Source organism: Aotus nancymaae, unplaced genomic scaffold (genome assembly GCF_030222135.1).
Source record: "Aotus nancymaae isolate 86718 unplaced genomic scaffold, 86718_ANA_hifiasm-v0.15.2.pri h1tg000016l, whole genome shotgun sequence".
Classification (NCBI taxonomy): Eukaryota; Metazoa; Chordata; class Mammalia; order Primates; family Aotidae; genus Aotus; species Aotus nancymaae.
In genome coordinates this window covers 73302928-73375016 of record NW_026988428.1, presented here as the reverse complement: position 1 = coordinate 73375016, position 72089 = coordinate 73302928, and the positions used below count along the sequence as shown (strand labels likewise).

At 37.4% G+C, this 72089-nt stretch overlaps 2 protein-coding genes and 1 pseudogene across 8 annotated transcripts; 1 reads left to right on the top strand and 2 right to left on the bottom strand.

Annotated features, from left to right (window-relative positions):
- Positions 1-3930: 3930 nt before the first annotated feature.
- LOC105734265 (heterogeneous nuclear ribonucleoprotein A/B-like) lies at positions 3931-7056 on the bottom strand (annotated as a pseudogene).
- A 6990-nt stretch (positions 7057-14046) lies between these two features.
- CLEC1A (C-type lectin domain family 1 member A) lies at positions 14047-59475 on the top strand. Of its 4 annotated transcripts, none has more exons than XM_064377643.1 (8): positions 14047-14431; positions 24877-24975; positions 27440-27616; positions 33980-34131; positions 36353-36471; positions 38204-38370; positions 49927-55662; positions 57356-59475. In XM_064377643.1, the coding sequence occupies exons 1-7, from the start codon at positions 14317-14319 to the stop codon at positions 49995-49997; spliced, it is 900 nt and encodes a 299-aa protein (XP_064233713.1). In that variant the 5' UTR covers positions 14047-14316; the 3' UTR covers positions 49998-55662; positions 57356-59475. The 4 variants fall into 4 exon arrangements, with proteins under 4 accessions (XP_064233713.1, XP_064233712.1, XP_064233714.1 ...); XM_064377642.1 differs by having other exon boundaries at positions 38204-38376; XM_064377644.1 differs by having other exon boundaries at positions 14052-14431; positions 38204-38645.
- Positions 40301-56911, bottom strand: CLEC9A (C-type lectin domain containing 9A). 4 transcript variants are annotated; one of them, XM_012477054.3, is made up of 6 exons: positions 56645-56911; positions 55093-55173; positions 48401-48547; positions 46461-46612; positions 44910-45031; positions 40301-44248 (listed from the first exon to the last, which is right to left on the bottom strand). In XM_012477054.3, the coding sequence occupies exons 1-6, from the start codon at positions 56733-56735 to the stop codon at positions 44116-44118; spliced, it is 726 nt and encodes a 241-aa protein (XP_012332477.2). In that variant the 5' UTR covers positions 56736-56911; the 3' UTR covers positions 40301-44115. The 4 variants fall into 4 exon arrangements, with proteins under 4 accessions (XP_012332477.2, XP_012332476.1, XP_012332474.2 ...); XM_012477053.3 differs by having other exon boundaries at positions 40301-41101; XM_012477051.3 differs by lacking the exon at positions 56645-56911 and having other exon boundaries at positions 40301-41101; positions 55093-55424.
- Positions 59476-72089: the final 12614 nt, after the last annotated feature.

Here is a 72089-nt window from a genome sequence, read left to right as displayed (position 1 = left end):
ATAAACGTAAGAAAAAAGAAAGGGAAGAAATAGTTCAGGTTGAGAACATAAGGAGTATAGTTAACCATTTTTTTTTTTTGAGACAGTTTTGCTCTTGTTACCCAGGCTGGAGTGCAGTGATGCGATCTCGGCTCACCGCAACCTCCGCCTCCTGAGTTCAGGCAATTCTCCTGCCTCAGCCTCCCAAGTAGCTGGGATTACAGGCATGCGCCACCATGCCCAGCTAGTTTTTTGTATTTTTAGTAGAGACGGGGTTTCGCCATATTGACCAGGATGGTCTCGATCTCTTGACCTCATGATCCACCCGCCTCGGCCTCCCAAAGTGCTGGGATTACAGGTGTGAGCCACCGCGCCCGGCTAGTTAACCATTTTAAGTAGTTAAGACATAGGACGGAGTTTGGAAGAGATGCCTTGTATTTTAATTTTGGTTTTGGTTTGATTCATTCCTCCTGGGTCCCCAGGATATAGTGTATGAATCTAAGAAATTATGATAATCAAGGTAAATAACTGGATGCTGAAGATCCAGCTGTAATAATCTAGAGCAGACAGTCCACGCAACCTAACCCATGACTTGAGTTTGACAAAAGTGATGGTGTAAAGTAAGATCGCTCTAGGTTGTGCAAGACATACAGTACCTGGACTGTTGAGACACGTTTATATTACAACTTATATGGAAATACATGTGAATAAACAGGAAACAGTCACACTTTTCCAAGAGACAGGAAAGGTGAAATAGCTGCTAGCTGAACCTCAGTCTAAAAGGTAAATTCGAGATGAGTAATGATCCTAACAGAGGACATCTAAAGGGCCACCATGTTCACGCATCTGGATTATAGCAATAATTTTTGAAGTAGTCTCTTAGCCTTCACCCTTGTCCTCTACAGTGTTTTCAAACAAATCGGAGTGAGTCCATTAAATTTAAATAAAATCATGTCAGTTCTCTACTTAAAATTCTCATCAACTGCTCATGTATCTCAGAGTAAAAACAAAACAACACAAAAATAAAATACCTTTGTAAATCTATATGATGCTACATATTCTGGCCCTCTTTGAGCTAATCTCCTACTTCCTTCATCTTTACTCATTGCGCTCAGGATGCTGGGTTCTCTGTTGTTTCTCAGCCAGGTCATGCATGCTTCCACCTCAAGGTATTGGTGATTCTTATCTCCTTTACCTGAATGATTTGTACCTGACAAATTTGCAGGGTCTACTCTCTCACCTCTTTTCCATCTCTGCACAAACATCACCTTCTTAATGATGCTTCCTCAGATAATGCTATTTAAAGTTACCAACCCTTTTTCCTACATTCTTAATCTCCCTCACCTCTGTTTAGTTACCATAACATTTATGATAGTTGAATATACTCTGCTATTTACTTATTAAGTTGGTGCAAGTCATTGCAGTTTTTGCCATTACTTTCAATGTCAAAAACCACAATAACTTTTGCACCAGCCTGATACTATCTTTCTTATATATCATCTGCCTTTCTCCATAGAATATAGTCTGTAAAAGAACAGACAGCTTTGGTGTACATGGGTGTACCCAACAGTCTGTGAATAGTACTTGCCATATAGCCAATAGTCAAAAATATTCTTGTTATTGTTGAAAAAATAAACTTTTAAGGAAAAGTAGTATAAATGTTAATGTATGTTGTTTATCAAAAATTATTAAGAATATACTTGAATAACTGAAGTTTGTGAAATAGTTCTAATTGCTATTTTATGAGACTCATAATTACAGGTGCCCTTTTTCTGATCCCAGCTGTTATAATTTTTAACACTCTATCTCTGTTTTATTCACATATGGGCTTTACACACCTTCATCTTCACAATTTTGACTACCTTCTCTTTCATATGGCTCTCTGATATCCAACCCAATGCAAACAAATAATTTTTGATTTACTACTCTTACAAGGAACTATGCAAGAGGAAGATATTTTTATTTTTAGTTATGTATTTTTTTTATTTCAATAGCTTTTGGAGTACAAGAGGTTTTTGCTTACATGGATGAATTATGTAGCAATGGATTCTGATTGTAATGCACCTGTCACCCACCTGAGTAGTGTAAATTGTACCCAATACATAGGTTTTAATTCCTCCCCCTCCCTTTTCACCTCCCACTTCTGAGTCTCTTAAGTCCATTATATCATTCTGTATGCATTTGCCTACTTACTGCTTAGCTTCCACTTATAAGTCAGAACAAAAAGTTTTTGGTTTTTCATCCCTCCCTGAGTTACTTAGAATAATTGCCTCCAGCTCTAACCAAGATGCTGTGAAAAACATTATTTCGTTACTCTTTATGGCTGAGTGGTATTCCATGGTGTATGTATGCCACATTTTCTTTTCTACTCATTGGTTAATGGGCACATAGGTTGGTCCCATATCTTTGCTGCTGTGAATTGTGCTGCTATAATCATATATGTGCATGTGTCTTTTTCATATATAATGACTTATTATCCTTTGGGTAGATACCCAGTAGTGGGACTGCAAGATAGAATAGTTGACCTACTTTTAGTTCTTTAAGGAATCTTCATACTGTTTTCCATAGATGTTGTCCTAATTTACATTCCCACCAGCATTGTGTAAGCATTTCCTTTTCACCACATCTATGCCAACATCTATTGTTTTTTGACTTTTTAATAATGGCCATTATTGTAGGAGTAAGCTGGTATCTCACTGTGGTTTTCATTAGTGATGTTGAGCATTGTTTCATATGTTTGCTGGATGTTCGTATACCTTCTTTTGAGAAATGTCTATGTATGTCCTTTGCTCACTTTTTGATGGGGTTATTATTATTATTATTATTTTCTTGCTGATTTGTTTGAGGTCCTTGTAGATTCTGGATATGAGTCCTATGTTGGATGCATAGTTGGCAAATATTTTGTCTCATTCTGTGAGTTGTCTGTTTACTCTGCTGATTATTTCTTTTGCTGTGCAGAAGCTTTTTAGTTTCATGAGGTCTCATTTATTTATTTTTGTTTTTGTTGCATTTGCTTTTGGAGTATTAGTCATAAATTCTTTGCATAGGCTAATGTCCAGAAGAGTTTTTCCTAATGTAATCTTCTGTGATTTTTATACTTTCAGGTGTTAGATTTAAGTCTTTGATCCATCTTGAGTTGATTTTTGTATAAGGTGAGAGACAGAGATACAGTTTCATTCTTCTACATGTGGCTTGCCAGTTTTTCCAGCACCTTTTATTAAATAAGGTGTTACTGCCCCAGTTTCTGTTTATGTATGCTTCATCAAAGATCAGTTGGCTGTTAAGTATTTGGCTTTATTTCTTTTTTATTGGGGGGTTAAATTTTTATTTCAAAAGCTTGGATACCTTCAATATCCAGGTTGTGGCAAAATCAGGACACATGCAAAATACCTTTCATTAGATTCCCAAAAGGTACCAAAAAGTACAGTAAAATTAACACTTCCATTATAGGAAATATATGACACAAATAATATGAAATTAAAAGGTGAAAAAATGTGACACTGGTTTTCTAAGAAACAATTTACTCTTTACAACCAGGGTCCACAGGTCCAGGCTGCAGAGCCCGGCAGCAGGTAGCAGAGACTGCCATCTGGTTCTGGGGGACCTGGTAATAAGGCAAGAGAATCGCTTGAACCCGGGAGGTGGAGGTTACAGTGAGCCGAGATGGTGCCATTGCACTCCAGCCTGGGCAACAAGAGCAAAACTCGGTTAAAAAAAAAAAAAAATCAGCCCACAATGCGGCTCTGGTCTCTCAAACACCACACGCTGCCTGAACAACTAGAGCTCTGGAAATGGTAAACAGGACAGTGATTTCCATGGGGGAAATTTTAAATAAGATGCACATGGGACAGGCCATAGAGAGTTTGCCAAGTTAGATGTGGTACGTAATTGTGTTTCCTCCATATCCAAACAAAGCGTGCGTGCGGTCAGTTGGTCTCTCCTGCCGCCGCCTCAGTGTGGCTCGTGCTGAAGGCCACCGTGTCTCTGGCTCTTGCAGTAGTTTGTACCACCCTGACCTCCACCTCCACCCCCACCTCTGCTGCCTCGGTTCCCTTGTGGAGGTTTACAGGGCCCCCAGAGCCATACTGCTGCTGCTAATAAACTGCTTTGGGCTGGGCCACCTTGACCTCACGCTTGTTTCCACTGATAGTATGGAACTTTTCCTCCAGAACCTTCTTCACGGGTTCTTTTTTGAAAGGTGATAAACACAAAACCTCGTCTTTTGTTCAATTTTGGATCCACTGAAATTGCAATGGCCTCAATCTCCCCAAACTCGCCAAAGTACTCCCTGATCTTTTCCTCAGTGGCTTCAGGATTCAGACCCCCGATGAAGGTTTTCTTCACCGGGTCCTTCTTCATAGCCATGGCCTTTTTGGGATCAGTGACACGGTCATCCAGCCTGTGCTCCTGTCTGGGACCTTCACACTGGCTGCATTGCCGAACAGGATAAACCCAAACCCTATTGACCGTCCAGTGTTGGGATCCATTTTTATTGTACAGTCAATGACCTCTCCAAATTTAGTAAAATAGTCTTTTAAATCTTTTTTGCTGGTATCGCAGCTCAAGCCCCCAAGGAGCTTTTTTCCCACGTCCTCCTGGTTCTTGCTTGCTCCAGTTGACCTGGTCGCCTTCGGCGATTTTTGATTTTGATTCCCGCTAGGGGGCGCCGCGGTCGCGCCGGCGACCCGCCTTCCGGACGGCCTCGTGTTGGTTCTCGGTGGCGCCCGTCGTCTCCGTGGACAGGCTAGGCTGAGGTGCGGGGCTCCTCGCCCACTTGTCCCCACCCGCCGGGGAGAGCGCCCGGGACTCGGCCGCGCTCAAGCTTGCGCTGCTGAGGTCTCGCCTCCATCAGCTGACGGAGCCGCTTCAACTGCGTCCCCTCTTCAGCCGCCGCCGCACGGAACCCACTGACCCATAACCCAGCTCCTGCCCGCGTGGTGCCGCCGCCTCTGTTTTTTTTTTTTTTAAATATATATCTTATTGCGTTTTAAGTTTTGGGGTACATGTGAAGAACATGCAAGATCGTTGCATAGGTACACACATGGCAGTGTGATTTGCTGCCTTCCTCCCCATCACCTATATCTGGCATTTCTCCCCATGCTCTCTCTCCCCAACTCCCCACCCCTCACTGTCCCTCCCCTAGTTCCCCCCACAGACCCCAGTGTGTGATGCTCCCATCCCTGTGTCCATGTGTTCTTATTATTCAACACCCACCTATGAGTGAGAACGTGCGGTGTTTGATTTTCCGTTCTTGTGTCAGTTTGCTGAGAATGATGGTTTCCAGGTTCATCCATGTCCCTACAAAGGACACGAATTCATCGTTTTTTATGGCTGCATAATATTCCATGGTGTATATGTGCCACATTTTTCCTGTCCAGTCTATCATCGATGGGCATTTGGGTTGGTTCCAAGTCTTTGCTATTGTAAACTGTGCTGCAATGAACATTCGTGTGCATGTGTCCTTATAATAGAACGATTTATAGTCCTTTGGATATATACCCAGTAATGGGATTGCTGGGTCAACTGGAATTTCTATTTCTAGGTCCTTGAGGAATCGCCACACTGTCTTCCACAATGGTTGAACTAATTTACACTCCCACCAACAGTGTAAAAGTGTTCCTATTTCTCCACATCCTCTCCAGCATCTGTTGTCTCCAGATTTTTTAATGATCGCCATTCTGACTGGCGTGAGATGGTATCTCAGTGTAGTTTTGATTTGCATTTCCCTAATGACCTGTTTTTGTTTTTGTTTTGAGATGTGGTCTTGCTCTTTTGCCCAGGCTGCAGTGCAGAGGCACAATCTCGACTCATTGCAGCCTCTGCCTCCCAGGTTCAAGCGATTTTCCTGCCTCACCCTCCTGAGTAGTTGGGATTACAGGTGCATGCCACCATATCCAGCTAAGTTTTGTATTTTTAGTAGAGATGAGGTCTCGCCACGTTGGCCAGGGTGGTCTCAAACTCCTGGCCTCAAGTGGTCCACCCTTCTCGGTCTCCCAAAGTGATGGGATTACAGGCGTGAGCCACTGGCCCTGACATTTGGCTTTACTTCTGAGTTCTCTTTTTCTGTTCCATTGGTTCATGTGTCTACTTTTATAGCAGTACCATGCTGTTTTGGTAACTATAGCCTTACAGTGAAATTTGAAGTGTAATTGTGTGATACTTCCAGATTTGTTCTTTGTGCTTAGGATTGCTTTGGCTATCCAGGCTTTTTTATGGTTCCATATGAATTTTAGGATTTTTTTTTCTAGTTCTGTGAAAAAATGATGATGGTATTTTGATGGAAATTGCATTGAATCTGCAGATCACTTTGGGCAGTATGGTCATTTTCACAATATTATTTATTCCAATCCATGAGCATTGGATGTGTTTCAATTTGTTTGTGTCCTCTATGATTTCTTGCAGCAGTGTTTTGTAGTTTTCCTTGAAGAGCTCTTACACCTCCTTGGTTAAGTATATTCCTAGGTATTTTATTTTATTTTTTGCAGCTGCTGTAAAAGTGTCGAGTTATTGATTTGACTCTCAGCTTGGTTGTTTTTGGCGTATAGCAGTGCTACTGAATTGTGTACATTGATTTTGCAACCTGAGACTTTACTGAATTTGTTTATCAAATCTAGGAGTCTTTTGGAGGAGTCTTCAGAGTTTGCTAGGTATACAATCCTGTCATTGGCAAACAGCAATAATGTGATGTCCTGTTTACCAATCTGAAGGCCTTTTATTTCTTTCTGTTGCCTGATTGCTCTGGCTAGGACTTGTAGTACCATAATGAACAGAAGTAATGAAAGTGGGTATCCTTGTCTTGTTGTAGTTCTCAGGAGGAATGCTTTCAAATTTTCCCCTTCAGTATGATGTTGCCTGTGGCTTTGTCCTACATGGCTTTTATTATTTTGAGTTAAGTCTTTTCTATGCTTAGTTTGTTGAGGGTTTTTATCATAAAGGAATGCAGGATTTTATTGAATGCTTTTTCTGCAACTATTGAGATGTTCATATGGTTTTGTTTTTAATCCTAATTATGTGATGTATCACATTTATTGACTTGTTTATGTTAAACCATCCCTGAGATGAAACTCACCTGATCATGGTGTATTCTCTTTTTATGTATTTCTTTTTCTCTTTTTCTTTTCTTTTCTTTCTTTTTTTTTTTGAGACAGAATTTCTCTGTTGCCCAGGCTGGAGTGCAGTGGCACGATCTCGGCTCATCACAACCTCTGCCTCCTCAATTCGTGAGTCTCCTGCCTCAGCCTCCCTAGTAGCTGTGACTGCAGGCACACACCTGCACACCTGGCTAATTATTGTATTTTTAGGAGAGACAAGGTTTCATCATGTTGGACAGGCTGGTCTTGAACTCCTGACCTCAGGTGATCTACCCACTTTGGCCTGCCAAAGTGCTGGGATTACAGGTGTGAGCCACCATGCCCGGCATTGTGTTATGTTTTTGAGTAGCCTGTTGGATTCAGTTCACTAGTATTTTGTTAAATATTTTTGCACCTATGTTCATCAGGGATATTGGTCTGTGGTTTTCTTTCTTACTTCTTTTATTTTTTATTGTATTCTTTTCTGGTTTGGTTATCAGGGTAATACTGGTTTCATAGAATCATTTAGGGAGGATTCCCTCTTTCTCAGTTTCTGAATAGTTTCAGTAGGATTAGCACCAATTCTTTGAATGTCTGGTAGAATTCAGCTGTAAATCCATCTGGTCCTAGGCTTTTTTTTTTGGTTGGCTTTTTAAAAAAATTACAGATTCAGTTTTATTGCTTGTTATTTGTCTGTTTAGGGTTTCTATTTCTTCTTGATTTAATCTAGGAGGGTTGCATTTTCTAGGAATTTATCCATTTCCTCTAGGTTTTCTAGTTTGTATACATAAAGATGTTCAAAGTAGTCTCAAATCATTTTATATATTTCTGTGGTATCTATTGTAATGTTTCCAGTTTTGTTTCTAGCTGAGCTTTCTTGAATCTTCTCTCTTTTTGTCCTGGATAATCTAGCTAATGGTATATCTATTTTGTTTATCTTTTCAAAGAACCAGCTTTCTGTTTCATTGATGTTTTGGGTTTGTTTGTTTGTTTGCTTAAATATCATTTAGTTCTCTCATTTTGTCCCTTTCTTTCTTCTGCTAGCTTTGGATTTAGTTTGTTTTCCATTCCTTGAGGTATGACATTAAGTTGTCAAGTTGTGCTGTTTCAGAATTTCTGAGTAGATATTTAGCACTGTAAACTTTTCTCTTAGCACTACTTTTTTTGCTGTATCTCAGACGTTTTGATAATTAGTGTCAATATTATCATTCATTTCAATGAATTCTTAAATTTTCATCTTGATTTCATTGTCAACCCAAAGTCATCTGTGAGCAGATTATTAAATTTCCATGTATTTGTTTAGTTTTGAGAGTTTCTTTCGGTGTTGATTTCTAGTTTTATTCCACTGTGGTCTGAGAAGATACTTGATATTACATGTATTTTTTAATTTGTTGAGATTTGTTTTGTATCCCAATTTATGGTCTATCTTGGAGAATGTTCCACGTCTGAGTAGAAGAATGTATATGCCCTTGTTCTTGCATAGAATGTTCTGTAAATATCTGTTAAGCCCATTTGTTCTAGTGTGTAGTTTAAGTCCATTATTTGTTGACTTTCTGTCTCTATGATCTAACGCTGCAGGTGGAGAACTGAAGCACTCCACTATTATTGTTTTGCAGTCTATCTCTTTCTTAGGTCTAGTAGTAATTGTTTTATGAATCTGGGAGCTCTAGTGTTAGGTAAATATCGATTTATGACTAATATCTTTAGACTGATCCTTTTATCATTATATAATGAACTTCTTTGACTTTTTTTTCTTTTTTAACCTGTTGTTGCTTTAAAGTCTGTTATGTCTGGTATAAGACTAGCTACTCCTGCTCACTTTTGGTTTTCATTTGCTTGAAATATCTTTTTCTACCCCTTTACCTTGAGTTTATATGAGTCCTTACATGTTAGGTGAGTCTCTTGAAGACAGCAGGTATTTGGTTTGTGATTTTTTAAAATTGATTCTGCCAATCTTTTTGTTTTAAGTGGAGCATTTAGGCTATTTATATTCAATATTAATATTGAGATGTGAGGTACTGTTCTACTCATCATATTAATTGTTACCTAGATACTTTGCATTTTTCATTGTGTTATTATTTGATAGGCCCTGTGAGTTTTATGCTTTCAAGAGGTTCTGTTTTGGTGCATATTGAGCTTTTGTTTCAAGACTTAGAATTCCTTTTCACATTTCTTGTAGTGCTGGTTTGGTGGCACTACAAATTCCCTCGCATTTGTTTGTCTGAAAATGACTTTATCTGTCTTTCATTTATGAAACTTAGTTTTGCTGGATACAACATTCTTGGCTGACAGTTATTCTGTTTAAGGTGACTAAAGATAGAATCCCAATTCCTTTTGGCTTATAAGGTTTCTGTTGAGAAGTCTGCTGTTAGACTTATAGGTTTTCCTTTATAGGTGACCTGATGCTTTTTGTCTCACTGCTCTTAGATTTCTTTTCTAAGTGTTGATTTTAGATGGCCTGATGACTATGCATTGGTGGTGATCTTTTTGCAATGAGTTTCTCAGGAGTTCTTTGAGCTTCTTGGATTTGGATATCTAAATCTCCAGCAAGGCCAGGGAAGTTTTCCTCAATTATTTCTTCAAATAAGTTTTCTAAACTTTTTGTTTTCTCCCTCAGAAACACCAATTATTCTTAGGTTTGGCTATTTTACATACTACCATATTTCTTGGAGAGTTTGTTCATTTGATTCTTTTTTCTTCATTTTTGTTTAATTGGGTTAATTTGAAAGCCTTGTCTTTGAATTCTGAAATTCCTTCTTCTACTTCTTCTGGTCTATTGTTAAAACTTTCCACTGCATTTTGTAATTCCCTAAATGTGCCTTTCATTTCCAGAAGTTCTTTTTTTTAAATGATATCTAGCTCTCTAGAAAATATTTCATTTATAATCTGAATTTTTTAAAAATTTCTTTATGTTGGTTTTCACCTTTCTCTGGTATCTCCTTGAGTAACTTTTAACCTGAATTCTTCATTTGGTATTTCTAATATTTAATCTTGGTTAATTTGGTATTTCTAATATTTTATCTTGGCTTCATTGCTAGAGAGCTAATGTGATCTTTTGGGAGGTGTTACAGAACCCCATTTATCATTTTAACAGAAGTAGTTTTCTGGTTCTTTCTCACTTGGGTAGACTATTTCCTCTAATTATTCTTAAATTTATTTTTGATTTGATTGTGTGATTCTTTTAAAAAAATTCTTATTTTCCTTCTTAAGGATTTGAATTTAATGTTTATAGTTTATTATAGCCTAATTTGGTTTTTGGTGCTTTCAGGTGAAAACTCTGTATGATTTCCTTGGTTATAGAGAGACTTGGTATGATGGCTTTCTCAGATGCTAGTCATAGTAATAATGTGCTTGGTGTGCAAGAAAACTTACTGTCTCTGGAAGCTTATCTCATTCCAATGTAGTATGCACTTTTTAATTTATTTACTTTTCCCTAGTATTTTATTCATTGGGTTGATGGTTCAGGCTTCAGGCCAGTAGGAGAGGTGTTCCTAGATAGGAACCTATTGTGGCTAAAGCAAGTGGGTAAATACAATATCCGATGGTGGGCAGAGGTCCCAGCCTTGACAGAGGGGGCTGGGGAGCTGTCAGTGAGACACACTGAAGTCTTACCAGGGTGGTAGCTACCTTAGCTCTTCTGTGTCAGTGGCGAAGCTATCCACAGGCCTCTCTTTTCATCTGTCTGAATGTTAATGTTCCAAGTAGAGAAGAATTGTGACTCTGCCTCTCATGTAAGCCTGAAACTGGAGGGTGCTTCTCCTGTGGGGATGCAGTCACCCTGAAGTGTTCTAGAAAGTCTGTCTACGGGTGCACCCATGTTGAGCTCTTGTGGGAGAAGACTCAGCTGTGTGTGCAGTGGAGGAAGAGGTAGGTAGGAAGTCCCCTTCTCCAAGATCCTTGATTAGCACCAGGGCTGTCTGACTGTTGGGGTACAGCTGTAGACATTCCATGCTGAGCCCAGCCCTGCAATTCTGCCTCTATTGAAAGAAACTTCCTACCAGTGGAACAATCTGATCCTCAAGACCTGCCATCTGGATTCTTTTGTCACACAGAGTGTTCCCTTTATGTGGGCACTCTCCCTTCCCCTAGGAATAGCAGTACCTGAGAGACAGACTACTATAAGTGCTGCTGCTCCTCTGGATCCAGCCACTCAGTGGCTCCATACTATTGCTGGGGGATGTCTGCTAAGGATCCAGTGATATGACCTGTCCTCCAGTCTCCCAGCAGCAGTTATCACTACCAGCTCTGATGGGGGTGCCAGAGGAGTGACATAGAATCTGTGAGATTCTTGATTATAGATAACTTTAGTGTGTTGTCTTTCTTGAATGCCAGTTAAAGTAGTAATGAACTAGTCATGTGGACAGTCTCAGGATGTCCTGGTTAGACAGGGTGGTGCAGGCAGTGGTAATAGCTGAGGTCACACAGTAGTTTTCTCTTTTCTGAGTGCAGTGTTATTCCACCTGGAGATGCTGTAATGGACTGTGTTGGTTGGCTTCCAGCTATGGGGTGGCATTTGCAAAAGAGTACCAGGTGTGGTAGTAGCAGTGCGATTTGTGCTTGCCTTATGTTGCCCATGGTCAGTAGTCTGGCTCTCAGGTGATGGATGGGGCTATAAACCTCCCTAGGGTTTCTACCCTTTGTATTAAGCTACCACCATCAGTGGAGGGGCAAAGCCAGATGAGGGCTGTGTTAGGTGGGTCTGCACTCTGAGTCACCATGTGCAAGGTAAGCAGTGGCCCCTGTTGGAGATGGAGTTGGTTCTCTGGCCACTGGGGTAATGTTCCATAGGGCAGCATTGCTGCCTCTGCTGCACAGAAGAGTTTGCACAGGGAGTAGCATGCAGCAGTAAGCCTAACCCAGATTCCGCACAGTTGGCAAGGCAGATCAGGCTTCTGCAGTACTCTGCTGGCAGCAGTGAGCTATGTTCCAGGCAGTCAGCACTCAGAGCTCATAACTGCCTGAGGCCATAAGCTTTTGTGGTGACAGCCACTGCTGGCTTTCAGGCCATGCCCCTCTCTGTCCACCCGCAAAGCTCGCACCCGGATCCTGCACTCATGCTGTAGCACACTTCCCACTCACCTTTCTGGTTCTGACCAAGGGAGTTCATCTTCACTTGAGGTTATATTGTGAATTTCAGTTCGGAGCTTTTTTCAAGGTACAGCTCTTGCCTGAGCTAGTTGGCTGAGTTCCATGAGGTTTTCTGTGAGGTATACTAAGGAATAGCTTCCTTGGTTCATGCTGGAGACTGGGAATGCACACAAGCCTCTTCCTGCTGCTGCTGTTACATTTATATTTCTCACTGCTCCTTAAATAGGTTCCAGTGCTGCGAAGGGTTAAGGCCTTCCCCCATGGCCTGGACCTTCAGGTTCCCCAGTGGGAGTATGTATCCTGGAGCCAGTCTCTTTACCTCTCACACCCTGGGGGCTTATGGTTTTTCACCTGGCTCACAGTGTAGGCTGCAGCCTGCTGCTTCTTTCAAAAAGTCTGTGGATTCTTTCAGTTTTGCTGTTCACTTCCTGCGTTGCTTCTTGGAAAAAAGTTTACAGTGAGAATTTTACACACTATTTTGTCCTTCCAAGTGGGAGAGTCATGCTAACACTGCCTCCAATCTGCCATCTTAAAAAAAAAAAAAGCACCAGTTTTAAAAAAAAAAAGAATAATTTGATGAACAACACAGCTTGCAACACAGGTGAATCTACAATGTTTACTTCTTCGTAAATCTTTTATAGGGTCTGGCTACCCCAGCTGAAGCATTCTGGCACTCCTTTATAGCTATCATGCTTGATTTTGCCCATCTATCATTTACACAATCTGGAAAAGTTTCGATAGAGTAATATAATTCTATTGTACAGATTCAGGAATAACTTTTAGACATTATCTAAAGCGATCTTCTCATTTGTCTTTTAGTTTAGGAATTGTAGGCACAGATTATTAATTGTCTTCCCAAAGCCGCAAGGTTGTTACTGATAACTATCTTACTATGGTTTGAATGTGTTCCCTGGAGAATTCAGGTGTTGCCAATGTGGTAGTATTAAGAGAGAGGTGGGGCCTTTAAGAGGTGATCAGGCCTTGAAGGCTTCTCTCTTGTGGATGGTATTAAGGCCTTTATAAAAGAAGGTACATGTAGCATTTGGCTGGCTTGACCTGTTTTCTGCCATGTGAGAATAGCCTTCCTCCTCTACAGAGAGTGCAGCTCTCACCTGACGTCCAAACCTGCCAGTGCCTTGATCTCAGATTTCCCAGCTTCTGGAATGCTGAGAAATAAATTTCTATTGCTTGTAATTTATCTGGTCTCAGGTATTCTGTTGTAGATCAGCACAAACAGACTAAGACAGGGAATATAATTCTAATGTACTGATTCAGGAAGAATTTTTTCACATAACCTAAAACATTTTCTTCTTGGTTTAGGAAATTTAGGCACGACGTGGTGCACTCTCCCTTCCCCTAGGAGTAGGAGTTCCTGAGAGATAGACCACTCTGAGTGCTGCTCCTCTGGGTCTAGCCCCTCAGTGGCTCCAGACTATTGCTGGGGATGTCTGCCAAGGATCCAGAGGATCCAGTGATATGACAAGTCCTCCAGTCTAATTGGCTGTCCTCTGAACTAATTGGCTTCCCCAGATCACATGGTGGTTAATAATAGTTTAAAAAGATTTGACTTCCAGTAAAATGTATAATTCCTCATGATCATAATGTACCAAATGTGCTATAAAATGTTAAATCAAGTTCAGATACTGTAAGAAAGATCACTACTCTGTTCTTGGAGAAAGGAAGGGGCCAGGTCCTATAAGCTCTTCTCTTTTCACAAAGGCACAGAGAGGTTAACTTAAGCGACTCCTCAAAGGATGGGTAGAAAACAGGCATGTGTGTCCTCCCAACGTATTATTATTCTGCAGACTCTGAAGGAACCACCATGCTATTCTAAGAACTTGCCTTCTTTACACTGTAGTTACATGAGAAGTGCAAACAGGTAAATAAAAGAGACTGAGAAAGGCCAACTTTTTGATAACTGTTGAAACAGAGACCGCCTAAACAGAAAACACATGCTATTTCCCCTCAGCCTGACTGATTTGGCATTCAGAGTACAAGCTCACAGGAGAGGGGCTGGGCCTCTCCAGTCAGGAACTGCAGTCAGAGACCTCCCCTGCTACTTGCCCGGAAAGAACATTAGGAATGCCTTTCGGTGCCTTGCTTCCTGAACTAGTTCACAGTAGCCAGGCGGCCCGGGGCAATCCGACCATATTTCACTCTCACCGCTGCGGGAATCCAGATGCAGGCCAAGTACAGCAGCACGAGGGACATGCTGGATGATGATGAGGACACCACCATGAGCCTGTATTCTCAAGCCTCTGCCACAGCCCGGCGGCCGGAGCCCCGGTGCACAGGTACTTTGCCTCCTCGGGTCCGAATAGACCAGAGCCCTTGCAAAATGTGTGAGATGAGCTATCCTTCCTAGAAATGTACAAAACAGAGAAAAGAGAAGAAATGTCGTTGTGATTTACCGTGATGTGTAGCTGTGCACTTCCCACAACTTAATACCACATATGTGAATATCTGGAAATTTAAACTCAATCTACATACAGATGTTTGTTTTTCTGAAATTCTATTGCTAGCATAGTGGTTTGAAGTTGAGCATATGTTGCATTTTCCATGCAGGCATAGCATACAAAAGTGAAATTTTATGTACAATTAAAGCTACATCCTTTCTCTTTCCCACCTTCCCTAAAACAAGTCAAGTGTTGTTTTGTTTACCATCTAATCTGGAAATATAGATTTATAAAAGCCACATTTTTGCTAGTTTTGAAGTCATGGCTTTAGAGGGGGATTTTCAAGTGTACAAATTAACCCTAGTTTTCTGTTACAATAATTTTGCCTCTTGAAATTGTGAGCCCTTAAGAGAGTCATGTGAACATCAGATGTTTGGTTTTATCATATGTGAAATGAAGGATGATTAAAGCAAATGCTTTCTAAGGTTCCTTTACCTCTGAACATCTGTGATTCAATAATTTAAATAATGGTGTCAAATTCCACTATGTCCAGTCCCTATCCCCTTTTACTGTATTGATTTCAGAATACTGTGGAGAAGATTGAATCAAATTATGAAAATATTTAATGTTATTATATTTAGCTTCCATCTTATAATTTTATTTCCAATTACTCACCCTATGACATAGTAGTGATTTTTTTTTTTCAGTTCTATTCAGTTCCGTAATTCACACACTTAGAGAAGGATTTTATTTCCTGGGTCACTCAGCCAATCTAAAGCTAAAATATGACTTAAGTTCTAGTGAAAAGGACTCACATGGCACGACTAGATTCTAGGTCCTAACCCAGGTACCCCACTTACCTTCTGTGTAACTTTGGAGGTGTTATTTATGTATCCTGGTGGCATCATATTCCTTATTTATAAAATATTAATGGCCACAAACATGTATACAGGACTCATTATATGCTGTCAGTGTTTTAAATACTTTAGGTATATTAGTTTATATTAACTTTAATTAATATTAAATAGAAGTAATAAAACTTCCTTTACAAGGTGGTCCTGAGTACTGAGAATGATGAATTATGTGAAATACTTGATATATTACAGACACTCCAGAAATGTAGGATTCCTTTCAACATTCCATTTCTTGAGAATTCCTAAAGTGTTCCTTTCAGCACTTTTCTGTCAGTCTGTATCAGATTGAACAGACATTCATTCAGTGCCTGTATTTTAATATGTCCTTTCCCTTCTGACTATATTATCATTTTCTTCACCTTTGTAAATCTGGATATATCTTTTTTTTTTTCAAAACTGTTCTCTTCCTTATTTCTTTATCAAATAACTTTTAGTTTTCCTTCCTTTCTCCTACTAAACTCTCTATTCACTTTCTATTTATTAAATGATCCTCCACCTGAGACACACTGATGTGGCTTTCTTTTTTTTTTTTTTTAACTAAACTATCCAGTAAGCTGTTAGGGGACATTGGGGATTTCCAACCTCTTTGACACGAAGCTAAGTGACAAAAGTAGGGATGTCAGTTTCTGTAGCCACAGGATATATATATATAAATAATAGGATACAAAGTGTTTTCCTCCAAAAAATATTATAAAGGGTCCATTTTTAGGGCTGTGGTTTTGAGTGGCTTGTCTATAACTTCATTTTCCACCTTGGATTGGAGCCGGGAGCTCTCTCTAGGACTAGCGATCCGCATAATCAAGAACAGCATGTACAAATAAGTTCTGCTGAGCTTGAAGGGTGGTGGAGAAAGATAAAACACTAGCTGCAACATCTGGGGGCCTCTTTGCAAGAAATGGAAATAATTGTCTTGGAGGGAAACATCTGGAAATAGTTATCTTACCCTACATATATGATATCTTGTTTTCATCTTTTATTGGTAAGGCAAACATTTAGAGGAATGTCATCATAGAAGTATAATTATTTCTTAGATAAACATATCTGATATACCTTTGCTGATAAAAATAACAGAGCAGAAATCAGTCAGAATTTTTCGGCAATGTGGAAGATTCAGATTCAGCATAATGCTGTGATGCCATTCACAGCTGGCAAATTTTATTTTGTAGAATTAATAAAAATAAAGCACACACATTCATTTAATTTCTGGATTTTTATTTCGTCAATAACAGTTGACATAACAACTATGTTTGTGTTTAAAAATGCCAAACAATTAAGCTAGTAAAAATGAAAGACAACACCCTCATGCATTTTTCACAAACTTATGTGTGGGGCCAAGTTATCCCAGTACTGAGGATTAATGTCCAACGTGATATGGTCCCTGTTCATAAGGAAATTGAAAGTCTAATACAATTCTCAACTAAGGTAAAGTATAATGTGTTATGGCAGCAGCATGCACGGTACAGACGAGAGCTTGCTTATATCTACCTAAGTAGAGGAGCTCAGGAAAGACTTAACAGAAGGAGTGATGTGGAGTTGAGTTAATTTTAAGATATTCCACATAATAAGGTATCAGGAGTGAAAGTGTTTGAGAGGCTGGGGACACTACATTCAGAGAGATACATGAAGGGAAAGTTATGAGGGTTTTCAGTAGCTTTGTATTTTTAGAGAACTCTAAGTAATATGTGCAGCTTAGGTGTAGAGTCGGAGGAGGGAAACTTGGCAAGGGGTAAGCCTGCAAGTTAAGGAGGCCTTTTAGGGCATGCTGGTGTATTTTAATTCTATTCAGTAGTTGAAATGAGGTCAGTGCAGGATTTAGATAGGGAGAAACAGCATTTTGCATTTTGGGAAGACCATCTAGGCTGCAATGGAAAGGACAGGTTGAAGGCATATGAAACTGGATGAGCCGATACAGAATTTTTTCACTAGTCTAGGACAAGAGTAGAAGAACATGAACTGAGGCAGCATGGTAAAAATAGGAAAAAGAATCAGAGATGAACGATGTCCAGGCGATGGGAACATGAACTGAGGCAGCATGGTAAAAATGAGGAAAAGAATCAGAGATGAACGATGTCCAGGCGATGGGAACGCGAACTGAGGCAGCATGGTAAAAATGAGGAAAAAGAATCAGAGATGAAAAATGTCGAGGTGATGGAGTTTAGGTAATTAGTGACTGGTTACATGTGAGGAGACAAGGAAAAGGCGCTTGGTGGTAGGTTGACTAGGTTCTGTCTGATGTAATGTGGATGGTGCTGCTGCTAACTGAGACAGAAACTGCAGAAGGGACAGGAAAGGTGATGAATTCAGTTTGAGTTTAAGGGGCCTGTAGAAGGAGGGACATGCATTTGGAGCTGTCCAAACACACCTGTATATGCACATGTGGTTTGGGCTACATATACATGTGGGAATTATTGACATGGTAATTAAATAAATAAAGTAAGTGAGGGACCTAAGTCATTAAGTAAAATAAATGGATAGTAACTAAAATGTATGGCAGTGAGTGAGACCACTGAGGGAGGGAATGTAAAATGGAAAGATGAATGAATAGTAGAATGTAAAAGAGAGACTCTGAGAGAATATCAACACCTGAGGAGCAAGAAGAATGAAGGATTCCGAAAGGAGCTACCAGGGATAAATAGCAGAGAGTGGGTGGAAGCAGGAATCTGGGACAGAGGCATCAAGGGTGTCAAGAGACAAAAAATTCAAAAGAAATGGAAAATTCGAGTAATAGAAGAGGCAATAAATTCAAGAGTAATGAAAAAATGATAGTGACTGTGAGTTTTAAAAACAACGAACAACAAATACTGCAGAGAGTTTAAGTAAAGGGAAGACTAAAAATGATGAATAATTTAGTAATAAGGAGGAAAATATTTTGATAGCAGTGGTTTGAAAAGGAACTGATGGTTAAATGGTAAAATAAATAATTTAAGTCATTTTCTCTTTTTCTTTCCCTCTTTTTTTGAAGATAAAATGGATTATTGCTGAGGTATAATAGGGTTAAGTGTAAAATTTTAAGAATTATTTTTTAAGGTGTGGGGAATTTTTTTTTTTTTTTTTTTAGAGGTAGTCTTGCTCTATCACCAGGCTGGAGTGCAGTGGTGCAATCTTGGCTCACTGCAACCTCTGCCTCCCAGGTTCAAGCGATTCCCCTGCCTTAGCCTCCTGAGTAGCTGGGACTACAGGCTCGGGCCACCATACCCGGCTAATTTTTTATATTTTAGGAGAGATGAGGTTTCACCATGTTGGCCAGGATGGTCTCGATCTCCTGACCTCGTGATCTGCCTGCCTTGGCCTCCCCAAAGTGCTGGGATTACAGGCATGAGCCACCACACCTGGACGGTAATTCAATTTTTGTAAAGGTTAAAAATCGTTGTCCTAGGCCAGGCATGTGGCTTATGCCTGTAATCCCAGCACTTTGGGAGGTTGAAGCAGGTGAATCACCTGAGGGTGAGAGTTTGAAACCAGCCTGACCAATATGGAGAAACCGTCTCTACTAAAAATACAAAATTAGCTGGGTGTGGCAGTGCATGCCTGTAATCCCAGCCTCTTGGGAGACTGAGGCAGGATAATCGCTTGAACTCGGGAGGCAGAGGTTGCAGTGAGCCAAGATCACACCTTTGCACTCCAGCCTGGGCAACAAGAGCAAAATTCTGTCTGAAAAGAAAAGGAAAAAAAAAAAAAAAAGGTTGTCCTTATGAATACATTTGGGAAGCTTCCAATGAAATAAAGTGTATCTATAACACACTTATAGTTTCTATTAGTAACTATTACTAATAGTAGCCGTGTGTTCCCAAATAAGCTGTGTAAACTCCCTAGGCCTCAGTTTCCCACCTGTAAAATGGGATAATAATATCTACCTTATAGGGTGTTCATGAGGCTAGATGAGAACATTCATATAAGACATTTTTCTGAGTAATTCAAGAAATTTGAGCAATTATCATTAATGGAAATGTTGTTTTTGAATTATATTTCAATAAATAATATCTGTTGATATGGATATAAAATTCAGTCACCTAAATTTTACTGAAGAGGAAAAATATAATTAAGTTTCTAAATACTGTGAATTGGAAACTCAATGATATTCTAGAAATAGCTAATATATTCTTAGATGTATACTATTTTCAAATAAGAAGGATAACACCCACTTTCATTTAGAGAGTATGAAAAGAGCAATATTTGAAATAGATTTATAGGAGAAAGGAAACTGCATTTACATGAACACAGAAAAGCAGACTCAGCCCATGAACTCAGTTTCCCACGAAGTGCTTTCCTATGTGCTATATGTGAGGATTAAGGAAACAAAGACATTTACACTTCAAAATACAAAGAGATCAAAGAAGTGCTTTCTGAAATATTATGTACATGGCCATCAGTTTTGCCCTCGTGTCTCTGTGACTCCTGACTGGCTCATGGAAAAGTGTGTGAAGTATAGCATTAAGCAAAATGATTTAATCCTAGCTCTGCAACTAGTTCGTAACATGCACATTGTTTAAACTTTCTGTGTCTTCTCCAGCTTTTAAGACCTTTTGCATTTTATAAGTATACTAATAGACTGTGTATGGTAATGACAGCTTAGTTTCTTGGGTGGAAAACAAAGTTTTCCCTTGCTGATGCCTGATGAAAAGTAACTGGTTAAGTCTGACAGCTCTCCAACCACAAAGTTTCATATAATTACACAGGAATTGGTATTCAAAATCTGACCCTGACACTGAGGCATTTTGTAGTATGGTTATAGTAAGAGGATACAGGAAAGTTTTTTTTCCCCTATATATATCTTATTATTCCTAGGGATGTTTGTATCATTCCTTGGCCTGTCCACACCTCTTTCTAAACATGCCTCAGGAAACAGCAAGGGGGTTCTCTTCCAGAAAATAAAACCACAATAAAGCCAAGCCAAACTCAAGTGACCTCCCAGGCATCTTATTTTTGTGAAAATCTGCCTTATGTTAGGTTGAGGGTGATCCCTGGAGAGAGACTTCGGTATGATTAGGGCACTTGGAATAAAACTCAGAAACATTAGACTCACAGTTAGAAGAAAAACATCTAGAGGGAAAAATAGCATCAAAGAAAAAGAAAAAGTGAAACTTTCAACTTCATGGACTTTCTACCATGGGAGCTTGGTTTCCTTGGAGATGAACTCCCCAGGATTGCGTTTCTCCATGTCTTTATATGGAATGATTAGATGGAGAGGATTAAAAAAGAGAGAGAGAGAAAGCAGTGAGAGAGTGAGAGAGAGATGGGAAGAGAAGAAAAATTTCAAAATGTGAAATTTGATCAGAAAAAGAGGATTTCTTAGAAGAGATTTTAAAGCAGAAGACATATGACTTCTTTTTTTTTTTTCTGCCCTAGAGGCAATTTTAAGAAGGGTCATGTATTTTTTTTTTCTTTTCATGAATATAATTATTACTGAAAGGTGTTCTGATTTCTAAAGTCCAGGCCCTCACTTCACAGTAGGAATTTAAGTTCACTGTTTTTGTTCCTTTGGGCAGAAAAACAATACCTCCCATGCCCTCGATATTATGCAAGGGAAAGCAGATTTATTATATTTTGTTTTATTTATTTAATTTCATTTATTTACTACTTTTGAGAGAGGATCTTGCTCTGTCACCCAGGCTGGAGTACAGTGGCATGGTCATGACTCACTGCAGCCTTGACCTCCCTGGCTCAAACAATCCTCCCACCTCGGCCTTCTGAGTAGCTGTGACTACAGGTGTGTGCCACCATGGCTGATGAATTTTTAAAATTTTTTGTAGAGATGGGATCTCACTATGTTGCTCAGACTGGTCTCGAACTCCTGGCTTGAAGCAATCCTCCTGCTTTAGTTGGGAGGATCCCAAAGTGATGGGATTACAGGCCTAAGCCACAGTGCCTGGCAGAAAACAGATTTATAAAGAAAAATAATTTAGTTGACTGTCAGAGTTCTTCTCCTTTACTTCTTGAAACTTTTTTTTTTTTTTTTTTTAAGACAGAGTCTTGCCCTGTCACTCAGGCTGGAGTGCAGTGGCGGATCTTAGCTCACTGCAACCTCCGACTCCCTGGTTCAAGCGATTCTCCTGCTTCAGCCTCCCAAGTAACTGGGATTACAGGCATGCACCACCATGCCCAGCTAATTTTTTGTATTTTTAGTAGAGATGTGGTTTCACCATGTTGGCCAGGATGGTCTTGATCACCACTCCTCATGATCCACCCATCTTGGCCCCCCAAAGTGCTGGGATTACAGGCTTGAACCACCACACCCAGCCTATTTTTTTTTTTTTTTTTTTTTAGACAGAGTCTCACTCTGTCACCCAGGCTGGAGTGCAGTGGCTCTGTGTCGGCTCACTGCAACCTCCATCTCCTGGGTTCAAGCAATTCTCCTGCCTCAGCCTCCAGTGTAGCTGGAATTACAGGCATGTCCAGCTAATTTTTTGTTTTTATTTTTAGTAGAGACGAGATTTCACCATGTTGGCCAGGCTGGTCTCAAACTCCTGACATCAGGTGATTTGCCTGCCTCGGCCTCCCAAAGTGCTGGGATTACAGGCATGAGCCACTGCCCTAGGCATCTTTACTTCTTATTTCTAATTTCAGCCAGACAAATATTAATTATAAGAAGTAACAGGATTTAAAAAATTATTATGAGATATGTATTAATGTAACTATGTTTGAGTAGGGGTAGGTAGGCATATAACACAGATATTTGTATATAATGGACCTATTCATTCATTCATTTAAATTTAGTTGAGCTTATTTCAACTACTGCTCTAGGAACTGGATTACAATAGTGACTAGATAGATAATATTTTCCAAGAAGGAGCTAAATTTTTTCTGGAGTGAGACAGATAGAAGCCAAATGAAATAAGAAAGATATACAATATACTTAATGGTAATAAGAGATATGTGGAAAATTAAAATCACCATGGCGGTGGGCTCACACATGCATTTTTAACTATGGATTTTAGAAACATCCATATGGTTAACTTTCTTGGACGATATGGAAGTTTACAAATACAGGGTTTTGGAGAGGATGATTAACCCACACTCTATTCTGTCCCTAATCTTGTTTTTTTTTTTTTAAATGTTCTGCTGATCTGAAATACTTTTACAGTCAATACTGTGAGAAAACCATCCTTTTCCAGAAAAACTAAGACTAAATCACATAGCTTAGTTAACTGAAGGAAACCAAGGGGAGGAAGCAAATTTCCCTCAGATTTGTTCATGTTATAGAATCTCACAAAAGTCAGTGTATAGAAACCAACATGGCTGGGAGATGTATTTAGCTGAGTCTGTTATCTGCTGACATAAATGTTGCTGAAAAGTCAATAGATTTAGATTTAAAGAAAACCTGTAAAACTTAACATGGGAGAACCCACTTATAAAACTTAGATAGTTTAAGTCATATTAGTTTTTTATAATTTCATTTTTTGATTATTTAAACTGTCAAAGATTTACTCAGCCTTTATGTGCCAGGCACTACTTTCAGTAGTGGAAATACACTGGTGGACAAATAGACAAGATCATTGATTTAATGGAATGTTAAATGCAGAGAAAGGAGACAGAGAAAAAGAAACGTCATGAAAATGTTACCTAGCACAGAGCGAGTGATATGTGCTAGCGATGGACTCATGGACCTCTTCCAAGGATGTGCCATTGAAACTGAAATTAATGCAGAGGCAGAAGGAGGGCAGATACAATTTGCTTAGGGTCAAGCTTGATCAGATCAAGGACTAAACAGAAGGCCATTGTGAGTAGTACATGTGAGTGAGAGGAAAATAGTCCAGAAAGGGATGAAAGAGCTAAGGAAGGTCTCAATGAGACTATCGCAGGATTTAATTTTAAGTGCAATAAAGCTTTTAAAGTTTTTAAGTAGGAAAGTACCATAATAAAATTGCCTTTTTAAAAAAAAGTTTTAAAAAGCAATCTGTGAAAAGGGATTTGGATTTTATTCTAAATGTAATGCAAGCTATTTATGAAGGAGATGATTGCTAAGAAAGAATGAGATTCCCATTTAAAAATATATCAGTATGTCTACTCTGAGACTTTAACTTAATTTCCCTACTAGATTGTAAGTTTCAGAGGATAGTAATCATATTGTCTATTTGCATATTCTTTACTAGTTATCATTCCCCGTTGGGAAACAATGTTCAAATTAATCTCTTTACCTAAAATTGGTTGGGTGCTCATGGCTGTAATCCTGGCACTTTGGGAGGTGAGGCAGGTGGATCGCTTGGGCTCAGGAGTTAGAGAACAGCCTGGGCAACATGGTGAAACCCCGTCTCTAAAAAAAGTATAGAAAAAAAATTTAGCCAGGCGTGGTGGCACATGCCTGTAGTTCCACCTACTCAGGAGGCTGAGGTGGGAGGATTGCTTGAGCCTGGGCGGCAAAGATTGCCTTGAGTTGAGATCGCACCACTGCACTCCATCCTGGAAAATCTCTGTGCCTAGAATGTATTATGTAGAGGACCTTGCCAGAAGAAAAAGAATTTTCCTTTCAGAAAAACCCTCTGATCTCTTTCTGTTTCAGAGAGTGACTTGAATTCTCAATGAAGTGAACCAATGGGTTACAAAGAGGTCAGAGTTTGTTTGAGGGTTTCACTCTCCTTTTGTTTCATTTCTATCACAATGCTAGATGCACCTGACCGAGAATCTTCCCTGTTAGATATGTTAGGTCATTCAGACCCAGACAGGTGATCTCACTAGGTGAGGGGTCTACTCATGACTTACAGTAAAACCTCTGCAATTACTAGTCAAACTTATGGGAATGAAGGGTAAGGAAAACATGTTTGCCACAGTTTAAAAAATTATCTAACTGCTGCAAAAATAGTTTAGATTCATCTTTTAGAAATTGATGATCATGTATCTTTATAATCTATTTTTCAAAAAATATAAATCGAATGAATGAACAAACAATGTCTTTACAAAAGAGGGACTTTCAATCAAGCAATTCCACAGAGAAACAGTAAAATTATTACTTCCCATTACTAACATGCAATTTGCATTTTAGAAAAAGCATATATAGAACTTGGGAGGAGGGAGATTTTTTCAAAATAACAACAAATTAACTTCATCTTTCCCCTGATTGTTTAAAAAGTTGTCCCTTGGTAAGGTTCAGAGATTCTCAGGCTCTTTCATAATTAGAATTTTGACAAACAAAAGGTTGTACAAACAACCATGTAAAGATAATGATAATGCATAGTGTAATTCAGTGCAAATAAGACTTGAGGGGTGGATGCAAATGGGTGGGGCTCTTGAGAATCTAGCTGTGATAAGTGAGGTTCTCATTGAGCCTTACGATGATGTTTCTGAGGACAGACAGCAAGTTATTCTGTGGCCCTGGTTATTGTTGTCCAGCATAATTTGTTCCTGTGCAGAATCAACTCCTCCCCCTTACATGCTATTGACTTAGATGCAAGAGGAAGAAAAAGCCAAACCTGCTTTCTCTTCTGTTCCCTGCAGGGCACAAGGCTCCCTCTTCAGCGTGGCGACCAGTGGCCCTGATCTTGCTGACTTTGTGCTTGGTGCTGCTGATAGGGCTGGCAGCCCTGGGGCTTTTGTGTAAGTCTGCGCTCTGACCTGGGGGAGGATCCTGGTTCCAAGGTTTGTCTAGGATGAGAAATGCTTGTTATAGATTTGTTTTTTAAACTTTAATTCTGTAGGCTTTGGAAAACTCAGTGTATCTTTTTTTTGAATGGCAACTATTTAAATGGTGAATAATGGAAGAATTAAAATACAACAATCAGTAGCCAACTAGAATTAAACATTCTGTTTGAGATAAGAAATGAACATTGATGTAAAAATTGTGAACAAAAGACTAGCTAACTGAATCCAACATTATATCAAAAAGATAATACCCCATGATAAAATGGGTTCCATCCCAGGGATGCAGGGATGGTTTAATACACGCAAGTCAATAGATATAATACATTACATTAACAGAATTAAAAACAAAAATTGGTCTGGGAAGGAAGGAGAAAAGAGAAAAAGAAAGAAAGATCCATAAATAGGTTTCTTTAAGTTGTTTTTCACCTTTCTCTGGTATCTCCTTGAGTAACTTAATAATGAACCTTCTGAATTCTTTATCTGGCATTTCAGAGATTTCCTCTTGGTTTGGATCCATTGCTGGGGAACTAGTGTTATCTTTTGGTGGTGTTATAGAACTCTGTTTTGTCATATTACCAGAATTACTTTTCTGCTTTTCTCATTTGGGTATATTGGGTATTTCGGTGAAAAGATCTGGAACACACGGGCTTCTGTTCAGATTCTTTCATCCCGTGGGGTGATCCCTTGATGTTGTGCTCTCCCCTTGCCCCTAGGTATAAGGCTTCCTTAGAGCCAGAGGAGTGATTGTTATTTCTCTTCTGGGTGTAGCCACCCAGTGGTGCCACCAGCCTCTAGGCTGGTGCTGGAGAATGTCTGCCGAGTCTTGTGATATGATCCATCTTCAAGTCTCCTGTCTGTGGATACCAGCACTGCTGTGGTGAAGCTGCCAAGGAGGCGAAGTGACTCTGTGAGAGTCCTTGGTTATAGACATGTTTAGTGTGCTGGTTTTCTTCAGCTGGTTATGCTAGCAGTGAAGTTGTCAGATGGACACACTCAGGACCTCGGGTTAGCCAGGATGTTGCTGCAGTGGAATTAGCTGTTGTCTTCTCCCTCCTTGGAGCAGGGTTATTCTGTCATGAGTTACTGTAATGGCTTGAGTTGGTTGGCCTCCAGCCAGGAGATGGTGCTTTAAAGAGAGCACCAGCTGCAGTAGTAGACAGGAGATATAAACTTGCTCTAAGTTGGCCAGGATAAGTATCTAGGTTTCTCAGGTGATGGACAAGCCATACAGCTCCCAAGAGTTTATGTCTTTTGTGTTTGGCTACCAGGGTGGGTAGAGAAAAAACATCACATGGGGTCAGGGTTAGGCAGGTCTAAGCTCACACTCTCCTCGGCCAGGGCTTGCCATGAACGCTGTGGGAGATAGGGGTTGATTCTCAGGGTATTACGGCTGCCTCTGCTGTGTCGCACAGATTGCCAGGGAAGTGGGAGAAAGCTGGCAGTGATAGACCTTACCTAGCTCCCACATAGCTGGTGAGGCAAATCTTGCTCGTCTCATGTCCTACCAACAACACTGAGTTTATATCCCGGCAGCCCATGCCAGGGGCTCTGAGCTTGCCCCAGGCTACAAGCCTCTCCACTGAGAAAACAAGCAGGCTTTCAGGCCACACCCCTCCTCACCTTCGCACAGCATCCGTCAGGGTTCCTCTGCTGATATCTGTAGCAGTTCCTCTTTGCCCCCTGAATTCTGCTTAAGAAAATTTGTACCTAGTTGAAACTATTACAGAATTCATTAGCTTCTTTCGCTCTGTGATTCCTCTTTGATTCCACTGGTTGCCTTATCCAAAGACCCCTGTGAGACAAAGTCAGGGATGGCTTCCCAGGGCTTGAGCTGGAAAATGGGCGTGCCTAGAGAACTCTTCCCTCTGCTTCTTCTACTTTTATATTTTGCATGGCTCCCTACGTCCATTCCTGCTTCAGTTAAGATTAAATCCTTCTCCTGTAATCCAGATTTTCAGGTTCCCCAGTATGGATGTGTGTTCAGAGGTAGGAATACCCCCCACTCACACATTTTTGGCTGTCTTGCAGAAATTTCAGTATTGAGTTGCATCTTTCAAAGGATCTGTGAATTCTTTAAGCTTTCCTGGTATGTTCCTGAGGTGGTTCCTAGAGGAGAAGTTCACAGTGTGAGTCTCCTCATGCTGTTCTGTTGTCCAAGTGGGAGCTGCACCTTAGCCCTCTTATCTGCCATTTTCTCCCTATGACTCCACATTTTTAGACGGACTTCAAGAAATTAATTTGCCCGAGGTGATACAACTTCTCATATATGTATTGGAGTCCAAACTTGAATATAGGCAATATGAGATCTCAGAGCCTGAGATACTACTAAAAGATATACTGTTTTGTCTTCCCCATATGCAGAAAATGGAAATAAAACATAGAAATAAGCTGTCCAGTTTGACTTGGTCATTTGGGTTAGTTTTTCAGTACTACCAGCTCTCCAATACTCATCAAGCCACCATTTCTCATATGGAAGAAAGATTCGGAAATATCTCCCGACAGTTTCAATCTCTTCAAGTCCAGAACACGAAGCTTGCAGAAAGTCTGCAGCATGTGGCTGAAAAACTCTGTCGTGAGCTCTATAACAAAGCTGGAGGTAAGTGTGTCCTGGTCACTGTATCCCCATGCTATTTGGCAATAGAGAGATGGATTTCCCACCAGTGAAGGTGAGAGTCAAGTATTATTTAACTAGAGGTCTGGCAAACTGAATAAAGGATTTGGGCTTCGGGATCATGATCAGTTGTTGGGATCATGCGATTCATATATTTCTGTGAGACCATACATCAAGGGACTCTTCAAATGTAGACATTTAAAACAATAAAACGATTACCTAAGAATAACCAAAATAACACTATGAGTAAAGAAAATACAGGGTTGTGTCTCAGTCTACCTCAGCAAATGTTCTTACAAATTCTTTCCTAGCAAGAAGTAAGCAAACTCATAACTATAGTTCTCAAATCTTAAAAATCATACAGGGAGTGGTCCAAAAATGCAGATAACCTGAATCAAATTCCAGTTATTTTAATTCAGGATAACTAAAATGTGTATTTTAACAAGGACTACAGATGATGGCAGTGCCAGCAGTAGGCGAACTACCATGGATAAAAAATACTGCTGGAGAAGTCTAGGAGCATCACTTCAGTGTGTGTGTGTGTGTGTGTGTGTGTGTGTTTGTGTGTGTGTATTCCTATTCTCCTGTTCTTTTCAACTTTTGTGATAATCTACTTTATTCAAGTCGGCTCTCTTTTCTGCTCTCTTTCTCATGCTGACTTGGGAAATGGCATCCATGTTCACGTTCCCACTTTTTATTTATCTTATGAGAACCCTAAAGGAGGGCAGAGTCTTCTCATCTTCCCACCTGAAACAGACATCCTGATTGTGTGGCTACCCTGGAAAAAATATTAGTACGCACACTTTCACTTCTCTAAGTGATTCTTTCCTACATGACTAATGACTTCAATGGTCATAATGTCCTTTTTATTTATTTATTTTTTGAGATGGAGTTTTGCTCTTGTTGCCCAGGCTGGCATGTAATGGCATAATCTCGGCTCACCACAACCTCCGCCTCCTGGATTAAAGTGATTCTCCTGCTTCAGCCTCCCAAGTAGCTGGGATTATAGGCATGCACCACCATGCACGGCTAATTTTGTATTTTTAGTAGAGACAAGTTTTCTCCATGTTGATCAGGCTGGTCTCGAGCTCCCGACCTCAGGTGATCTGCCCGCCTCAGCCTCCCAAATTGCTGGGATTACTGGTGTGAGCCACCTTGCCCAGCCTCATAATGTCCTTATTTACTAATTTTTCTCTCTTTTCTTTTCTTCTTTTTGTTTCTTTCTTTTCTTTTCTTTTCCTTTCCTTTCCTTTCCTTTCTTTCTTTCTCTCTCTCTTTCTTTCTTTCTCTCTTTTTTTTTTCGAAATGAGTCTCACTCTGTTGCCTAGGCTGAAAGGCAGTGACACGATCTCAGCTCAGTGCAACTTCTGCCTCCCAAGTTCAAGCAATTCACCTGCCTCAGCCTCCTGAGTAGCTGGGACTGCAGGTGCACAAAACCATGCTCAGCAATTTTTTAAAAATATTTTTAGTAGAGATGGGTTTTCACTGTGTTGAGCAGGATGGTCTTGAACTCCCAACATCAGGTGATCCCCCGGCTTGGCCTCCCAAAATGCTGGGATTATAGGCATGAACCACCACACCTGGCCCTTTATTTACTAATTTTTCTAACAACCCAGTGCACATACTTTTCTTTGTTGGCTGGCAGATCTTCAAAAAGATAATCCACTACTTGACAGGCTGAGGCTGGAAAATTGTTTGAACTGAGGAGATCAAATCCAGCCCAGGCAACATAATAAGACATCATCTCTATTTTTTTTTTTTTTTTTTTTTTGAGACAGAGTCTCACTCTTTTGCCTACGCTGAAGTGCAGTGGAGTGATCTCAGCTCACTGCAGCCTCTATCTCTTGGGTTCCAGCAATTATCATATCTCAGCCTCTTGGGTAGCTGGGATTACAGGCGTGTATCACCACACCTGGCTAGTTTTTGCATTTTTTTAGTAGAGACAGGATTTTGCCATGTTGCCCAGGCTGGTCTTGAACTCCTGGCCTCAAGTGATCTGCCTGTGTTGGCCTCCCAAAGCTCTGAGATTACAGGCATGAGCCCCTGTGCCTGGCCACACAAAAAAATTATTTTAAAAGGTAATCCAGATTTTCCTAACACAAATGATCTTTGAAATTTTGATTCAGGCATATAAAAACTAATAGAGAAGCTATGCAAATAAATCATATTTAATTTAAATATAAAGTCTGCATGCAAATGGATTAATGCTTCTCATGAAAAATTCTTACATATTTTTGGTTAGATGTTAGTTCTCAGTTTTAATCTGCTACTTTTTATTTCTTACCCTCATCTTACCCATTATCCATCCATTAATCCATCCATCCATCCACCCACCCACCCACCCACCCACTGAAGTGGTGTTTATCTATCCATTTACTTAGCATTACTGCTAGTTTGGTTGGAGTATTTATTGAATGCCTACTAATGCATGTCTGACAAAACACATAGGATTTCTACTCTCATGGGCCACTTACTCTAGTGGGGTGGTGGAAAGAAGTACATTGAAAAACATTTAAAAAGACAACTAATGTCTTTTTCTGTTTCTGTTGCTGTAAAGCAGTACCTGAGCCTGGGTAATTTATACAGAAAAGAGTTTTATTTGGCTACTGATTCTGCAGGCTATACAAGAAGCATGGTGCCGGCATCTGCTTCCTCTGAGAGCCTCAGGTGGCTTCCACACATGGGGGAAAGTGCAGCAGGTAACATGGCAAGAGTCCAGGAGGCAAGAGACTGGGGAGGGACGTGTCAGGCACTTTTTAACAATCAGTTCTCCCAAGAGTAATGGAGCGAGAACTCAAAAAGCTGTTCATAAGGGATCTGCTCCCTTGACCGAGACACTTCCTTTTATGCCCCATCTCCAGCACCAGGTTCAAATTTCAATATGAGATTTGGAGGGGACAAATGTTCAAACTATATCAACCAGCATTTCCAAGTCTGCCCCAAATGTTCCCTGTTTTAGTACTAAAAGTCCCACAGCCTGGGAAACCCTAGGTTCCAGGTACACAGTAATGATTGGCCAACCAAAATAAAATGTATGAGAGATTAATCAATCCTATGAGAAATGAAGGTGAACAAAGCAAGAGGGATAAGGAGTTCAAGGGTAGTGTGTTTGTGTTGCTACTTTAAGTAGAGATGTCATAAATCTTAAGATGATTATATGGTAGAAAGACTTGAAAAGTTGAGGGAGTTAGCCACGTACATATACAGAGGAATAGTAAACCTCATAGGTAAAGCAGGAAACACAAGAGCCTTAAAATGTGAATGTATCTGCGTATTCAAGGAAGAATGAGGAACCCACGTGCTTGGAGTGGAAGACTAACAGAAGACTAGGTAGAGATGATGTACAGCATTAGGTGCCTTTGCAAGAGGTTTGGCTGCTATTTTGAGAAGATGAGGATTAACTATGGGATCTTGAGCAGAGGAAATACATCATCTGGCATAAGTTTTTAAAGGCTTATTCTACAATTATGTTAAAATTAGACTGGAAGAGGAAAGAATAGCAACAGAGAAATCAGACAAGAGGTGGCTACTACTAAAATCTAGGAGAAACATGATGATACCTCTAACTAGGATATTGTTTGTGGAAATAATTACATGATGGGCTATAAATGGATGTGTGAGAAATGAAAGATTCCAAAACATTTCCAGAATTGGGGAACAAACAACTAGAAGCATCGAGATGTAATCAAGTGAAAGGAAGAAGAATTCTCTGGCTACGAGGGGGAAATTGGAAACCAGGAATGCTATTTGGGGAGTTAGATATATGAGCAAAAAGTTCTGGGCCAGACATGTAAACAGACTTACATTCCTTTTGTCTGAAGCACAGAAAAATAAAGAAGAACAGAGAGAGAAAGGACTATAAGAAAAAAAAAGATGATCAGGCTTTTTTTTTTTTGATGACATATTTTCGTGTATTTATGAAATGGAATGCCCTTCAGGGTGTTGGTCTTGCTAATATGAACATTATTGTTTACTGATCCTAAATACCTGTAAATATTTATTGCACCATACCATATACAAAAATTGGCAATTTATAGATAAAATAAGTTCATAGAAAGTGTACATGTTCAGTTTAGAAATTAGTTGGTATTTTAATTTTCCTAGGTATATATGCCATGGACAAAACATTTGAGAACAGTCCATTTTCAGTCCACACATTTTTTTCTGGCCCAAAATATATATTTTCTTCTTTAAAAATATACATATTATTTGGGAGACAGAGAGGTGGGGGGAACAGTGTCTCACTCTGTCGCCCAGGTTAGAGTGGAGGATATATGCAGATCTCTTTGTATTTATTTATCTATAACTATATCTATATCTATCTATGTCTATACCTGTAACTGTATGTATATATAGATAAATGAATTTCTTCTGATCTGTATTACATTTTCATCCTCCAATGGTTCAAGTTATATTATATCAAATATTTAGTTAGTTGAAGGTAAGAATGTAAATAGGTTTCTCCATCTCTGTCTCTTTAGTTACATCATATCACTACCTATTTCACATAAGGCTCTTGGTCCTTGAGTCTCTCACTTTTCAATCTAATTGTCCCTTGCTTCCTCTTAAACATTCATTGAAAATTTCTCTTTATATTAATTCCCATATGAGTATGGGACTTGTTTTTACATAGAGCACCTAGAGGATCACTTATACCTGAAAATTGAAGGTATTTAAGAAAACATTATACATGAGAGGGGGATAAGGTATTTATACACTGTACCAAAATTGCAGTTACACAGTTTTTACTTACTGAATCAGAGCAGACATGACAATGAACCAAGATTCTCCTTGCTGAGTCCAGATGCTGCTTCATAATCTTTTCCAGCACAGCACTCCAAGCAGGTATTACCCATCTAAATTCTCATAACAACGGGGACCACAGTTGAAACCGACATTTATTGAGTACTTTGTATGTGTCAGTCTCTGTGAGAACTGGACTGTTTTACTTATTTACTCTTTATAGCAATCCTCTTAGGTAAGCATCATTCCCATTCTTGTTCTGTGTTTTAGAAAGTCTGAGGATCCTTTTATTTGTGCTTGAGTCTATTCAGGTTTGTTATATTTCTCCTAGCAGAATTCTGAGGCAAGCAGACCTGTCTGAGAGAGTGCAGAAGCTACTGAGCGCTACAGCAAGTTTGTCATAACGTGATAAAAATATCCTTCTAGTTATTTTAACATTTTGTTTTATTTTATGAAATATTTCAAATTTACAAGAAGATGTAAACAATAATATAATACCTACTTATGTATTAGCCACTGAGATTTTAACATGTTAAGTAGATTGCTTTTAAAATAAAGAAATTGTTATGGATATGACTCAAGTTCTCACCCCACTACAAACCCACAAGAGACTGGATTACAGGTTCCTAACTCTAAATGACCCAAGGTCATGTATCCACATAGGTGTTGAAACTATGACTCTCAGGGCCTGGCTCCTGTATTTGCTGTCACTACCCATACTTCTGCGGCCTGGATGCTCAACTTAATTTGTGACACACGGAGATTCAGCATTCTAACTTCATGCTTGCCTCAGTATTTTTTTCTTTAGAATTTTATCTATCTTTGTTTAGAGTGAGAAAAGATTCCACACCATATTGGTATAATTGTATTTTTTAAAACTTATTTTATGATTATATAAGATAATTTTGAGGAAGAACATTACAAAAACTTTATTTCCTAAACACAATGCAGTTGGAGTTTCTGTACATATGAACAGCTTTGTGAAATTGGATATTCTCTTCATGTACTAAATTTTTTTTTTTTTTTTGAGACGGAGTCTTGATTTATTGCCTAGGCTGGAGTGCATTGGCGCAATCTCGGCTCACTGCCACATCCGTCTCCTGGGTTCAAGTGATTCTCCTGCCTCAGCCTCCTAGTAGCTGGGATTATAGGCTCCCAGCTAATTTTTTTTTTTTTTTTTTTGTATTTTTAATAAAGACACGGTTTCACCATGTTGGCAGGCTGGTCTCAAACTCCTGAACTCAGGTGATCCGCCTGCCTCAGCCTCCCAAAGTGCTGGGATTGCAGGCATGAACCACCACGGCGGGCCATATTGAATTTCATAGGCAAGTGTCAAGAAAGTTCCCATCATTTATTACTAGATTCCATATTCCACGTAAGCAGTTAATGAGTGGTTTAATTTCTACAGTATCTCAGCACCACTTATAATTCCTGGCATTTAGTAGGTGTTCATTAAGTATTCTTAGTTATCATTGCCTGGGCTATTCATTAAATGTGAAGATGACTTAGTTCTTTCTTGGGACATCAAATACTATATAACTTCAAGAAAGGAACACAACAGATTCATGCAGAAAATAATAAAATAATAATAAAATTTTTTCCAAGCACACAGGTGCAACCCTTGTCCAGAACAATGGAAGTGGCATGGAGACAATTGCTACCAGTTCTATAAAGACAGCAAAAGTTGGGAGGACTGTAAATATTTCTGCCTTAGTGAGAACTCTACCATGCTGAAGATAGACACAAAAGAAGAGCTGGTAAGATTCTGAGGCTTTTCAGTGTTTGAAGGATTCTCAAAAAGAGGCTGTAAAAGAGCTAGGCATGAAGATTCTAAAGATCAAGAATATTGGTTCACAGGTTTTCCTACTTGTTTTAATCAGGGCCTGAGTCTTATTCCTATTGCTTTGAATGGTCTCCTGAAGTAGATAAAAGGAGTTTTGTTCTCCACAAATACCCACCCCTTAGAAATGTGAGCAATATCACTTTAAACTTCCCGCTTAGTCAGGGAGCAAAGGTAGAATGTCTTGTTTTCTTTTTTGGTTTGGGTGGAAAAGGAATAATGTTGATGCAATGTCAGAAACATGAAAATAGTACTGTCTGCTCTTCCATTCTAAAAGTGGCAAAGCTTTTCAGTGGAAAATATTTAACCAAATTACTACCATAATCTGCAAATATATATCTTGCCTTCCAGAAGTTTACAGCCTAGGATAGACTGGGCAAGGCAAATGTGACAATAAAACTACAAACTGACATATATTGAGTTAGTACATGCAGTTAAAGTGTGCTAATAAAATATGATTATTCCCTTTCCTCTCATATTTATTATTGCCTTTGAATTGAAGTTCTCAAACAGTATGGCCATTGCTTATTTATCATTGCTTCTCTAGAATTTAGCAGAGATTTTTCTTGATGAAGAGTAGGTTATGAAGAAATGATTATTTAATTGAATTAAATGCCAAGCTCACGACACAAATTCTTAACATTGTTCTAATTACCTCTTAATTTCTACCCATTTTCTGAAATCTGTGATGAAAGAAACTCTGTAATTTCTCTCACCTGCTAAAATAATATTTTATAACCCTTTCTTGATGATTTAATTTAGGCATGAAGTGAGGTAATTTCTTTGACTAAGACTGTGCCCTGACATAAACCCTCCTAATTTTTCTTATTCTCTTTGTTTCCTCTGCCTCCAGCATATACTGCAGACTCAGGTATACAATTGTACTATATTATATCGTGTGGTAGGAAATTTTCTTGTTTTATTTTTTCCTTTTTCCTTTTAGCATATTCAAGTAACAAGCGAGAAATTTTCTTGTTAAAGCTATGTAGTTATTTTCTATCATGAACTTCATATATATCTATATATTTAAATCATTTTCATATGATTTGCTTTCAAAACTTATAATTTGAAGGAACCCCTCCTATTTAATTGGAATCAATATTTTCAAGTACAGTTATTTTCACATGCTCACATTATGACTATTGCTTGGTAACAGTTTTATTTAAATTTTCAATAATCTCTCATTAAATCAGTATATTTTATTAATTATCTGAAGGGTTATGGATATAACAATGAAACAAAGTGTATTGTTGAGAAACTCATTGTATGGTGGAAACTAAAGATATCAAAATGGATAATTATAATAAATGTTTAGATAATTTTTCTGTTAAAATATTAGGAGTGCACTGAGCCTAGGGGGGTTGAGGCTACAGTGAGTCGTGATCATGCCACTGCACTCCAGCCTGGGCGACAGAGTGAGACTCTGCCCCCATCAACTCTCCAAAAATATGTATTAGGAATGCAGAGTGAGACTAGATACATTTTAAAATAACTTTTAAAATAACTTTCAAAAAGTATCAGTCTCACTCTGCATTTCAAAATAACTTTTAAAATGTAAACATGTTAAATATGGATATTAGGAAAAGAATTACATGTATAGGACTATACATATGTGTGCTCATAAATATTTATAAATTGAAATTTAAAAATTTCTTTCTCCCCTTCCTAGTCTAAGGCATAAATCATCCTTGCAAATTTTTCATTTACTTTATTTCTTCCTTTCCCAGTTATTTATAAAGGTTACTGCCTCATTCCTGCACTTTTCCCTCCATATTCTTCCATATCCCAGAGTCATTCTGCATCTCTTTGTTAATCTTTCTCTTATATTTTTATATCAATATCAGCATTTAATTCTGTGCCTTAAAAGCAATGGGTCAGGAATAAATCTTGGTTGATGTGATTTCTGCTTTCAGAATATTGATATGTGTTCCATATTTACTAAGACAAAATAAGTTATTAAACCTGGATAAATTTCTGACTGGCCTCAGGACAGATGCTTTTTCTCTTAAGCATTCGAGCATCTATGTGAAGCAGGACTTGTGTGTGCTTTGAGAAAAGTGCTGGCTGCCCCATGCACGTCTGTACATGTGTGTAATTGTGCCACCAAATCTAAAGGTTTTCTTGTGTACTTTTCACAGGAGTTTGCCATGTCTCAGAGCTACTCTGAGTTTTTCTACTTTTATTGGATAGGGCTCTTCCGCCCTGGCGGTGGCAAGGTCTGGCTGTGGATGGATGGAACCCCTTACACTTCTGAACTGTAAGCCCTCAGGATATTTTATGGGAAAGGCATTTACAAGATAGTTTGCTTGAGTGATAGGGTTCAAGAATTTGGCTCATCAAGTATTAATCAAACTTCTGCTTTGCACTGGAGACTGTGTTTGCAGGAGGATAACCAAAGATGTTTGCACCATACTGCTTCCTCATTTTTTTTCTTTGATGTAGTGTCTTGCTCTGTTGCCTAGGCTGGAGTGTAGTGGTACAATCTCTACTCACTGAAACCTCTGCCTCCCAGGCTCAAGCTCTCCTTACCTCAGTCTCCCGAGTAGCTCAGACTACAGGTGTGCACCACTACATCTAGCAAATTTTTTGTATTTTTTGTAAAGGTGGGTTTATGCTGTGTTGCCCTGTCTTGTTTAGAACTTCTGAACTCAAGTGATTTGCCCGTCTTGGCCTCCCAAAGTGGTGGGAATACAAGCATGAGCCACCGTACCCAGATAGTGCTTGCTCTTGAACTGCTTATAAGCCTGTGAGGGAGAAAGACACATAGCATTAGTAAAATATCAGGGGTAGTTCTCTTGCTGCTTTCAGAAGTGTGTGTCTGGTATTTACTATGGATGAAAGAAGGGAGAGACAGAGAGATAGTGAGAGAGGCATCTTTTATAGATGAGTAAACTGAAGCCCAGAAGTCCAGGCTGTAATGATTGTTGCCTAAAGTCACACAACTTGTCAATACTCAGAGATAGGATAAGATTTCTTGGCTTTCTGTGCAGTGAAATAGGGAGCACATCTTTAAAAACGCAGTCTCTGAGAAAAGATTTGCAGAAAATACAAGCAGTGGTGGAAAACACTAGTAGTACTTACGCTGTGAGCATTTAGGTAGGAGTTTACATGGTATCTGTGTTAGTCCGTTTTTGCATCACTATAAAGGAATGCCTGAGCCTGGGTAGTTTATAAAGAAAGGAGGCTTAATTGGCTCACAGTTCTGCAGGCTGTACAAGCATCTGCTTGGCTTCTGGGGAGGCTTCAGGGAGCTTTACTCGTGTCAGAAGACAAAGCAAGAGCTGGCATGTCCAAAGGCAAGAGAAAATACAAAAGAGAGGGGTGAGGGAAGGTCCAAGCCCTTTTAAACCACCAGATCTTGCATGAACTAACTGAGTGAGAACTCACTTATCACCGAGAAGAGGACACCCAGCCATTCATGAAGAATCCACCCCATGATCCAAACACCTCCCACCAGGCCCCACCTCCAGCACTGGGGATGACATTTCAACTGAGATTTGTAAAGAGCAAGCATCCAAACCGTATCAGTATCCTTTGAAATAAGAAAATGTAGTTTCTCTATAGAAACATATCACATTTAAATCCATGTTGGAACAGATACGATTCTTCCCTACATATAAGATAGCATTTATTCTCCCAGGAGACAGGACATATTTGATGTAATCATTTGTATTTTACAGTTAAGTAAACTGAGTTACAGAGGAGGTAGGTAACTTTTTAAGTGGCAGAAAAGCCATATAATTTTGGAGTAGAACACATAGCTTCATTTTAGTTAGAGATGATTTGTGTTGTTTTAGGTGACCTGTTGTTTCTAAGAATGAGTCTGGAAACTGAAGGGGCTGAAGAAAAAGAGGCACATGACCCCATTTTCCCAGTAAACTTACTCTGATATCTAGACTATAATTTTATCACCCTAGGAAGAATGGGTATTTAATATTTTATTTTAGAAATAAACTGTGATTAAATTTACTTCTTCTTCTTTTTTTAAGGTTCCATGTTATGATAGATGTCACCAGCCCAAGAAGCAGAGACTGTGTGGCCATCCTTAACAGGATGATCTTCTCAAAGGACTGCCGAGAATTGAAGCGGTGTGTGTGTGAGAGGAGGGCGGCAATGGTGAAGCCAGAGAGCCTCCGTTTTCTCCCTGAAACATCAGGTGAAGGTGACTGACTCCCCAGCTGCAACTACAAACAGCAGAGTGAGCCAGGCAATGCCAATGCAAGGGCTACTTGAGACGTGGGGAAATGGAACATAATCAGGCAAGACTATTTCTCTGACTAGTACAAGATGGGTTCTCATGTTTCCTGCTCAGGATCACCAACATTTCCGAGCTTGGGTCCATGCACATATTTAACAGTCACAAGAAGTCTTATTTACATGCCACCAACAACCTCAGAAACCCATACTGTCATCTACCTTCTTGGCTTAGAGGTAACTTTTAGCTTTCTTTCTTCTCAACATCGAATATCACCTCCTTGTTTCCATGTCTTCCTTATACTTGGAGGAGTGAGAAACTTTTTGAAGTAGAGGAAATACACAGAAGTAACATTCTTTTTCCTGACAGTCAAGTTGTCCATGAGAAATTAGCAGTCACTCCCCAGATTGTACCACCTAATACACAAGAAATTCTTCATGTTTGTTTCAGTTCACACTAGTCCCTTCTTAATCTCTCAGTAAAGAACCCATCTGCTTTCTCTATGGCCTGCTTCCGAACAGGAGTGTCACTTGTTATGAGAATGTCAGTGTCTTATAAACATTCCTCCCTGTGTCCATTAAGACCCTGATAATTGTCTATCTTCCATATGAATTTCTCCCAGGAAAGAAATATATCCCCATCTCATTTCCATATCAGAATCACTGTCCCCAATATTCCCTTCAAAGAGATTAAAGACTAGAGAAAAGTCAGTCTCTTCATCTGCACCTGTAATACTTTGATTTCAGTTCCTATTTTCTTCCATTGACCCATATTTATACCTTTGAGGTACTGAAGATTTAATAATAATAAATGTAAATACTGTGAAGTGTGTGTGATTTTACAATGGACTTATGATTTGTGGGAAAATTCAGCATGAAAATGCTTTTCAAAATATGATGCAATCATTATTTTGATTGGATGCCTTACTGAGAGTTTTTGGGGACTCTACAAGAGTACTGATTATGTGATTATTTGGGGAAATAAGCCATCTTTGAAATACATGTTGTCTTCAAGAGAACAGTTTTAACACTTTCATAAAATGAAATCTTTCGAGGAGAGCTTATGGCATTAACACATGGTTGATGAGTAAGCCGAGTTGCATTAGTGCACACGATTTCCAATCAGGTCACGGGACATGAACAGAGGCAGTGACATCTTTGTAGTTACTCCTTTGTGAGGCATTTCTTTCTTGAGATGACTCCATGCACAAATGCAGCAGGGATCATTGTGAGAGACACCATTGCAACCACCAAGTTTACTGGTTTATTTATAAATCAATTTTGGGGGTTTAATGCTAGAAAAGATAACATTATAAATCTTTGTTTTTCAACAGTGGAAACTGAAGTACTTCAGTTGTGTTTTTCATAAACATCTATCTCATGGTAAAATGACAGACAGGAGCAATCATATGATAGAAAGAACACACTGGTGCTCATTTTCATAAACTTCATTTTGTAAGATTGTCACTTAGCAAAGACTATTGCAAATTCTTCCCTGAGAACTTTCCTTTCAATTTTCTGTTGATTTCCTTAAAATTTTCTTTAGGGTTGAGCACGTTCTGTTGATACATTGTGTCATGCAAAGAAAACTGTATTTGTGGTCAGAAAATGAAGATTTTAGAGTTCTTATTCTGATTTACTTATCAGGCAAGTCACATTACTTCATGAAGTCTATTTCACTGCATATGAAGTAGAAACAGTTATAACTTCCTCATAATGTTACTGTTAGCTGAAATGAGGTAAATGTGAAATCCATTTCATAATGTAAATTGCAATATAAAATGTCAGGGAAGTCAAGAAGGTATTTCTAAAAGGACTCTAGTAATTTATTTTTAAATATGGGGGGCACACACATGGCTGAACAATGTTAAAAAGAAAAAACTTCAGCTGAATTAAATTTAAAAGTTTAATTGAGCAATGAACCATTTACAAATCGGGCAGCCACAGTAGAGTCAGAGGCACAGTAGAGTGAGAGTCACGGTAGACTCAGAGGCTCCAGCACAGCCATGTGGTGGAAGAAGATTTATGGACAGAAAAAGGAAAATATAGCATAGAAAACAGAAGTAAGGTACAGAAAAAACTGGATTGGTTACAGCTCGGCATTTGCCTTGTTTGAACACAGTTCAAACAGTTGGCTACATTTGATTGGCCAAAATACAGTGATTGGCACAAGTGTAGGCTGGGGTCTGTTTACACCTCAACTTGTTAGAGTTCACATGATATACAGAGAAATCTTTAGGCTGATCTTAAAATATGCAAGAAGGCAGTGTTAGGCTAAACTTGATTTATTAATAACAACAGACTTCTTTGGAGATTTTTATGAACAAATGGTAGAAGGGCACGTATACTGGGGAGCTAAGGACATTATTTGCCAATATTTTCTATGATGAGTGCAGACGTTCAATGAAAGTAGTTTGTATAATAGGTACATAACAAGAAATGAGAAGTAAGCCTGCAGTTAGTAATTGGTATGTAAGTCTTGTGGCTACAGAAAGAAAATATGGCTGATAGGAGAAATGTGGATTAACTGTAAAACAGAAACATGCACTTATTTAAGTTTTGACTCGTAGCATCCTATGTAGCTGCAGTCTAGCTCAGGGATGGATGGCAAGCCTCTTTTTAAGTGCTTGATTTGAAGAGTCCAGCTGCCTGCAGAGTGAGTGTTGAATGGTATTCTCATTCCAAGTCTGGGACTAAGAGATAGTCACTTTAGATAGCGAGGAGGAAAAAATAGCATACATTTGACATACTTCGGCTCCTTCCTTGAGCTTATTCTTTTTCATCTTTCCTCTCAATACCTTCATCTTTATAGCAAAATTCACAATATTGATCACAATATGAACAAACATTTTAAAACAATAGAAAAAGTAGCATAACATTCTCACTACACACTTCTGAAAAATCGATATTAAGAATAGGAAATAATGATAAAATGAATTTTAAAATCTGATTTTCTAAGAACAAGATCCAGTTGAGAATCAGAAATGGGCACTTTATGAATTGGTTTTCTGCATGAGGAGATTTTTTTCTCTTCTAGGTTCTTGTTTATGTAACTCTGAAGAAATTGCAGGAACAGTCAAATGAGGAGCCCAGCCTTTCCTGGTAGAGCTGAGATCCCCAGGGTACACAATAAGCTCTTTCCTTTCCAGAGGATATTGAACCTGCTCTCAGGATTTATCAACAGGAAACAGGCCATGAGCCCTATAACAGCAGGAAGTGTGAGAAGCGTAATGGGGAGCTTTTATATTGAGGTTGCAAACACATTATGAACAAGGTAGCGAAGTCTACCAGGTTGTCTCAGGGTCAGCTTTAATATTTGGGAGTCAATTCCTCTATAGAGAAATTCTTACAGTTTTTGAAGATTACAAACAGCAAGATCATCTGATTTAAAGTGTGCATGACTTTTGTACAAGCTTCATTGCATGAATAGATTTTTAGGATCAAATAATATCTACTATTATTCTACCAATATTATTATTATATATTTTTTATACATTTAATATACTTTAACCAAACCATGAAACAAAAACTTTTCACATTTGCAAGACAGTTTCATTTTTAGTTTTTTTTTTGTTTGTTTGTTTAAGGCTAACTTGGAACTCAGTGAAAGAGATCTAAGATGCCCAATTCATTGTTGATAGGACTAGGATATAAGATTGGTATACTCAGTATTGTATTTAAAAAGCCTTGCTATCCTAGACCAAAAGAAACCTGCAGAGAAGAATCCCCCAACTATAGCATCTGTGTGGAAAGCAGCATCGTTGCTGAGGAGATTTGGAGGAGCTGAAGTCAGCTGCACTGCAGATAAATTCTAACTTGTAAATACTGCATCATCCACTACAGGATGACATCAGCTGAAGGATGTTTGCCTTTTGCTTCATTGTACTTTCTTAAGAATGATTCCAAATGCCTCATATCCTTTCTCTAAACATAGCTTCATGACAATACTTTGAAGAATCTTTAAGGCAAACAGTCTTTGCTAGTAAATTCCGCTATTGTTTCTCCTTTATTCCTGGCTATTACATTCAGCTGCCAACCGTCAGCTGTGAAAACCAAACACAGGAGCCAATATATGCTGTGTTTTCTCTGCTATTCTCCTTTTTCAGGTTAGGCAGAAAATTAGAGAAAAATGTCTTATACTTAAACTCCCACAATTAAGTAAAATCTTTTTTACTTAATCTTCCCACAAATGAAAACTGTAGGTCAAGGGTAAATAAACAAAAACATACTCTTCTCATCCTTATGCAACCTTACCCATTGTAAAAGGACCTTTAGGTAAGAGGATATTTCATTTTATTTAAATGAATTTCAGTGACTCTGAGAATTAGGTTTTATTTTTACTTTATATATTTAAGTGATGCCTTTATGCTTGGAAGAAAAGATGACAATCTAATGAATCTCAGCTCCTCCTTGTGAGAAATGAAGAATTAAATAAAATCATATTTAATTAAGCAAATATTTATTGAGCACCTACTATGTGGTAAGGTGTTCTTGTAGGGATGGTAAATGGTAACAGGTAATATAAATAATAATTAAGGAATCTGTTCCTTCTGTAGATCACAGGATATTTAACTATGAATTATCTTTTGGGAATAAGATAATTCATGCTTCAGGGAGCCTAAAGACTTAGGACAGAGACTGTCTATAGATTTATTTGAGGAGAATCAATTAACTTTAAAGCAGATATTCTCTCCAAAGAGTTGCTGACATTTTACACATGAACTGTAACTTCTCAATATTCCTGCAACAGGAGCAAAAAAGGGATCATTTTTGCCTGGAATGCACAAATGTAGGTTGATGCCACAGATGATTGCTGATGTAGTCCAGAGAGCAAAAGCAATCACTGATAGAGTGTCCAACTCTCTGCAAGGCTATTCTCAGCACTGACATATATTTACAGTCTAATCCACATACAATATTTTGAAGTAAGTTCTGTTGTTATTTTACAGTGAGGCAATTGAGGCACTGAGAGATGTAGTTGAAAGTGCTGGAGTGTTAACCCTGAGAGGCCAGACCATGACTGCTTTACTTTGTGAATGGCAGGGATGGTCATTGAAAGCAAAGATGGAATTCACAGCGTTCCCTGGAGAACACACTGACCTGGCATCCTGACTATTCCTTCTGCTTATGTCAAATTCTAGTAGAAATCAAATCTTAAACAGTACGTTGCCGTACAGGCTGCAGATAGAAGCCTGACTTTCTTCCAGTTTGGAAATTCATATCTCTGTTCTATCCTATCATTTTGATAACATAATGCCTGAAAACCTAGAAAATGCAAAGAAAGATCTCACAGACAGTGAGTTTAAAAGGCCAAATTTATTTATTTTAAAACTATTAGCTGTAACTGCACCACCTCCCCCAACAACTTATAGATCTGTACCTTGTGTGAAATTTACGGTCACTCTGGATTTTAAACAATAAAAATGATTTCCTTGGATTTGTTCTTAACTCTTCAGGGTTTTGTCCTCTAGCTCTAAAAAATAAGTTTTATTCTTGGCAATTTGAACAACATCAAATGAAATCTGGACAGTAAGGAAGAATATTCCCAAGTGTATTATTGGGTCCCAGGTTGCTAATTTCATTGCCCACATATTGGTTTGCTGCTCTACTTGCTGTTAGTTTTTTTTCTTTTGGGGGGGAGGGGGTGGGGTTTCCAATGGCCTGTTCCAAATACTAGTGCAGTACAACACTTGGAACACAATTTCTTTCAGATAGAGAGCCTTAATGCATACTTCTCACAGATAAAATACTTCCAACTGCTGCAGTTAGACGAAAGAAGGGAATTGTTTTTGACGTATCCACAGACTTGGTTAGTTGATTGGGATCTCGCTACTGGCAACCTGGAAAGGCAAGTCAGCATTTCTGAGGTTAGATTTGGGGGTTTCAGAGATGTTCCTAAGGGTAACTGATGAGAGGTGTGGAGATGCCTGTTTTGTTTTGTATTAACATAGCACCTTCCTGTGGTGGTTTCGTCCTCCTTCGGTAACTGCTTCTCTCAATAAAGAATGTTAATATAATTTGAACAAAAACAGTATGTAAAGAAAATAAAATAACATAGAACCCAAAGACAGTCTCTAAATTAGAATCTCTTTGCTGACTCTTAATTTTCAAAATACTAAGGCACCTGATTCTGCTTCTCCGTCTCCCCACTGCCATCTGAAAAGCTTAATGTCGAAATTAACAGTCATTTTAATCCTTTCCCCTTAGCCCTCTCTAAACATTAAGCAATACAAAAGAAACGAACTTGATAATTATATTGTTCATGAGACACTCAAATTGTGAGGTGAATTTTCTATAAGATAATAGCAGCAGGGCTGGGAAGGAGAAAGACTTAGAAGGCGTGAAGCTACTCTTAATTTTGTTAGCTTTAATCCCATTAGCAGCCTGTAACATTATCATGCTGCTTGTCTCTTGGAGAAAATTCATGGTACAAGGTAAAATAAACTTTGGAATTCCCTCATGTTTCTAACTTTGCATGCAGCATTTCATTCAGAGACTTACAGGCCGGGAGAAAGAGAGGAGCCATCTTGCCAAAGCCAATGTCCGCTGTGTCCATTCTGAGACAACCCCACCCAGTATTCATGGCCTCCCTTGATCTTCCTCAAGCTGCCGGTGATAAAATCCTATAAGAGACAAGACCAGAACGTGAAGTGAGAAAAACAAACAAAACTGCAGTGAAATATAAAATGTGACATTTTACCTAGCTAGAAATTAATGGGAACTTGAAACCTGGAAAAAGAGAGAAGGGAGTATTATAAAAAAGTGCAGCTGCATTTTTTAGACTCTTTTCTATTGCTATATGATCAATGTGGTGTTAAGTACTATGAAAAAAATAGATAACTGGGATTTAAAACGTTTCAACATATTCAGAGCCTGGCAGGTAGAATATATCAAAAAAAGATAAATGTTACACTGTGCCTTCATTGTCAAAAGTAAAAATATCCTTGACATCATAAACCACATAGAATAATCTTTCTCAGAATACTTCGATGTGGAAAATAGTTCATGAGATTCCAGAAGCAACTTAACAAATTGTAATAATTTATTCAAGTGTTCTTGGTTTACTGCATATCCTTAACGAATTATTTTCTCATGATTTTTGTTGAAATGAACTTCATCTAATCACTGAATATAGCAGGTATACATTTTTCACAGGGCCCAAAATGTATAATTTTGCATTCTGTTTCATATATATGAAACAGAATGAGTTCAAGAAAACATCTTATTGTTCACTTGTTTTATTTTTTTATTGCTTTTTTTTGAGATGGAGTTTCATGTTTGCTGCCCAAGTTGGAGTTCAATGGTGTAATCTTGGCTCATTGCAAACCTCCACCTCCTGGGTTCAAGTGATTCTCCTGCCTCAGACTCCCAAGTAGCTGGGATTACAGGCACCTACCACCACATCCACCTATTATTTGTATTTTTAATAGAGATGGGTTTCACCATGTTGGCCAGGCTGTCCTTGAACTCCTGAGCTCAGGTGATTCACTCTCCTCAGCCTCCCAAAGTGCTGAGATTACAGACGTGAGCCACCGTGCCCAGCCTATTCACTTAAGACGTTGGTAAACTAGGTTTAATGCCACTTAAACATTTAGCAGATACTTACTTTTAAAGATCTATTTATTTCATGACATCGCTTCAGTTTTTATACTTCCGTTTTTCCTTGATAATTACAAGATTATTATAGGTTATTATATTTGCCTACAGCATTGAAAATAATACATTTGAAACATATCTGCAACCATAATGTATGTATATCTTGATGTGGATTATCATGCTACAAAACAGTATTCTTATTCCCTCCACTTTTTAGTTAACCAAGGACGTGGAACAAACATATTCTTCTCAATTTCTGATAACCATCCTGTTTTTATGTTTTCCCATTCAAAGGAAAACAAAACATATGGATTCTAACTTTGTCTCTTTTAAACATTTATTTTTACAATTATATTCTGTTATAGAATATTAAGAAATTTTATCTTATGAGAATGAGGAATTTCTTTCAGTAAGTAACATGGTATATTCAGAATAAGATCACAAAGCAGTATTTACCATTTCTTCTTTGCTGTCTATTTGTAGCAGCGTGGAGCCTTCCTTTAAACAATTCTCTTGACTGGTGTGCCAATATTCCCATTTTTCAGAGACATAGTAACAACTTTCTCCATTCTGAGTCCAATTGTCTGGACAAGGGTTGCAGTTATGGGCTTTGAATATGAACATTTTACTTTATTATCTTATTATAAAATATTAACAACATATATCCCCCCAAAAAACCCCTTGCATCACCCTCAGGGAGGCTTAATCCCATAACATAATGGTTCACATGATGTAGTACTTACCAATTTCAGCTTCTCTAAGGCTCAATATAGTAAGATATATGTAATAATTTCTACCTGCAATGGGCCTTTAACTTAAATATGAAAATAATTTGGGGATATATTTAACAATTTTTTTCTCTTCTGTAATAATTGATCTGACTATTCCAGTTTTATCCATCTTCCCTTTGTGTGAATTCACATCGTTTATTGTCTTCAGTTATTTGCTCATTGTTTCATATCTGTTAGTCTTACTGCCCCAATTTAGCTAGAAATATACTGGACCATTGAATGGATTGAATACTAAGCCTTGAATTTATGTTTAAATTCTGAGCGCTAAACAAGGAAATATTTCATAGATAATGTTGAGAATAAGTAATCCACCTTAAGGAGTGATCTGGAAACATGCAGGTGAGGAAAATTGGAGAAGAACATAAATGAACAATATGCTTAGTTTAGGACTCTGATACGACTAAGAAGTAAACCTTAATGTTTAATCAGTTTTATGGAAACTGTTTTAAGAAGCAATATAGTCACAAAAGAAGGATGATCAAATGTGTAAAAGGGAAATCGAAGATCAAGAATCTGACCAAGTGTTTCTGGCAGTTTTACAGAAGGAAGGACACTGAAACTTCCACGACTCTCATTTCTAGATAGTCCCTATATTTAGGCTAAGAAATCAGTAGCTTCCATGGGTCAGATGTTGAGTTGTTTAAAGCTCTTCAATATCTTTTGTTTGGAATCCATGCTAATCAATATCCAGAACATTGTTAGAGTTATAGTGTAAATAGTGTAGACAATGATATTTGTGGCATTGGAGAACATGTTGGATTTGTAGGTCTCCAAAATGGATATTGTTATTCTATTCAAGGTTGATGGCTCAGAGGTGGGTCTCACTTAAGTTTGCAATGGCCTGCTGCAGATAGAAACATTGTTGGACACACAGTGATTCTTCAAACATTTACTTGATTAAATTTTAATCAGAAGGAACTATGGTTGACTTTTGACCTCTCTTATTGTCAGTTATGTAAATGGTATCCACTCTAGGAAAGTTAGTTCTCTAAATTATATGTGCAAGCATTATGAAATGCCAATTAAGTAACCATAGAATACTTGACAAACTATATGACAGGTAGAAATAACTGCATTAGGTTTAAAATGCTTGTAAGGCCTATAAAAGTATAAACTAGAGTAAGTTCATAGAATTTTTAAAAAGAGCTAGGTCATGCATCATAAAATAATTTTGTGGTAAATACTCTTATTTTCAAAATGAATTTTTCTGCTCAAAGCTTTCTAAACTTGAATCTAAAGTAATATCTAAATATATTGAGAAATTTGGAGCTAGAATTAAAATACACTTACAAATTCGAATGACTGGATAAAACAATGTTTTTTTGTGTGTGTGTGCATTTTTTAATCTGACTTGCTAATTGCACACAAACCTAAAGAGGTTTGATAGTACATTTCCCTTAGTTGCATTCTTTTGGATCCTTAGTGTTTCCACATAGTATTGGAGGTTATAAATAAGATTGAACTGAAGAGTGATCAAAATTATGTCACTCTTATTATAAAATCCTCACAGTTTTGCAGAGAACAAAATGTGTGTCACTGTTTCCTTTGAGGTGTCGGTGTATATATCTGGATTTATACAGTGGAAACTGACTTTATATCTATTACCTGAGCTGAGAAAGTTTTGCATGAAGGTTTGACAATGTTTCATCTGAAGGGCGTAGCTTCTATTCCATTGTGTACAGTTTAGCAGTGCCCTCTCTTGTTGGATGAGTTTTTCTTGCTGCTGTATCACAATGGTGGACACCTGCAACACTTCAAATGGCAGCAATCATTTCTAATACAATTTTGACATTTTATAGCAAAATAATCCTTCAACACAGACAAAAGACAACTACAAATTACTATTGTTTTTGAGACTCAAATTTGTATTATTTTGGGTTTTTTCTTAGAATGTACATTGTACAAGAATCAAACACTGCAAAGGACGTGGAGCAAAACGTCTCTTTGCACCCATTTTAAATTCACTCGATTTTACTCCCCACAAACAACCAGATTTACCGATTTATTTGTTATTTGAGAGCTTTTAAATATTACACATAAAATAAAACAAAATGAAATTTTACAAATGAAAGAAAATGAATATGAAATTCCCTCCCTCCCCTTAATATAAATGGTGACAATATGTTTACATGGTTTTGCACCTTTTGTTTTATCATTAACATATATATTTAAACACAGTTCCATGTAAGTACATAGGCATGCAAAATTATAGTTCAATGCCACAACTAGGAATATTGATATTGATACAGTCAAGATACTCAGCTCCTCCCTTACCATGAGGATCTGTCTTTGCCCTTTTATAAGCACACCCACTTCCCTTTTGCCTTCACCCTGTGTTAACCCCTGGCAATCACTAATTTCTGTTCCTTTTCTATTTTATCACATGAATTATATATAAATAGGATCATACAGTATGTAACCTTTTTCTATTGGCTTATTTCACTCAGAATAATCCTCTGGAGACTCATGTAGATTGTTGTTTAAATAAATAGCTCATCTATTTTTTATTGTTGAGTAGAATTCCATGATATGGATTACCACTACTGGTTTAACTGTTCACCCACTGAAGGACATCTAGGCAGTTTTCAGGTTTTAGCCATTACAAATAGAGCTACTATAAACATTCATGTGCAGGTTTTTGTGTGAACATAAGTTTTCACTTCTATGAGGTAAATGCTCAAGAGGGCAATTGCTGTGTTTTAAGAAAGTGTGAAATTTAGATTTTTAAGAAACTGCTACATTATCTTCCAGAGTGGCTACAGCGTATTATATTCCCACCAGGAATGAGTGCTTTCTTGGTGACTTGACAAACATTTGATGTCGCTCACTGTTATTTTAGCCATTCTGATTATGTATGTAGTAATATCTGACTATATTTTTAATTTTCATTTTCTTAATGGCTAATGACATTGAACATCTCTTCTTGTGCTTATTTGACATCTGTATATTCTCTCTGGTGAAATGTCGTGTGTTTTTGCCATTTTCTAATTGGATGGTCTAGTTTTTTACTGTTGAGTTTTGAGAGTTCTTTGCACATTCTAGGTTCTAGTCCTTTGTCAGATATTGATTTACAAGTATTTATTCGAAGTCTTTAACTTGTCTTTTATTTATTTACTTATTTATTTTTGTAGAAACGGGGTCTTGCCATCTTGCCCAGGATGGTCTCAAACGCCTGAGCTCAAGGAATCCCGAAGTGCTGTAATTCAAGGCGTGCGCCACCACACCTGGCCTGTAACGTGTCTTTTTATCCTCTTCCTATTGTCTTTTGCAGATTATGCATGTTATATTTTGATGAGGTCCATCCAGCTTATCAATTTTCCTTTCAATAATCATTTTTTGATGTAAGTCTAAGAACTGTTTGCCTACCTTTAGATTCTAAAAATTTTGTCCTATATTTTCTGAAAGTTTTACAGTTTTATGCTCTACATTTAAGACTGTGTCCTATTTTGAGTTAACTTTTAATTTTTGTATAAGGTATAAGACTTAGGTTTATTTTCTTTATCTTTTTCTTTTTTTTCCCCTGTGGATGTCCAATTTCTCCAGCACCATTTGTTGAAAAGGCTATCCTCCTTCTTTCAATTGATTTACACTACTGGCAAAATCACTTGGGCATGTTTGTATGAGTCTATTTGTGGATTCTTTTTTGTATTTTATAGCTGTCTTTTTGTCCACTAATACACTTAGCTTTAATTAATACAGGCTTTGAAATCAGGTAGAATGATTCTACTCAGTTATATAATTGGTTTAAAATAAGTTTATGATATGTTAATCATTATTGGATTGTGACTATTGAACGGACATGCTGTATAGAGAGAATGGCATCAAGAAAAATTAGTGAATTAAAAAACAAAGCAAAACATCTATTCATGTCAGCCAGACCTTTAGGATTAAAAATCATATCTTTTAGAGAGAAATAGAACAACAAATGAGGAGAACAAATGGGCAAATCTGTAAAATTATTTTTATATTTTTAACCACAAAATGGAGGTAACCAAGATCATACACGAAATACATCTGGCCAAGACAGGCTGGGCTGGGCGCAGTGGCTCTTGCCTGTAATCCCAGCACTTTGGGAGGCTGAGGCTGGTGGATCACATAAAGTCAAGAGTTTGAGATCAGCATGGCCAACAGGGCAAAACCCTGTCTCTACTAAAAATACAAAAATTAGCTGGGCGTGGTGGCGTGCAGGTGTAATCCCCACTACTCAGGAAGGTGAGGCAGGAGAGGTACTTGAACCCAGAAGGTAGAGGTTGCAGTGAGCGGAGATCACACCCCTGCACTCTGGCCTGGGCAAGAGAGCAAGACTCTGTCTCAAAAAACAAGAAAGAAAAAAAGAAAGAAAACTTTTAATTAATTATATATCTGTATATTCTGATCTGTTTTACTTATCAACATTGCTGCTGAGAAGGAAATAGCAGAAGTCAAAAGCCATGGACTAGAGAAAGCAGATGTTTATGCCCTGTGCATGTGTGCATAGTTCAAAAAAACAGGCTGACAGCTACTTGGATTATTTTTCCTCTTTTTAGCAAAATAATGAACCTAACCAGAGAGGAGTGTAGGACAGTGATGCTCTAATTTTATCCTATTAATAATCTGGCATGTTTAGACATCAAAAAATAATTTTCCTCTTAGAAATTCAAGATATAATTACAAAATTTTATAGATACTTCTTTAGATTAGCTATATTTTAGAAGCTGTTGTGTTTATTACTATCTGAACAGCTTATACTATATAAAACTGTAATAAAACTGGAGAAAGGGAGATAAGATTTCTCTTCAGAGTTTCCCCCTAAATAGGAAGCAAAATATAGCACCTTAATTGGGGTTGAGGTTGTAATCGATTTGCAACAAGTGAGGAATAAAGGCAAAACAATATAATTTCCTAGGGAAAAATAACACAATACTTTTAACGTCCCCCAAATAAAATGATTTGTTATATGATGTTATATATTGTACCTAATTGAAGAATTAAGAAAATAAACAGTAAAAACAAATAGAAAAGCTGATTTCTTAGAAAATATTTTGTATTTTATTTTATAAATATTTTATTTATAGTTTTTTTACATAAAAAATGATGGCATAAATAATGTGGTAGAAAAATTAGAAAATGTGAAATGGTAAGAGGAAAGCTAAAAATTAAGTCTTCTTGCTTTGGAACCTACCACTCAAATAATAGCCGTTAGTATTTGGTTTATTTCTACAGAAACCCTTTTCTTTGTACGTACACAGAAAAGTATTTTAAATACAACTGTTAGAAAACCATATTTTTGTAAAAATGTCTTTTTAGAAATCTGCTTCTCATGAGAAAATATTGCATAACTGTATTTTCATAACAATAACAATGGTTCTAGGAGATTTCTTTAAATAATGGCATTTTATTATATTTATTTATTTATTTATTCAATGCAGTCTCGCTCTTGTAGCCCAGGCTGGAGTGCAGTGGAGCAATCTCAGCTCACCGCAACCTCCACCTCCCGGGTTCAAGCGATTCTCCTGCCTCAGCTTCCTGAGTAGCTGGGATTACAGGTGCCCACCACCACGCCTGGCTAATCTTTGTATTTTTAGTGGAGATGGGGTTTCACTATGTTGGTCAGGCTGGTCTCGAACTCCTGACCTCATGATCTGCCCACCTTCGCCTCCCAAAATGCTAGAATTACAAAGCCACCACACCTGGCCTGCATTGTATTCTTTGTATAAATATGACATAATTAATTTTACCAGTCATTCTATTGTCAGGTAAGTATGAACTGTCCTTTAGTAATATACATGAGTAATTTATAATTAGTACTTTCATTATGTTCACATGATGATACTTTTAAATAAAAGGTTATAGCTTTCATTCACTACTTTTTGCCAGAAACATAGTCCTATTTAAAAATATTTATGTATATAATTTAAATATGTTTTGACACTTGCCTTACAATGCAAGTTTTATTAGGAGAATTGGATGTAATATTTTAATTTAAAATGGAACATAATTAAAATGGCATATTTATTAAAAAATAAACATGATATTTGTAACTCAAGGCCTGGCTATAACATAATCTATAACTAGCTGGGGCAAGTAATTAATTATTGAACAGAATGTTTCACATGAAGAAGCTGCTTATTGCTTAACACAACAGTTTTATTATGGTAACTGGTTTTATTTTTTTAAAGCCTTAAGTGCTAAGATTGTTTAAGAAGATCTAGGCAAATTATAATTTTGAAAACAACAACAATACAAATTAATAGTCACTACATTGAACAAAAGCTAAAGGAAAATATACTTTACATCTGTATAGCGATATTTAAGTTTTGTAAGTACATACTTTTAGCTATTAAGAAAGCAAAAACTTATTTGTAAGGATTTTCTAGCAATTACTGGAAGCCTTACTCACATCGTTTTCTAGCTAGGTTTCTTTTATCCTCATCATAGTGACATTTTCTTAATACAATGTGTGTTTGTTTGTTCTTGCTTCATGGTATTCTATTGTTTAGATGCTGTACGCTTATTTACTTACATGATCTCTTATCAATGTGGTGAGTATTTGAGGTTTTTTTTCCCCCTATTGTTAAATTGCAGGTTTACCTATAGAAACGATTTCCCAAAGTGATACTGCTGGGTCAAAATTAATTAATACAGTTTAAAATAACTCACTGTCTTAGGAACAATATTTTTATGTTTCACCTAAAGAGATTTTACTTAGTTGATAGAGAAGACACTTATGTATACACTGAACAACAAATCTTTTGGAAACATGGGAAATGTAGAGTGTAATTTGATAATCATCCTTATTATGTAGTATATAATTTTTGTCTATATAGTAGACAAAATATTTTGCAATTGGAGACTGTAGATTTATGTTTATATAAAAACCAAATTATATATGTATTCACTTGACAACAGTGCTTCAAGATGTTGCATGTTCAGTTAATTTTGTTTTTAATTGAAAATGTTTTTATATGTTGTTTTAAAATCTTCTTACCCAAATAATTATATTTGTAAAATAACATTGAAATTCATTATACAGAATTAATATTTAAACAGTATTTTTAAATATTTGCAACACAAGGTAAATACAGATTCTTATATTGTAGAATTACAATGAAGCTTGACAACGTGTCATTAAAAGTCCTCAGTTTTTTTGTTTTCAAGACCTCAGTTTTTACAGAAGAAAATGGATTATTAGATGTTAATTGACTTAACTGTTTGGTCTTTTAAATACAAATTGTTTCCATTGTGTTTGATAAATAGGTATTTAATATGTATGCTTCTTAAAAAAATGAATTCACATTTGCCTAAATTATATATTTTTTAATAAGACACAAAGTGAGCAGAGAGAGAAAAAGTAAGCTGTCTTGAATTTCTAACATTTCTGTTAAGCTGAAACTTTATTTGAAGAGATAAACAAAGTAACAATTAAGTTCTTAGTAATTCTTAAAACGTTCCTCTAAACTCCAGCAGGAAAAGGAAGCTCATGACATTACATGAGCAAAATCAAACTTCCCATACTTTGTGAATGTGAATCTGAACCTTTCCCTTCCTTATTCTCAGAGTTCATAATTCTTCCTCTCTAGCCAATGCCTGTTAGGTAGAGATAGGATTTGCCAAGGCATACAAGAAAGAAACATCTATCCAAACAATACCCTTCACCTCTGTCTTTTAACATACATTTTCTTAGTGCTACCATGTGTGATGTTAGAGGTTCATAGTTCTTTTTCTGGAATCTGAAGCTCTGTAATTATTATATTTTATAAAAATTTCACTTGCCAAACATGAAAATATGTCTTCCATTTGAACTAAAAAGCAATGTGGTTAAATGTGGTTTAACAAAACTCTCAGGTTTACATTAAACATTTTAAATTGAAACTTGCCTAATATAAATAATCTTCAAAAGTCAAGTTTAAATTGAATGTATGTTAGAAACAGAAAGCAGAATGTGAAATCTTTCAAATTGCATGCTTAACTTGTTAATACGACTCACAAACTGAATCAGAATATGTTATTTCCATTGTTTCTCCCAGAGACCTATGGCACAGGATTTGAGTTAAAAAACATGCAATAGATCATTGAAAGTGGCATCCAGGTGCTCAGAGAGTTCTATCAAATGATTTAAATTTGAGGCCATTCGTTTATATCATGATGTTTTATATCATTTGTATGCATTCACATATTACTTAATTGATTTACCATTCATTTATAAATTATGAAATTTTATATATAGTTATAGACATATATCATTATATATAAGCTATTTGTAGTGTATAATACATATATCAATATCTGTTATTTTGAAACTATCTTTTTGTACTTACACTTGATGGCCAGGAAAATGGATGTTGTTAATAATCCCAAGCAGAAAATACATGAAATCACCATCACAAGACACCATGTTCCTAACCATGGAACAGGAAAAAATGAAACCGAGTTAGAGAAAACAGTTAAAACAGATGGGACAAGGATAGATTGAAATTGAGTAAAAGAAGGAATTAACATTGACATTTCTACTGGAGAGTTGTTGGGGCCTGGAATGTGTAAAAAGGATAGGAAAAAGAGAACCTTTGGTCAAATGCATTGAAATGCAAGTCATAGCTTGAATACATGTGATATGGAAATTGCCAAATTAAGTAGATTTAATAGTATACCTCTGTTATCCTTATCTTTGATGTCACACCTTACCAAGTAATTATATGTATTATTTTCCAACAATCTTTTAGAGATTCTCATAAGTGAAATGCTGGCTTTATCTTTTGAGATTAAGAATGCTGTCTCACATCTCCCCATCTCTTCAGTGTCAATTGAGCATGATTGAATCAAAGAAAGACACATATTTTAAATATATACTTTTAAATATATATTTTTGGAAGAGGAACAAGTTTTCCAAGGTAATTTTATAACTCTATAAAGAGGGAAAAAATAGGTGACTTGTATTTGAAAAACTAATCAGAGAAAACTAGTTAAAATTTATTTTTGGATATTATGATAGGCAGAAAACTGCCCTTTTCTAACATGTCCATGTCATAATTCCTCAACTTGTAAGTTACCTTATGTGGAAAAGGGACTTCGAAGATGTCACTAAGTTAAGGATTTTGGATGAGAAGATTAGCCTGGATTACCTGGGTCCTTTTTAAGTAAGAGGTAGGATATTGGAGAGACGGAGCACGGCATGATGATGGAGGCTGAGAAACATTTAAAGAGGTTATGTTGTTGGCTTTCAAGATAGAAGAAGGGTCCATGAGCCAAGGAAAACAATAAATGCAGGTCTAGAGACCAGAAAAGACAAGGGATGGATTCTTCCCCTAGATCACTGACAACACCTTGGTTTTAGCTCACCGAAATCCATTTCAATTTGTGACATCTAGAAGCATAAGACAGTAAATTTGCATTCTATTAATCCCCTAAGTCTGTGTGATTGGTTACACCAGCAGACAGGACCTAATACAGGTATTAAGTGATACAGACAAAACTAATCACTGTAGCAGACACCTCTAGGCCAAAGAGATCTTGCCAGTTTTTCAACCTATGCTTTCTCTTTTTATTTCTTAGTATTTACCAGATAATTTGCAGAGTGTTTTATATAGTAGTTCAATTAACTAAAATTGCATTTTTTCATGTGTTTCCCAAATCTAGGTATTCTTTCTCTTTTCTAGAGAGACAGAGCAAAAAATAGTTCCACATATTTATCAAGTTCATTGCTCTTTTTTTCATCTTTCTTTACTCCTTCTCCACTTCATTAAACATTTCCTGCACATTACGGTACTCTTAAGTAGATTATCTCAGATTAGAATAAACATCTTGACTTCATGATAGAGCAGAAAAAAAAACATGAACTCTAAGGTCTCACACAAAATAGTTAGAACTGGTTACCTGAACATTTGTTGGAAGACAGACATTTCTGGTAAGTGTTAGGCACTGGACTATCCCACTGAAGAGAGGTGTATATTTCTTCTTCATGCATGTCTGAGGTGCTTTGATAGAAAAGCAGTCCACACAGGAGGCTGGCAAAAATAACTCCTCAGGTGGTTTGGAGCAGGTTGGTGAAAGAACTGAAATTGGTTACATTTTCACAGTAGTGGGAAAATATGTTGGTGTTTAAGGAGTAGAATAGATGCATCTTCATTCAGAAAGTAGAAGTTTATGAAGTTTAAGCCAAAACATAACTTGGTGAAAAAGGAAATGAGAGAGAACTGAATTCAAATTGGCCAATGACAGACATTTTTTTATCTGGTTTCCAAAATGTAGCAGATGTTGAAGGTGATAGCGGTGAATTCAGAAGAAAAAGATAATAGTGCAAAGAATTCACTTGCATTTGGTATAGGAGATGAAGCGTAGGGATGACTTAGATAGTGAAGCTCTAAAGATAACTCACATTGGGCAAACCAGGGTGTAAATAGTGGAAGATCACTGGGTGGCCTTAAACAACAAAGCTAGGAAGGAATTTCAACCTTAAAATAAATTTACTTACTGTATATCTGATAGTGTAATGCTAGTTAGTGTGATAAGTAAACTTAAAATATCAGTAATTTAACACAATAAAAGTTTATATGTTAAGTAATTTTTTTTTTTTTTTTGCTCCAGGAATCCTAATTAGTGATAGCTTTCCTCCAAATGAGACTTGGGATTCTTTCATTTTGTGAGTCATTGGAGTCCTTGACTTCTATTCGCTAGAAAAGACAAGGTGATGAATCTACACCTGCTTCTTGAAAGCCATACCTATAAGTAACAGGTCTTACATTCACATCCACCAAATGCATGCCCACATTTGGATATAAAGTTTGAGCCTGAAAAATAAAATTTTTGCCTGGACAACAAGCTTTTGATGATCGCTTCACTCTAGAAGGAAAGCATGAATTATTTAGTTGACAGATGACCATTTCTGCCACATCTTGTGACTATAGCATCAGAAATTTAAGACTCTAATCATCATTTATTGTTTGATCACTTGTCTTTACGGCATACAACAATATGCAAAATTGCACTGTTTGCTTTTGTTTCGGTATCTCACTGGATTCATTAGTCTTCTCCCTAGCAATCAAGTCCCTAGAAGGAAACAGATGGCACACACAAGGGGTAATCTAAGGGAATTTAATTAAAGGACTGTATATAAAGTTTCGGGAAGTGTTAAGGGAACCAAAAAGGGGTTGTGACATGTGCATGGGGAAGCTGTCAGGTCACCTGAAGAATTAAGTTGCAAATGTTTATTGGAACTGCATGACCTGCCTGAAAAGGGCCCTGGACTAAAATAGAGAACGTGTATCCTTTGCCACACCAACGCATGGCAGGGAGACAGCCAGTTGAGTAAATACCCTACCTCTGATCACCAGCGCCTTCCATTGGCTGAATTAACTAGAAGCCAGGGGCCAAGTTTGTTTGCCCTGATAATGTATTCATTTGAGCTCAGCCTCTCAAAGCACAGGTTGGAACTGAGAGAATTCTCAGGGGCAATTGAAGAACATCCAGTCCATATGCATATACATATACATATACATATACACATGTAACTTTTTTTTGTTGTTGGAGTTTCACTTTTGTTGCCCAGTCTGGAGGGCTTAGGCCTGATCTTGGCTCACTGCAACCTCTGCCTCCCAGGTTCAAGCAATTCTGCCTCAGCCTCCCAAGTAGCTGGAATTACAGGTGACTGCCACCACGCCAGGCTAATTTTTGTATTTTTAGTAGAGATGGAGTGTTACATGTTGGCCAGGCTGGTCTTGAACTCCTGACCTTAGGTGATCTGCCCATCTTAGCCTCCCAAAGTGCTGGGATTACAGGCGTGAGCCACTGTGCCCAGCCCCAGTCTTCAATATTTTACATGATGCTCATGTGACCTGAGATTCAGATCCGAAAATTAATGTAACTTAAACTCATGTAGCCTTTAAATTAGGATCACTTCTATCTTGAGGAGAAACAGAGGAAAAAATCATAAGCATACCAAATGTACACTGAGACTAATGTTAGGAACGAGGTAACAGAAACTTAAGTTGTCGTTAATTTCCAATTATTCTCAAATTGTATCAGCATCAAAAATCAGGCTTAGAAAGACCCCTTTTCCCCAAATATAGAACATTCCCTGATAAATTTCTTTGTATGGAGCCATTGGCTTCTCCCAATGAAGGATTAATATATTCCTTTTATTACTTTTGATGTTTTTAATCGTGGCCTTATTTATTATTTGTTATATTCCAAGTACTATTTTCAAAAGCTTTTACGTGAATTATTTTGATTTTTATCAATAGTTCAATGAAATAGGCACTATCATTAGTATAGAGTACAGGCATATCTTGTTTTATTGAGCTTTGCATTATTGGGCTTTGCAGATATTACATATTTTAAAGTGAAGATTTGTGACAACCCCGTGTCAAGCAAGTCTATCAGTGCCATTTTTTCCAACAGCATGTGCTTATTTTATGTCTCTGTGTCACATGTTGGTAATTCTCATAGTATTTCAAAACGTTCATTATGATTATCTGTTATGGTGATATGTAATTGGTGATCTTTGATGCTACTGTTGTAATTGTTTCGGGGCACCATGAACTATACCTGTATAAGATGGTTAACTTAATTGATAACTACCAATAAATACTGTGTATGTTCTGATTGTTACACCAACTGGCTGTTCCCTCATCTCTGTACCTTTCCTTGAGCCTCCTTATGTTCCCTGAGACCTAACGATATTAAAAATAGGTCAATTAATAATGCTACGAAGGCCTGTAATTGTTGAGGGAAAGAGTTGCATCTCTCTCACTTTAAATCAAAAGTTAAAAATGATTAAGTTTAGGGAGGAAGACATGTCAACAGCTAAGATAAGCCAAGAGCTACGCTTATTACATAAAGCAGCAAGCCAAGTTGTGAATGTAAAGGAAACATTGTAGAAGGAAATTAGAAGTGCTGCTCCGGTGAACACACAAATAAGAAAGCAAGATAGCCTTATTGCTATTACGGAGAAAGTTTTGTGGTCTAGATGGAAGATCAAACCAATTACAACATTCTCTTAAGCCAAAGCCTAATTCAGAGCAAAGCCCTAACTCTTCACTTCTATGATGGGTGAGAGAGGTGGGGAAGTTGCAGAAGAAAAGTTGGAAGCTAGCAGAGGTTAGTTCATGAGGTTTAAGGAAAGAAGCCATCTCTCTAATGAAAAAAAAAAGAAAGACGAAGCGTGCAAGTGTTGATTTAGAAACTGGAGAATGTTATCCAGAAGATCTAGCTAAGATATTTGAAGGTTGCTATATTAAACAATAGATTTTTAGTGTAGATGAAACAGCTTTGAACTGGAAAGAGATGACATCTAGGACTTTTATAGTTAGGAAGGAAAAGTCAATGGCTGGCTTGAAAGCTTCAAAGGACAAGCCAACTCTATTGCTAGGGGCTACTGCAGCTGGTGACTTTAAGTCAAAGTCAATAGTCATTTATCATTTCAAAAGTCCTAGATACCTTAAGAATTGTCCTAAATATACCCTGCCTATTCTCTGTGAACAAAACAACAACGTCTGGATGACAGCACATTTGTTTGTAGCATTGTTTACTGAACGTATTAAGCTCATTGTTGAGAACTACTGCTCAGAAAAAGTTTTTTTTCCTCAAAATACTATTGCTCATTGACAACACCTCTATTCACTCCAGAGTTCCGATGAAGATGTACCAGGATATTAATGTTTTCATTCCTACTAACACAGCCTCCATTTCTGTAACCAATGGATCAAGAAGTAATTTTGACTTTCAAGTCTTTTTCTTTAAGAAATGCATTTCATAAAGCTATCACTGCCACAGATAGTGATTCTTCTGATATGTCAGAGCAAAGTGAATTGAAAACCACCAGGAAAGGATTTACCATTCTAGATGTCATTGAGAAGATTTGTGATTCATGGAAGGAGTCAAAGTATCAGCATTAACAGGTGCTTGGAAGAAGTTGACTCCAGCTTTCATGGATGACTTTGAGGGGTTCAAGACTTCAGTGGCAGAAGTAACTGCAGATGTGGTGGAAAGAGCAAGAGAACTAGAACTGGAAGTGGTGCCTGAAGATGTGGCTGAATTGATGCCATCTCATGAGGAATAAACAGATGAAAAGCTGCTTCTTTTTTTTTTATTTTTTTAATTGCATTTTAGGTTTTGGGGTACATATGAAGAACTTGCAAGATTGTTGCAAAGGTGCACACGTGGCAATGTGATTTGCTGCCTTCCTCCCCTTCACCTATATGTGACATTTCTCCCATGCTATCCCTCCCCAACCTCCCACCCCCCTGTCCCTCCCCTATTTCCCCCCAACAGACCCCAGTGTGTAGTGCTCCCCTCCCTGTGTCCATGTGTTCCCATTGTTCAATACCCGCCTATGAGTGAGAACATGCGGTGTTTGATTTTGTGTTCCTGTGTCAGTTTGCTGAGAATGATGGCTTCCAGGTTCATCCATGTCCCGACAAAGGATGCGAATTTCTTATCAGTGAGCAAATAAAATGGCTTCTTGAGACAGATATTACTCCTGGTGAATATGCTGTGAACATTGTTGAAATAATAACAAAGGATTTCAAATATTGCCTGAACTTAGTTGATAAAGCAGTAGCAGGATTTGAGAGGATCAACTCCAATTTTGAAAGAAGTTTACTATGGGTAAAATGCTATTTAACATTACTACAAGTTATAGATAAAAATTTCATAAAAGGAAGAATAAATTGATGCCACAATCCCCACTGTTGTCTTCTTTTTGAGACACAGTCTCGCTCTGTCGCCACGCTGAAGTGCAGTGGCACGATCTTGGTTCACTGCAACCTCCGCCTCCCAGGTTCAAGTGACTCTCCTGCCTCAGCCTTCCAAGTAGCTGGGACTACAGGCATGCACCACCACTCCTAGCTAATTTTTGTATTTTTAGTAGAGACAGGGTTTCCCCATGTTGGCCATGATGGTCTCAATCTCTTGACCTCGCGATCTGCCGGCCTCAGCCTCTCAAAGTGCTGAGATTACAAGTGTGAGCCACCACACCCAGCCCATTGTTGTCTTATTTTAAAAATAGCCACATCTACCCCATTCTTCAGCAACCACCACTCTGATCAGTCAGCATCCATCAACATCAAGGCATGACCCTCCACCAGCAAAAAGATTTCTACTCACTAAAGACTCAGATCATCGTTAGCATTTTTAGCAATAAAGTAGTTTTTATTTCATTTACTTTTAATTAATTTATTTATTTTGTGATAGAGTCTCGCTCTGTCACCCAGGCTGGAGTGCAGTGGCGCGATCTTGGCTCACTACAACCTCTGCCTCCCGGAGTGATGTGATTATCCTGCCTCAGCCTCCCAAGTAGCTGGGATTACAGGTGCCCTCCACCATGGTTGTCTAATTTTTGTGCTTTTAGTAGTGCCAGGGTTTCATGATGTTTGTCAGACTGGTCTTGAACTCCTGACCTTGTGATCCACCGCCTCAGCCTCCCAAAGTGCTGGGATTACGGGTGTGAGCCACTGTGCCTGGCCAAAAAAGTATTTTTTAATTAAAGTATGTACATTTGTAGACATAATGCTATTGTATACTTAATAGGCTACAGTTTATGGTAAATATAACTTGTATATGCACTAGCAAACCAAATAATTAGTGTGACTCACTTTATTACAATAATTGCTTTATCGTGGTGGTCTGGAACTGAGTCCACAATATTTCTGAGGTGTGCTTGTAACTTAGTTGTAATCTGAAGCACAGAGAAGTCGAATTTTGCTAAGTTCACTTAGATAATATGTAGAAGATTTAGTATTTGGAATGAAGTGTTCTGATTTGTGCAACTAACCTTTGTGCAATTTTGATTCCATGTGTAAGATGCTTTAGATCTGAATACCAGGAAAAAATATCTTTGTAGGCACAGTTTGGTTGTCTTACATTTTTAAATTGTATTGTTGCCATGCATTAAGCTACTATTCTTCTAAGTTTGTGTGTGCCATAGTGATGTATAAACATATGCTTTTCCATTTTGGGGAGATGAAACAAAGTCCAGAGATATGGCTGACTTTTGGACAATGTTCTGAATTATTAGTTCCTAGTTGGTTTCTCTAAATAAACAATTAAAAAAAAATAGTGATACCATCACCCAAATCCAAGATCTCCAGATGTTTGAGGTAGCCAGTAGAATCTGAGGTATTTCTGTTATTTTTCCTCAGCCCTCCAAATCTGCTTATTTACTGATAGCCTAGGACAAAATAAAGATTCAAGTGTCTTTGAGTGTTAGTGCACAGAGCTTTAAGAGTTACACGGATATATTGGGAATATATTACATGCTTGGTATTCTGATCAATACTTTATATAATCATATTAAATGAGCTTCACAATTACCTTATGAACAAGGTAATAATATTAAACCCATTTCATAGATGAGGAAACAGAGTTTTAATGACACTAAATTACTTACCCAAAGCCACACAGAGAGTAAATTCTAAAGTAGTGATAGGTCTCTAACTGTATTAAAGACTACTTGCACAAGAATTATGTCATGGTGCTGGTAAAAACCCGGGTCTCCGTGTCTCCTCAGCATTCCCACTGGGTAACATCAGCATTTGTGTTTGAACATCTCTATGTTTTAACCAATACTTCAGTTGAGATGTTTAAGAATCGTGTTTATAAACTGTATTCACTAGTTAAAGAAGGGAAGCTGTAGGAAAGAAATGCAATTTTTGCCTATTATCCTGTGAGAGGGTGCTTTTCCATATATTCTATAAATACTTGGTGAGTTACTCAGCAAGAAACAAGCATAGAGCTGTTAAGAATAGACCTAAACAAAGCATTTTAACTTGTCCTTTTGTGTAGTAGCCTCTGCGCCATGTTGAGAAGCATTTATTCATTTTACAAACCCCATGAGCTTTCTTACAAACTTTCTTTTCCTTCTTTTGCCCAAAAACTTGCTGCTGTTGAGTCTAACCAGAAATGAACTTGGAATAGTAATTGTATTTATGAAAGTCTCTCTGTTTCCTGTAAGCCAGGATCTAGATTTGGTGGTGGTAATGCAATAGTAAATGGAGAAGTCACAGTGCCTGCTTTTGTAAACTTTCTGGTATAGCTAACACTCCAACATTTTAAGCTGTAGAACTGTGAGGTATAAATGGAGGATGTATTCTTTCTATTTTAATTATGCAAAAATAGAAGCTAAAAAGTCTGTGTGACTGGTTCATGGTTGTACTTTAAGTGACATTATCTAAATTATTCTACTGATTCCAAGTTTAATATTCTTTTTATTATCTAATGCTATCTTTCAAAGTTACTCTGCACAGATTTTAAACTTCGGTATTTTGCACAACTTAATTAGGCCCTAACCTATATTGTCCTGATTTTAATTTTATATGTGTATATCTGAAGACACAGTAAATCATACTATGTTCACATAATCGATGTTGAAGACAAGAAGAAAGAAAGTTAAGGGAAAATAGAATAATTGGGAAGCAAATGATCAGTTTACATGTTGGCTTCTAGTTATTCAAAGAAAAGAGTAGGTAAGTGATTCTGACAGTAAAGATAATATTAAAACTACATCAAGGAGAAGAAAGGAAGAAATAAGCAATTTTTGGCTATTGATCTATTCAATCAGAATTTTTATTGTGCAATAAAGCCTTTATCTGTGATATCCTGCCCACCTGTTTGCATTAAGGTAGTTGGTCCACGTTGGCCATGCCAGCCTTCCTCTCACACATTAAATAATGTTTGTTCTTACAGAAGGTAGCGTGCATTTTTCCATTATGAAAATAGGCACAATTCATATTTCCTTTTCCATCTTCAGAAAGCTCAAACCTGTGAATGGGAAGGGTAGAATAAATTCCTTCAAAAACTAAGCAACCAATCAACAATCAAACTCTGTGTATAATATTTTCATGCACAAAATAGAGACTCTGGGAAAAACAGAATAAAAAAGTTTCTCATTGTTGAGTAACCCCCAACCTGCTTGGTAGTACAAGGTATGTATATTTGCAAAGCTCAATAGCAATTTCATGTAGCGTAAGATTAAGGAGCAAGGGAACACTAGTACAACAGGAGCCCTAAAGAAGCAATGGAGATGGCTCTGAAATAATGGGAAAAAGCTTTATCTACAAGATCAGATTTTAGTTTAGGATTGATGGAAGGGCAAGACTTAAATGAAAAGATAGGAGATGGAAGAGCCCTGCAGGGCAAATAGCTGCAATGGATGGGAATACGCTCATGGAAAAGTGAGTTGACTCAATATTTTTGAACTGAGGTTTTATACTGTAGGATAGATGATCTAAGACAGCAGGCTGTATTGTAATGGCTGTTAACTTATCTTTATTCCCTTCTAGACCATTTATCACGAGAGGACAAGGAATATATATTTATTAGTTCATTTGGCATATATCTGCATAACTATGTGCCAAAGTTGTTCGATGTGCTGAGGACAGACTGATAAGGAGAGACAAGAAAGCCAAGGGCTTCCCTGTTTGGGAGCTTCCGTTTCAGTGGGGTGATGCCAGTTAGGAGCCCACAAATAGACAAAAAGTTTCTGACAGTGGTAAAGTTACAAAGAAACAAAACAGTGGTAGACGATATGGATGTGGGCTGAAGGGAAGCTAATTTAGTTTGGATAATTAGACTTAGCCTCACTGAAGAAGTGATGTTTAAATGCAGACTTGATTCACAAGAAGGAGACAGTCATGGAGCTGTGGAGGCAGAGCATTCTAAGAGAAGAAAACAGCAAATGCAAAAGCCTTGAGACAAAAAAAACGAGTTTAATTTGTTGGAAGAATAAAAAAAAAATGCACTAATTTGTCTGCAGTATTGTGAATGAGGTAGCAAGTGATAGGAGATAAAGCCCACGGTCTGTGAAGAGTTGTAGTTGTAGTATTCTGAGGGCCTATCTATAGTAAATACTTACTAAATATTTATCAAATAAATTAATAATGTAAGTAATGATTAGATTGTACAAGCTTTGGCTATCAGTTTAAATTTTAATTGGAGACAGACTGCAGTTTTGATATACAGGATGAACAAAATATATTGAGACTGGACATTGGAAAACCATATAGCAAGCAACTGAGGTTCACAACTCAGTGCTAACAGCCCATTTGCCTGCATCATGTGTAAAATGACACTGAAAAGTCAAACGACTCTCAAGTTTACGACTTTCAACTGTAAAATAATGAGGATGAAATTTTGTTTTAAAAATATGTGGAGAGAATCAGAGCAATCTAAACAAACACACACACACACACACACACACACACACAACATTCTATGGTAAAGTTGAATGTAGAAATGAATGAGAGTAATATTAGGTGTAAAAATGAATTGTGGCTTAAAGAGTAAAAGAATAGGAGAGGGGAAAGTAGAATTGTCTTATGACCAGTGCTCTCTTGTTTAAAATAGGGGGTAAGTGACTCAGCTGCTGCTTATATAACTTGTAGTAGGTTATAGAGACGCATTTCAACTGTTAAATGACTTGGACTGAGAGGAAAGGGGATCTCAGGAATAAGAGTTTCTAGTCTTACTTTCTATTCTGAGTGTCGTGGGACTTACATATTTTTTGAGAGAACCGAGCCATCTCCCACTTCCGGACCTCATTAGAGTTCTGGTGGGATAATCCGACTCAGTGAATTAAACAGTCCTGGCTTTGATGTATTCCTCTTGTAAACATAAATAATCACAATGGTCAGAATCCCTCCACAGCTCTTGGTAATGATAGAAAGACAAAGCTTTATGATAAAACCTTGAACAAAAAAAAAGTTAGATTACACGTCTATATTAATATTAATAGATTTCAATTTCACTTGTCTTAGAACTTAAAAAATCGTGTAGGACACAGGTAAAATTGTGCACAAAATAGCTGATATTCTAATCTTCCTATGTGTTTATAATATATATTTATATTTTCAATCAATTGAGGATTATACTCCCGATAGACTACCAAACATGATTCAAAGGAATAAATGTAAACAGTTGGAGAAAGAAAACACGCACAAAAAATGCATTGTTGGTGAGCTTAAGAATTATTTTTTGTTTTATTAACTGCATAGGTCCAAGTCCTGGAATAGTTTCAGCACGTATTTGTTAAATTAATGAAGAAATAAGTAAATCAATCAATATATGAGTAAGAAAATTAAATGGAGCACAAACGTTTATATATACTCTCACACCTCCCAGAATAACAAGTAAGAATGCATTGTTGACAAACAGGAAATGACCTGAGATTCTTGACATATATATGAGACTCAGAATGGCATTCCACAGGAGATATTGTGTGACAGTCACGTGCGATTGTTTATTTCTTAAAGCTTGAGCCACCAGGAACCTGTCTCTTATTTTCTAATTTTTTTGTTTTTAGAATATATCAACATTATATGCTTTCCTACAGAACCTGACAGAAATTCTACTTGAAATTCAAGTTTTGTTTTTTTCCTGAAAAAATTGCATGACTACTTTTAGTTATAAATCTTTAAACTGGCACTAGCCTAGACCTACACACATTCAGGATATACATTTATGTCTCCAATTAATCTTATTGTAATAGAGCTGAGATTTTAGAAAATTCTCTTAGTTTGCTGGAGAAGAAGGAAAAGCTAATTTACTTAACTGAATATCTTCTCTATGAGCCTGAGCCCACAAAAACAGTAAGTGGACAGTGCAGCAAGTTAGAACAACACAGGACACAGATGATTATGAACATCACTGGGCTGTCTTCACGTGCGACCCACTATGTACCTGAGCTGTCAAGAAGGGACAAGTCAATTTGACTGATCAACTCTAGCAATACTGCAAAATGTGATTGGATTGAATATTTGGGTTCTGTAATTCTTACTAGGTTTCATAAGGTTCTTAGATTAGTGCAAACTGAAAGATGTTAAGAAAAACTGTAAAAACAAAAAAGGCCAAATGTTACATTTGAGAGTTTCCTCCCTTGCCTCCAAAATATTTGACATAAGGATCTCCCTACTGGAATGTTCTTGTTGTCAGTCTTCAGGAGAGTAGAATTCATGTCAATGCAGTACTGCTTACTGTCTTCCCATGTCAAGTTGTGCTTGAAGAACCCATAGCAGCTACCTCCATAATATCTCCAGTTTGTGTCACAGGGTCTGCATTTATGGTCTTCTTGAGAAATCAAGCACAGGAATGTTACTGTTGTTGTTTCTAAATTGGACTTACATTTTCCCCATATTCAATGTTTCCTGCAGATTTCAAGACTTCCTTCAGTTACCATCAGAGAAATACTCCAGGGATTGGATAAATAAAGAGGCTTAAAAAAAGAATACTTACTGAAAGTGCCCTTTTGTTCTTTTTTTTTTTTTTTAAAGACCTAGTCTCACTCTGTCACTCAGGGTAGAGTGCAGTGTCACTATCTTGGCTCACTGCAACCTCCGCCTCTCAGGCTTAAGTGATTCTCCCACCTCAGCCTCCCAAGTAGCTAGGATTACAGGCACCCACCACATGCCTGGCTACTATTTTTTTTTTTTTTTCAGTAGATACAGGGTTTCACCATATTGGCTTGGCTGGTCTCGAACACCTGACCTGAAGGGATCCACCCATCCTGGCCTCCCAAAATGCTGGGATTACATGTGTGAGCCACCGCACCCAGCCACCCTTTTGTTCTGATTGTTTTATTACATATTGGCAGAAGTGCTTTGCTAATTGTTGCAGAGTTCCTGAGAGATTTTCATTCTCAACTTGTAGATAATTTTGCTGCATAATTGGATGTAAAAAATAAATAACATTTTGTAATCAGAATTATAAAAATGATGCAAAGATCTTTTGTTGAATTTTCATTTCATTAAAATTGCCAATATATGAAGAGTTTACTAGATACACATGATTAAATAAGTGTTGAAAAGAGTGAAGGGGCCATAAAGAACTAATTAAGAAATACACAAAATTGATACCTGAGGGTTAATAAGTGAACTGTTTGAAGGAGACAATCACAAATTAAAAAAAAATCCCCAGATCAATAACATGCCCAAAGTGGTTGTTTTGACATTTTCTTGAATAGAGGAGTCTCAGCTGAGTTAATAGAGGTGAATGAACTCTTATTTTCTCTTCCTTGTGTGACGCCAAACTATTCATTTATTTAAAAATGCATACTGATTTCTTGTTATGCTTAAAGTACTTGTGATAAGGTTGGGCATGGTGGCTCATTTCTATAATCCCAGAACTTTGGGAGGCTGAGGCCAGCAGATCACTTGAGGCTAGGAGTTTGAGACCAGCCTGGCCAACATGGCAAAACTTCATCTCTACTAAAAATATAACACTTAACCAAGTGTTGTGGTGCAGACCTGTAATCCCAGCTACTTAGAAGGCTAAGGCACGAGAATCTATTAAACCTGGGAGGTAGAGGTTACAGTGAGCCAAAATAGCACCTCTGCACTCCAGCCTGGGTGACAGATCAGAATTCTGTTTCTAATATATATATCTTATATATAATATATATATTATGTATAATAAATATATTAATATATCAATATAGAAATAATATAAAGAATGTAAATATATGAATATATTATGTATTTTAATTATATATAATATATAAACAATATATTTATATTATATATACATTTTATATATATATAAAGTGCTTGTGATGGGTAAATAATGAAATAATGAAATATAATTTATATTTATGTCAATCCAGTTTTTATATATAAAATATTTTATATATTTTTTATATATATAATATAAAGTGCTTGTGAATATATGAAAAACATCATATATTTTATATATATATATAAAGTGCTTGTGATAGGTAAATAATGAAAAAATAAAAGATGATAAATGAAAGATTCTAAAATGTCTTACAAAAAAATCAACAAATATACAAACAAGCAATAGCTATGCAGACTACAACGTGCCATTGGAGGACTGAGAGATTTACTGGAGGAAAAAAGCACAATATTTCAGTAAACAAAATGGAATGGAGGAAATTTTAGGTAGAGAGAACAGAATGAGAAAGGTTTTAGGCAGGGGAACATAGGATTTACATATGAAGTTGAAAAACTCCAGTTTGGCTGGTTCTTAGCATATGCAAGATAGGAAGAGGGACAAAAATGTTTTAACAAACAGTTTGAATCCATACTGAGGAGTTCTTAAAAGGCAGTTGTAAATTCTTAAAAATAACTTTTGAGTCAGGGCTTGTTCAATGGGTTGGGGGAGAACTTTCTGGTTGATACCTACTAATGCATATACAAATTTGAGACAGATATTTTAGGGGAGAGACTGGAATTTAGGTACGACATACCTATGACCCCAGAAAGGTGTCAAGTGGAAGTGAAAAAAAGGAAGAGGTACGTGAAGTAAAAATTTAAATTCTAAAAGACGACATGGAGGTTCTTGTGGAAAGTATTTTCTTGTATACACACACCACACACAGACACACACACACACACACACATAATGTCTTCTTTATCCACTTGTTCATTAATGAAGTGAACATTTAGGTTGTTTTCATATTTTGACCATTGTAAATAACCGAGGAAATGAGATATTTGCAAGACTAACTCAAACACTGCATTAAATATTCTGTATTTAATATAAAGAAATCAAGATAATTAATAAATACCTCTGGTTTTTCAGATCATGGATGTAAGCCCTGTCCTGAAAGGTGGCAATGGAGCAAAAGACTAGTATGTAAAATAATTCGGGAATCCATAACATGGCAAGAGAGCAAGGATAAAAATTTTTAGAGTGTCTCTAAAAATTCTACCCTCCTCAATACAGAGAATAAGGAACTGCTGAGTATGCAAGTCTCCTGTCTTTCATTAAAATTACCTCCTCACCTCACAGAGGTGATAGTAAAAATTTACTTAAGTAAAAAAATTATTGAGTACCTAAAAATGCTATGCTCTAAAGTGAGTCTATAAATGATCACATTTAATTCTTCCTCTGTGTGCAAATAACAGCCCTGCAAGTTTGGTAATATTGTTCATAATTTTTAGATATGAAACCTAGGCTTTAGATGATAAGAAACTTGATTTAGATCACACATCCTGGTTTTGTATATTGAATAGAATAACAAAAAGAGATAGAGGAAATATATACTTCCTCATTTAAATACTTATTTTTGTCTTTCATTATTGAATTCCAAATTCTAACACATCATTTTGGAAAAGAGAATCTAGGGAAATAATAGTGTACAAGAAGAAGAAAATAAAATATAAAAAAAGGAGGATAATTTTAAAAAGACATTGTATCTTGAATTTATAATTGTTCTGAGATGGATAGATGGATACATCAATATTGTACAAAGTTAAGGTTTATTCAACAACTCACCTGCCTTCCGACAATTCTGACAAATCAAATGCAACTTTGGAAAGTTTTAGGAGAGTGCCTTTCATGAGGGAATCAAATTTTCAGTCTATGTAAATGAAAAGTATGCTGAAAGAAGAGAATGTACAACTGAATCTGTGAAGAAACTTTAAAAAGTAAACACTTAATTTTATTTATGTTGGATTTAATAGAGTTTGGAGGCAGAGGAAAAAGCAGGATAAGAAAACAACTTTCTAACTTGTGCATTTTTCCAATGTCCAGCCAGAGCACAGAAGCCATGGTGGTGTCATGGAATATTGTCAATTTCTGATACATTTCATCACAGTCAAGTCAGCTCCATGAGGCAGCATCATGGACGATCTGACTTGTGTTCTGCTTTTGTCTTCTACATGACTTTGTGTCTCACTGTCAACTCCTTCCTGGCTGGGGTTATCACATGGCACATCCAACTAAGAGTGTTGGAAGATGGTACGATCCTCTGACTGTGTCAAATTCTTAGGAAAGTGTGAGTCTTATAAGATGACACAATCTCTTCCCTGATGTGTGTCAAGTTCTTAGAAAAGTGTTGTGAGCTATTCCTCTTTCTCTTGGTAGATTTTTGCCTTGGTGTTTACCAAATGATCCAAGAGAGAAGTGGGTGGGGAGCAGGAAAGAGAGAGAGAGAAAGAGAAAGGGAGAGAGAAAAGAGAGAGAAGGAAATGGAAGGAAGGAGGGAGGGAAGGAAGGAAGGAAGGAAGGAAGGAAGGAAGGAAGGAAGGAAGGAAAGGAAGGAAGGAAGGACAGCTTTATTGCATGGTCTGTGTTCTTAAACACGGTGATTTGCTTCCATGGAAGGAATTTCCTATTTAACTCACTGATTACGTAGAGGATACCTCATACAGATGATCTATAATGAAAGTGATTGGAATAAGCTTATTTTTTGCCAAGATTATAGTACCTGGTATGATACTAGTTTACATCTCTTACAAGCTACCTAAGATTAAATTTATAAGTTCTGGTCTATTATTAAGTGAGATCTATGCAATTTCAAATACTGGGGAAACGCACGGAGTGAAATATGCATTACTAGAAACATTTTAAAAAATCAATTGGAATTCCT

Coding starts and splice junctions, on each gene's coding strand:
- CLEC1A (XM_064377642.1), top strand. CDS start 14,317: ATGCAGGCCAAGTACAGCAGCACGAGGGACATGCTGGATGATGATGAG. Junction 27,617..33,979: donor GCTCTATAACAAAGCTGGAG/GTAAGTGTGTCC, acceptor ATTTTTTCCAAG/CACACAGGTGCAACCCTTGT. Junction 38,377..49,926: donor CCCTGAAACATCAGGTGAAG/GTGACTGACTCC, acceptor TTATTTTTGTAG/AAACGGGGTCTTGCCATCTT.
- CLEC9A (XM_012477051.3), bottom strand. CDS start 55,279: ATGTCAATGTTAATTCCTTCTTTTACTCAATTTCAATCTATCCTTGTC. Junction 46,613..48,400: donor GCAAAACTTTCTCAGCTCAG/GTAATAGATATA, acceptor TCATATTCAAAG/CCCATAACTGCAACCCTTGT. Junction 41,102..44,909: donor TCCTCTCTTTCTCCCGGCCT/GTAAGTCTCTGA, acceptor ACTATCTCTTAG/TCCCAGACTTGGAATGAGAA.